The sequence below is a fragment of the Ricinus communis genome, chromosome 2, assembly GCF_019578655.1.
Source record: "Ricinus communis isolate WT05 ecotype wild-type chromosome 2, ASM1957865v1, whole genome shotgun sequence".
Classification (NCBI taxonomy): domain Eukaryota; kingdom Viridiplantae; phylum Streptophyta; class Magnoliopsida; order Malpighiales; family Euphorbiaceae; genus Ricinus; species Ricinus communis.
The window spans coordinates 34,066,056-34,138,144 of NC_063257.1; the positions used below are offsets into that span (position 1 = coordinate 34,066,056).

The window sequence follows — 72,089 nt, forward strand, 5'->3', positions numbered from 1 at the left end:
ATTCTCATTTTATCTTGACATTATTTCGTTTTTCTATGTTTCAATTTGACAAAGATGGTCTTCTGCCAGATAACCTGTCGATATTTATATGACTTGAAAAATTTTAATGTCACTTGCAATTAGGGTTAACATATTCATTTGATCAATTTTGATTGATTTCTCCCCAACAGAAATGACGTGCAAAGAGGGACCATTCCGGTGGATGCAAGTATTTGGTTAAAAGAAACCTGGACACGCGGAGAGGTGATGATTTCTTGCATGCACTTGTTTTAACAGAACTTGCAACTTGATTATTCTGTCTTCAGTTTCAACAGTTTATGCAATCTGAAATTCATTATCGTCAGAAGCCCATAAAATTTGACAAACAGAAGTTTGCAAGCCATGCAATAGCAAGTGCATATGGAGAAATCTTTTCCTTGATATTCTTTTCCTTATTTTTTAGCCTTTCAAACTATGATGTCTGGACGTTGGCTAGTAATAGTATGATAACTCCAGTTTCTTGTGCATACCAGATTCCAGAAGAGGCACCTCCAGATGAATATATTTGACTTGTGGAATTCCTTTTCCCTGACATGTAAATCACCAGGGTGGTTAAAGATTTGAGAAGCTGTTTAAGCTCCCATTCTATTTCTTGTGAGAAGGGAGCCATTGTTGTGAGATGAGAGATTCAGTCGGTTGTAATCTTCCTGCATGTTTAGGATGGGATAGTCAACATATGGAGAACTTTTTGCATACGTCAGTATAAAGAAGAAGCAATTTCCTAATATGGAAGTTATGGTTTATGGTGTACTGGAAATGTGAAGGGTAATGTAAGTGACTTCGACCAGATCCCTTGCCAGTAGAGTTGTTCTTCTATTGCACTTTAAAAAGGAATTATGTTGGTTCAAATTTTCCATTAATGAAAATCAATCATTTTATCTGTTAATCTTTCTCTTATGGTTTAAGGGGATGTATTCAATTAGGATTTTCTTAAATACTTAGATTTTAGGTATTCAATCCTAACTTTTAAAGACTATATTCAATTAAGACTTTTAAATAGTTAATAAAAGTAAACTCATATTTAAAAAGTCATGAAGTTTTAAAGAGAATAGAATTTGGTGTATATTGAATGACTTTTTGTAGGTTAGTATAAATAGAAATCGTTGGTTGCTCTTAAGAAAGAAAAGAATCATATATATATATATATATATATATATATATATATATATATATATATATATATATATATATATATATATATATATGTTTATTGATTTTCCTCAACAATTATAAAATTATTATATGGCTTTTAATTATTTTTTGTGTGTATATTCATTTATATATATTGGTTAAATTATTATATGTATTATGCATCCACTGATATAGGGAAAAGCAAAATTCATCACTGTAATAGTGCTGCGGAACAAAGAATTTTCGTGTCATAACTTCATGTTGAACAGGCAATCAAAAGAAAAGGTTTGCTTGTTTTAGAAAATACTAAAAATAAAGAAGGTAAAATATTCGGAGAAGAAAAACAAAAGAGAACTCGCATGGAATTTTTTTGATCAAAGCACCAAAAAACTCTGTACTGCAACAAAGATTCTTAAGCAAGTCCTTCAAAAATAGATTCATTTGTCACGTGTTTTGTTCGCAAACTTAGTCCACGTGTGGCCTAGTTCACTTAATTCACTTGATATCAAGATTGCTAACAAACCAAGGAAAGATCTCAACTCGGTAACTTTGGTTGGTGGCTCCCAATCTTGGATGGCCTTCACCTTTGAACCATCCATCCTTAGCTTTCCATTGCCAACAATATGCCAAGAAATGCCACCTCTCGTTGGGCAAAGGAGCATTTCTCCTTTTTAACATAGAGCTCGTTGTCACGCAAGACTTTGAACACTAGCCTTAGATGCTCTATGTGCTCCTCCAAGATGTTGCTATACACAACAATATCATTGAGATAAATAACGACGAAACGATCAAGGTAAGGAGCAAGTACCTTGTTCATAAGAGTACATAATATGATCGGTGCATTTATGAGGCCAAAGGGCATGACAAGGAACTCGTAGGATCCATATCCCGTCACGCAATGCCATTTTTGGCTCATTGTCCCTCGGAGATGCGCACCTGATAGTACCCGGACTGTAAATCCAACTTGGTAAACCACTTAGCACCACTACATTGATTGAAGATGTCGGCAATATGAGGAATGGGGTACTTATTCTTGACAGTGATCTTATTTAGCGCACGATAGTCAATGCACAATCGAAGAGAACCATCATGCTTCTTTTGAAACAAGACTGACGCACCATATGGAGCTTTAGATGGCCTAATATAGCCTGCATCAAGTAGCTCTTTAAGTTGCCTCCTTAGTTCTTCTAGTTCTGAAGACGCCATACGATAGGGTGCAAAGGCGGGTGGCTCAGCTCCTGGTTCTAACTCAATTTCGTGGTCCACCTCTCGTCGTGGAGGGAGCTTCTTTGGCAACTCAAGCGACATCACATCTTTGAACTCGTCGAGCATGCCTTGGATAGGGCTTGGAATCTTGGCACCATCATCGTTGGGACCTTGTTCCACCTTAAGGGTTGCTAGAAAGTTCGGTTCCATCATGTCTTGGCTTAGCTCCTTCTTTATCGGCACCACACAAGGTTGGTCATTCTCCATTATGCACATGGTGTTGGTGTAGGGAACTAAGAATGTCTTCACCATGTCCAGGAAGTTCATGCTAGGATAGAAACGTTGGTCATCAATAGGAGCAATGGTGATATCGACCTTACCTTGCCATTGGCCTATGCGAATGTTGGTCCCTCTCGCTATGCCAATGATGGGTAGCCTCCTAGCATTTACTCCCTTGATATATGGCAGCCCCACAGAGTCGGCCACCTCCTTCGCCATGTATACCGTGTCGACGCCGATGTCCATCATGGCTTAGATGCTTTTGCCAACGATGTTAGTCTCCACATACATTCGACCATGAGGCTTTTGCTCCACTTTAGCTTGGATAGCATTAAGGAGTCGAAGGGAAGCAATTCTTCGTTCTTCTTCTTACTTCTCTTTTTTATGATTACTAAGGCTCCAAGCTTCCCACGCTTTGGACACTCGTAAGCACGATGAGGTCCATCGCAAATGAAGCAAGCAAGCTTTTTCGGAGAAGAATTACCCTTTTCTTCCTTCTTCCACTTGCCTTTGTCTTTGTATGAAGCCTTGCCATCCTTGGTAGAAGATCTTCTTCTATCTCCTCCACCTTTGTCACATCCTTCTTACTTCTTTACTTTGAGCTTAAACGAGTCCTTCTTCTTCAATTCTATTAAGGACTCGACAATCGCCATCGTGGTGGCAAGGTCTTGCACACCTCGCCTCTCTAGCTCTAATTGCGCCCACCGAGACAGACCATCGATAAAGGCATGAAGTTCTTCTTTCTCTCCCAAGTAGGGAATCTCCAACATCAATTCGGAGAATTCTTTCACATATTCTCGAATGTAGCCATCTCTATGTTGGAGTCGTCGAAGCTTTGACCTTGCCTCCTTCTAGGAATTATCGGGATAGAATTGCTTCTTAAGCTCCCGTACAAAATTGTCCCATGTATTAATGGTGCAAAGCCCTTTTTCACATCCTCGCACCTACGTCTCCATCATATGGTAGCAATATCACTTAAGTAGAGAGATACGGACTTTACCGTAGTAGCGTCGTCCACTATGCCCACTGCATCGAAGTATCTCTCTAAGTTCCATAAGAAGTTGTCAATCTCCCTCGCATTCCTAGCCCCACCGTAGGCCTTTGGTTTAGGAGCATCGACCTTGTACACTGTTGTTACTTGCACTCCCCCACTATTCGCCAACACGGCCTTGCACAAGTTAAGCTCCACCTCAAGCTTATCGACCTTCTCCATGCATTAGGCAAGCAACTTCTTAAGAGCCTCATTGTCCCTCACTAAATTGTCAGTGAGAACATTTAAAGCACCTTGCATCTCCCCACGAAGCTCCCCGTCATCCTCCTTAGACTCTAGCTTCTCGATGCGAAGATCCATATCTTTGATTTTATCACCCCAATCGGACATGGTGGTCTCCACTTTAACTAGCCTTTCTTCCATCACGCCAATCACGTCGTAGGACTTATCTCTACGGCCCTTTCCGTTATCCTTTCCTCCTTCCCTCGGAGTAGGAGGAGCGGTAGAAATGGATGGCTCACCAACTTTGGCCATTATCTCGTACAAGATTTCCCAAAGAACTCAACTGCGCTCTGATACCAACTTGGCTCTAATACAAACTGTCACGTGAGTTTTGTTTTGTCCGTAAACTTAGCCTACGTGCGGCCTAGTTCACTTGATTCACCTGGTATCAAGATTTCTAGTAAGCCTTCCTACGAATGCCAAACTCGGCAAAATGGCAGCAATTATGCCAATACAAGTATGCCTAAGAAAATGGCACAAAGAGAGCATAAGAGTTTGGAAATGTAAGCTTGTATTGCTTAGTTCTCCACCTTATCTCCTTATGTTACAAATGAGGAATGAAAAGAGAGGGGGGGGGGGTATTTATAGGTATGGATAGCCACCATTTTCACCTCCTTAAAAGAATGTTCTAGAGTGCTACTTATGTCTATACATGTCTAGAATATTCTAGAGTAGTCTACATATATCTAGAATATTCTAGAGTAATATAGTATATACAAGTAGTATTCACGCCCTTCTAGAATATTCTAGAAGTGTGTAGACCATTCTAGATTGTTCTAGAGAAATCTAGAGTATTCTAGAGAATTCTACACTATTCAAGAGTGTTTTGAAGAATTTTGCACTACTCTAGTAATCTCGGCAAAAAATTTTGGATTTGAGCTCCACAGTATGATACATTATTATAGCTTTCACTTGTCAACCCAAACTTCACGATCAAGAACTCATAATCCAACACTCCATGCAACGATTTGAGTCCAAGTCAACCAGCTCAAACTGTTCTAGCAACAAACACCTGAAATACCAAAACAAAAACAAGGAAAAAAGCAACACACTTTGCAAAAAACCAATTTCAACTTAGGAGTGTTTTGCAAGAAAATATATAAAAGGAAACAAACAAAAAATGGTCGACGAGAGTTAGAGAGAGAAAGAGAAAGTAAAGATTGTAAGAGCTACTTTAAGTGAGAGATTAAAGATGGGGTTATATATAAATAAATAAATAAATAAATAAAAGCAAAGTGAGAAGGCCAAAGCAAGATTTTTTTTATATAAAAAATAGGGTTATATATATATATATATATATATATATATATATATATATATATATATATATATATATATATCTTTAAATTTTTATTGTTGTTATAATATACTGTCTATCAAATACCTTTAAAGCATTTAAATGTACTTTTTTTAATACCATCTGAACTTTTGTTTATTAGTTTATATACTCAATCGTGTTTTTTTATGTATTTATATTTATTTATTATATATTGCATGTATAATAAAGTAATATTATAATGGGAGACACAAATCAAGAAAATGACAAAATTAAAGGAAGAGTTGGTGGGAAATATAAAAGTTGGACAGCTGAGGAAACTAATAAGTTACTGAAACTCATGGTTGATGCTGCGAATCGGGATTGGCACAAGAAAATGACAAAATTAAAGGAAGAGTTGGTGGGAAATATAAAAGTTGGACAGCTGAGGAAACTAATAAGTTACTGAAACTCATGGTTGATGCTGCGAATCGGGATTGGCACAATAGTAATGACTTGATAGGTAAAGGAACTGTTCAGAAAAGGATATTTCTTGCTTTGAATGAAAAACTTGGATGTCATAAGAATTATTCTCAATATTTAAGCCGTTTGAAATAGTTTAAACAAAGACACAGTAATTATTGCAATCTTTTACGTTATAGCTCTAGATTTGGATGGGACCTTGTAACCAAAAAATTTACTGCTCCGAATGAAGTATGGGAGGACTACTTTAAGGTAATTCTTTTATTCAAAAATATTTACATCATTCCTTTTTATTTACTTGGTTGATGTTTACGTTTTTATTTAATTTGGAGGAATCTATGTCCTCTTTTTTGTTTTGCCTATTATTTTAATATCTATAAACTCATATACTAATTTTTTTTTAATCTTGATCAAACTCATCATACCCATAGAATTTATCGCACAGACACTTTTGCACACTATGAAGATTTGAGAATTGCAATTGGAAATAGAACTGCAATTGGAAAAAATGCAACTGGATTAGAAGAAGATACTGATGCAAGAACACTTGAGGAAGAAGAAAATAGAGGTTTTGCTTTAGATGAGTTGATTTATGATACTAATATTGAAATATTCATACAAAATAATATGCAAGATTCCTTGTATTAGTCTCCACCTTATGGATACTCTACTTCATCACTACCCTCTAATACCATTAACCTAGACGTCCCTCTAGGACGTAAAGATGTAATAGAAGTGAGTTTGAAAAAAAAACTACATCTTCTAAGTCTAATAATAATTAAGCAGATCTTTTAAACAAACTTACTCATTCTGTTAACAAGTTGGCTGAAGCTATTAAGTCATATGATAGCAGTGAACATGGTTGTTGGAATCTTATCAAAGAAACACCAAACTTGGATAAACGTGCACGTCTCAAGGCATTTAAGTTGCTCAATACTAGAATAAAAAAGATTGAGTTTTTGAAAATGACTCCTGAAGAGCGCTATGAATGGATAACTTATAAGTTGGAGTAGTGAAAGTTGAAATTATTTAATTATGGATTTTATTATTATTATTATTATTTTAGTTTTAATTAGTAATGCATTTTGCTACTTTGTGCTATTTCTTAGAAAAGAATTTATATAAATAATAAATTATTTTATTTTGGGATGTCTATTTATTGTATTTATTTTTATATTAATTTTATGGATAAATAATGAATTTGCTTTAGAACTAATGTCTTATAACTTTCTAATAATAAATATATTTACACATAAATTTATTATTTTCCTAGTTCTATTTATACATTTTAAACATGAATGAAGATGATGAAGTAGAAAATAAAAGAACAGAAGAAGAATGGTATGAAACTTTTAAGTATTTGTTAGTGATACTTCAAGCAATTGTATGTGTCTCGAATGAGCTTATAACTAGTATGTTATAAATCATGTCCAATATCATTTATCTAGGCGGTCGAAAACTTCAAATGGATACGATTACATATATAAAATTTTAAATGAAGATCCATCAGAATTTCGACAAGTATATAGAATGTATCCTAGCGTGTTTCTCAAATTATGCAATATTATTAGAGAAAAAACATCTTTACAAAATATGAGGTATATTTGCACCGAAGAAATGCTTGCAGCCTTTCTACTCACTATTGGTCAAAACTCTAGATATTGCTTAGTTCGCAAAATATCTGGCCGTTCGCATTTTATTGCTAGCTAAAATTTCAATAAAATTTTAAGAGCATTAAACAAAATTGCAATAGATATGATAGCTAAACCAAGTTTCTTAGTTCTATAAAAAATTAGAGAAAGTACAAGATTCTATCATTACTTTAAAGTAAGTATGTTATCAATTTTTAATAGTACTTTATTATTTTTGCCACTTTTACTACTTTTTATAGTAAGCATGTATTACTTTTTATTAATATTATTGTTATTCTAATTAATTTTTTTTTATTAATTCAAGATCACGTTGGAGCTATTGATGGTACCTATATTCTTGCAATAGTTACTGGATGTGACATTAGTAACTATCACAACTGTTATGGAATAATTTCACAAAATGTTTTAGCAGCTTGTGACTTTGATTCGAAATTCATATATGTGCTTAGTGGGTGGGAAGGATGCACATGATTCAAAAGTGTTAATGATGCTCTATCAAGGCTTAATGGACTTAAAGTATCACAAGGTACTTTTAATCTACTTATTGCAATTTTAATTTATTTTCACTTTTTATATTTATTTTTATTTTTTATCATGCTTTTATTATACATATGCTAGGCAAATATTTTTTAGTGGATTGTGGATTCCCAAATCGACTTTAGTTTTTAGCTTCTTTTCGAGGTGTTCGCTATCATCTTCAAGATTTTTTATGGTCAAGGTCGTCATCCTAAAAATGCAAATGAGTTCAATCTTCGTCATGCTTTTTTGAGAAATACAGTTAAGAGATTATTTGGTATCTTTAAATCTCGGCTTATAATTTTTAAAATGGCTGCTCTATTTCCATATAGCACACAAGCAGAGTTAATGTTGGCATGTGCAGGATTGCACAACTTTTTTCAAAAAGAGTGTCCATCGGATGAATTTCCGGTTGAACTAGATAATGAGATTTTATCATCTCCAACTATATCAATTAATCAAGAAGAGAAATTTGAACTATATGTTGAGACACAATAGCAATAAAGAAATATTGCCAATGAATGGAGGATTACTATAGCCACTAATATATGGAATGATGTTGAGCATGTAGATAATAATGAACATTAATTTTTTTATTTTAAATTTATTTTAAATTTTGTTACATAAAGGTAGTTAGATTTTTTTAATTAAAGACATCTACTTTTATTGATTATTTTAAAATTTTTATTTTATCATATAATAAAAATAAATTTATTACATCAAAGTATGTACATTGAAATCAATAAAAGAGCTTCAATGTCTATAAAAGTCCTAAATGTATGTAAAAGTTTATTAACAATTCATAAACTTTATAAAAGTCTTTTCAAAATAAAATTTATAAAAATCATTAATAAATTTATAAACTCTATAAAAGTCATTAAAAGTCTATAAACTCTGCAAAAGTCATTTACTTAAAAAAAAGTCTATAAATATTTTTAAAAATCTTAATTGAACACACCCTTTATTGTATGGATTTTAACTTGATTATGGGCAAATATGTAATTTTTTTATTTGGAACTTTCTTACTTATGTTGCTTCTAATTTAGTATTTATTTATTTATTTAGTTTTTCATGTTTAAAAACTAGTCAAAGTAATTTCCTCTTAAATGATTTTGAGCAAGTATGCAATTTCTACCAAGTTCTCTTCTTCATATTCTAATTACCATAAATTTCAATTCCTTGATCTTCTTAAGTCTCAACCCCTCAATCTGAAGGGTTCAAATAATCAATTTATTATTACACTCTTAATTCTTACAAAAGCATGAATTGTTCTTTAGTCAAAAGAATCAATTTATACGTCATGAAAAGTGGCATCTTGATTCTACAAAAGGATGAGTTATCTTTTTGTCCTTTTATTAAACTTTTCATTAACTACCATCACTTAAATTAACTGTCCAACTCACCGTTTTATCTTCTTTTTTTTTTTTACAGAATTTCCGATAAAAAGAAATCACTAATTTATAGATAAAAAAAAATTGATAAAAGAAAAATTTATAAGGCATCTTAGATGTAACATGTTCATGACATTGTTGTGATTTTATAAATTTTAATATATATTATTAAAGGCTCTTTTCACTACAACGGGTCAAAAAAGATAAATTTTAGAGTAAAAGAGTTAGATAATATAGAGAGAATTAATAATTAAGAAAGATTTATTTTTTATTTTCCATTCCTATTGTAATAATAAAAAATAATAAAACAAATGAAACAAAATCATTATAAACACAAAACAAGATAAATTTAAACATCGAGATATAATTTTTTAATCAAAATAAACTAATTTTTATTATTTTAAATTTTTTTTAATAGATAAATAACAGTTTAAGAAAAGAAATCAAAGGCAATTTTTCATATATTTGAAAATTAACCATACATATCTTAAATCAATCAAACATTAACCAAATATCAACAAAATCATTCAATTACTAAAAAAAAAAAAACTAAAACAATCAATTACTAAAAAAAAAAAAACTAAAACAAACAACATAAATTGACATACAATTTGACAACAATTCTTTATGTATCTAAAAATCAACCAAACCTTTAACTAAACATCAACTATATACATCTTAAAATCAACCAAATATTAACAAAGTTATTCAATTATAAATTACAGAATTACAAATTTTATCGCTTTTGCTGTGATCTAATAGTATTATAATTTAAGCAAAATCTCAAAAGAAATTTTTATTTTTCATAAACTAATTTTAGCAAAGCTTCTGTTAAAAATAACATCAACTTACGTTTTTCTTTTTCTAAAAATAGTTTCTAAAACTAAAAAGGGAAAATAAAAAATTATTATACAATACTTTTGCTTAATGCAATTTAAGAAAATTTAGTTTGGTGTAAATTTGAGATATAGTCTATAGATGAATTACCGCCAAAAAAAAAAAGAGACCTGTCTCCAATAACATAACATGGGGATAGAAATATGAATTTAATTTAAGCAATAAAATTTTTAACTTCTAATATATAAGTTAATGAAAAAGAAAAGGATAAGACATGCATGCACTATAACATAATGATAATAGTTTCATTTTGGCCTATTTTGATAGTGTGACTTCTTCCATTTCTATCAACTCTAGAGAACTTACAGGATGGTTGTGTTTGAATCTCCTCCACCTCCATGACACGTTCGTTCCTAAGTTAGGTGACTATAGTCCAAGAGGAGGGTGAGTTGAACCTCTGAAAAAAGATTCATAAACTTTTCGCAAAATCATCAGTGCTCCTCTGTTGAATAAAATATGTATATTAAAAAATATTCTTAAAAGAGTAGGTACACAATGTTTTAAAATACAGTAACATTGCAGTCAGCTAAGTACGGGATAAAAAGTTAGAGGACTATTTTATAATGCTGGAAGAGATGAAGCTTATTCACAGAAACTAAATATAATAGAGATCTAATTATATAAGTTCAGAAAGAGCCTTTAAACTAATTGACACTTATTTATAATCTATTCCTTTACTTCTTTTTTAAGTCTTCACATAGAGTTAAACACTTTAAAACACAAGCTTTATAAATGGAAGATAAAAGTTTATTCGGGTGCTATGTGAACCCTATAACAAAAGAGTGAAATTAAAGAATTTTGAGGTCAGAGATTTAGTTTGGAAAGTGAGGGAATAAGGACAGGAAATACGGGAAATGGTCTCCTAACTAGGAGAGACCTTTTAAAGCACATCAAGTTATAGATGGAAATTCTTACTGGTTGTCCAGCCTTCAAGGTAAACTTCACAAAAGGTTTATTAATGGTAAATATTTAAAGAAGTATTTTCCTACTATGTGAGAAATATTTGAATGAAGGCATGATATGATGTAGGCTATATTGTGTTTTTATATTTTATAATATATTAGCTTTGTGTTTAAGTGGTTAGGTTTGTTCTAGCATAGGGTTTATGGTTTTTTCTGTTTTTTATTGTTATTTTTATGTTCCTATAACATTTGTAAATTCAGTTTGTTTCTGTTTGAATGAAGGTAGGCCAGGTCGCCACTTCCCAATTCTTATATCATTACTACTACATTTTACCAAGAACTACATGTATGATGCTAATGAAAATACAACAAAATATATGACTGCATGATGCAAGTATAACTGGGTACCTAATATGGATGCGTGAATGCAATACAGTATAATGTATGGCTGCATGAGTCAAGGTAATTATAACATGATTGTTGTGCACTGGTGTGATGTTATAAAGTTACATGACTGCATGTAGACTTTATAGCCTCAGGTAATCAAATCAATAGAGCCAGTATCTTCCAACAGACATTTTAAAACAAAACATGGTCATAATCATAAAAGGAGAATGAATGGCCGAAGTACCAACATACTAAGTTACATCATAAATGTCAAAATAGTTTGAATTAAATAAAGGCATAATAGAATCTAAGACATCATTCAAAAACATAAGTATGACCAAGGTCTAGAGGTCTAAATGTTTATATAGGGTGGTGCCAATCTCCTTCCATTTGAGGCGATGTTATTCCCTCAAATAATGTGCTCCCTCCAATTTTTTTTGCATTCATGGATTAAAGGATAATTAGCTCGTAACATACTACCCTTGTCTTGGACTGCTTTAGTAGTTTCTTCACAGGATGATTTTAGCTTCTCACTTTCTTGAAACATGTGTCACGACCCGACCTGTGGGCCCTTAACCGGCACTAGGGAATGGGTAGGTGTAAAGCCATCAAATCCCGTAGTAAGCCTGACCATTCACTAACTCAAACAAATTGAAATTCAGATTCAGTCCAAAACACTGATTCACAATTAATCTTAACCATCAAATTCTACATATTTAATTCGGTCTGCTAGCATAATTAGGCAAGACCTGAATTTACATACAATTACAAAATTATAAATCTGAAATTTCTACAACGAAGATTCTAGAATTTTTAAAAGATCATACATAATCGATTACTTTAAACCCGAAGATGAAGGAATCAGGCTGCTAGAGAAAAGAACTGCAGAAAAGCTAGCAACACCTGAAAAAAATAGTGAAATTGAGACTGTCAGTCTCGAGAGTGAGTTAAAATCATATATTCCAAAACAAAATATAAAACTTCAATAAAACATTTGTTTAATTAAAATAAAATATGCATGTCATGCTATGCTTCTGCAAAATAAAATAAAATAAATTTTTATTTCATACCACGGGACAAAGTACTTCAGCGGAACCCTAAACCCAAAACTAACATCTCGACTCTCTCATTCTAATAGAACTGGCGCCTAGAGAGCAAAGCTCGACCAGGGTCCTTAACTCCAGTCCGGGCACTTAATTATCACTATCAGTCTTAGCCTTTAGGCTCTCTTACTCCAATAAGATTGGGGCCTAGAGAGTGAAGCTCGACCAGGATCCTTAACTCCAGTCCGGTCATTTAGGTTTCCAAATAAGCCGGCACCCATAGAGCAATGCTCAACCAGGGACCTTTACTCCGGCAAACTCACTCTAATCAGCCTAGAGAGTAATGCTCGACCAGGGCAAGTCCAAATTTTACCTTTTAAAATTTTACCTTTTTATTATCTGTTGCTGATTCCTACGAGTACAACTCATCAAATAACATGTTCTATAGCCGTCTCATCCCGAGTCAACACGACAGAAATAATTCAACCACCAGACCTTGACCATCGATAAAACTCAAGAGCAAAGCTGGGTAACCTGAAAATCCACGATCCTGGCTATCTGCTCCTCGAAAGTCAAATCTTCACTTACTTCCACACACCGAGGTTGCAACACAAGCGAAATATTCGAAAATACACTTCCTCGACACAGACCTACGAATTACTGGATTGACCTGCTAGAAAAATATTCGGCGGCAAGTCCAACTAGCATGCCACCTCACCGATCCTGCCAATAATTCTAAGGGTCCCACGCAATAAGGCCTAACTTGCCTTCCTTACCAAACCACATCACTTTTTGCACATGAGACGCCTTAGGATTACATACTCTCTAATACAAATCTCCACGTGCTCCTACTTCGGGTTCGCACAACTCCTCTGCTTCCTGAAAGCTGTCTTCAACTGCTCGCGGGCAAAAAGGAATCTTCTCTGAAATGATCAAGACCAACTCTGGTTCTGCTAAGAATCCAGTTAGCCAAATTCTTTCCTAATAACGTGTCCCTTGCATGTATAGAATATTCTTAATATCCATATCACATCATCCACGTCATATCATCCATCTGGTTGCGATAACCGAAATAAAACCATGCCATCCTGACACAAAATTCCTCTTCGACTGAAATCCAAAAGTCTCCTCTATAATCCAACATAGGGCCTACTGCGCCACATATTCATTCTCACAGCAACTCAGCTTGTCATCCAAAGAATCCCAAGCTAACACAATTTACTTTGAAAGATTTACTTATTTATTTGCTTTATAACCATCATTGATAAAAATTTATTATATTCTAAAAAAATACTTTTATAAAATCATAAAATCTCTAGTGATTTTCTTTATATAAAATGCTACAATATCGCGCACCAGGGTGATGATGCCCCCTATCACCAAGAGTTGCAATGTACGATGTATAATGCACGCCCTAAAAATGAGTATGGAATTGCGCATGCCTAATAATGAAATGCCAATAATGAATTCTTTTGGGACTGGTCGCAATATTGTATTTTAAAACACTTTGTTCTACATAGAAAAATAAATAGTGTTTGCTTAAGCTTCTCTAGATTTTGAGCGTCCGAAAATACTCCTACCACTATTCTTAAACTTCTTACAACCACAAAACTCAACCATATATGCTCTGATTTCTGCTCGACATTCCACGCATTAACTTTGGTGCTATTCATTAAGGTGATGCCTGATGCGATGATGAGGCAGTTCATGACATGACTGCAACTACACTATGCATTAATTCTAACTGTGGTGCCCGCTATTGAAACAACAATTGAAGCATCCTAGGTCCGGCCTGCACCAATTACTTGAAGAAACACCACGAGTCTACCGCGCTTCAGATCTTCCTATCGCTACTATGCTCTTTCTCAACACAGTATCAAAGACAAGCTCAAGAGAAAAGAATGATAGACTCTCTAACAGTGAAAGCTGAGACACTAGAGTCAATGAAAATAAATAAGACAGACTTGATCCTAGCTCCATAGTACTAAGAATCTTAACCTAGGTCGAAGGAAAACTAAACCTAAGCTCTGATACAAACTTGCCACGACCCGACCTGTGGGCCCGAGACCGGCACTAGGGAATAGGTAGGCGTAAGGCCACCGAATCCCGTAGTAAGCCTGACCATTCACTAACTCAAACAAATTGAAATTCGGACTCAGTCCAAAGCACTGATTCACAATTAATCTTAACCATCAAATTCTACATATTTAATTCAGTCTGCCAGCATAATTAGGCAAGAACCGAATTTACATAAAATTACAAAATTATAAATCTGGGATTTCTACTACGAAGATTCTAGAAATTTTTAAAAGATCAAATATACCAATAAAATCGATTACTTTAAACCCGAAGATGAAGGAATCAGGCTGCTAGAGAAAAGAACTGCAGAAAAGCTAGCAACACCTAAAAAATAGTGAAATTGAGACTATCAGTCTCGAGAGTGAGTTAAAACCATATATCCCAAAATAAAATATAAAACTTCAATAAAATATTTGTTTAATTAAAATAAAATATAACATCTCGACTCTCTCATTCTAACAGAACTGGCGCCTCGAGAGCGAAGCTCGACCATGGTCCTTAACTCCAGTCCGGTCACTTAATTATCACTATCAGTCTTAGCCTTTCGGCTCTCTTACTCCAATAAAACTGGCGCCCAGAGAGTGAAGCTCGACCAGGGTCCTTAACTCCAGTCCGGTCACTTAGGTTTCCAAATAAGCCTATGACTCAGAGAGCAATGCCGACCAGACTGACCGCAAGAACTCACTCTACTCAGCCTAGAGAGCAATGCTCGACCAGGGCAAGTCCACATTTTACCTTTTAAAATTTATCCTTTTTACTATCTGTTTTAAATTCCTACTAGTGCAACTCATCAAATAGCTTGTTCTATAACCGTCTCATCCCGAGTCAACACGAAATCAATAAAATCATAATATGGAAAATGAAACATATATAAATAGTAAATAATTAAATATTTAAAATATTAATCATTTAATCAGAGATATCACGTAAAAATCTTAGCATGACACACGTAACCAGATATATGACTTTAACTCACAGATTTGACGACCTCCTAGCTTTGCTCCGATGCCACTGCTGGAGCGAGCCAAACTGACGGATTATCTAATCACGAAAAAAAATTTAATCAATAACATTGAAACATTTGACAATTAACCCTAGGTCTAGACTCCTAGGACTGACTGTCTAAAAATACGTCTCGGGTAAATTCTACCAAAAATTCGGCAGAACCTCCCCTAAATACGGACGTTTACCCCCCCGTAAAACAGGTCCAGGACCTGCCAGAAAACACTTCAAATATTTCAACAATTTATTTTAATGGGAGTCGAGTCCCCAAGACTTCACTATTTTTTCCGACTCCGCCACACATCACAAATCACGACTAATGATAGACAGTCCGAAAAACTATTTATTTTAATTAAAAAAATTCACATAATTTTTCTAATAATCAACACCACAAATAAACACATAAATTTTGCCAATAAATTCTAAAATCAACAGGCCAGGGAATTACCGAGATGCTTGATCGCTCGGTCGACTCGCCTCCAGCCATCGGAGTCCGATCGACGATCCGAACGCACCAACGGACTCAAAACGACGCGCTGATGACGATCCCAACTTTCAATCTTCCTTTCCAACCCCCTATAATCCGGAGAGATTTACAGACAATCTCAGCCGTCGATTTTCAAAAGGAGTCCGATCGTCACGAAACCGGTGCCATTGGAAAGCTTGAGCTGAGGAGAGTCCGGATACGCCCTCCGATCATCCATCACTCGCTGGAGCTTGCCGGAAAAGCTCGAAATTCCGGCTACCCCTACTTTTTTCATCTTGTCGGATCTTCTATTTCCGGCCACCAATTGCGTCGCCACTACTCCCAAAAGGAAGCCCACTCTTCTAGTAAGCCGATCACACCTCGTGCCACGGACACACCATGAACCCACGGCCTCTTCTTTTCCCATTTTTTTGCCACCGAGCTCGCCGCCTCCAGGCTTTCTGGTCGGCCATGGCGGTACCAAGCCACTCTCCTTCCTCCTCTCTCTCTCTTCCTCGGCGACCCCGACGCCCTCTTCTTCCTTTCTTTCTTTTCTTTTCCTACCTATCGGCATTTGGTCCCTGAACTTTTATTCTTTATCATTTAGTCCCTCAACTTTTTTAATTACTAACAATTCATCCTGCAAAATTTTCGATTAACCCTTAAACTTTTCTTTAGCTTTTCAATTAAGCCCCTAATTATTTAATTTGGGCCAAATTAGAATTATTGAAAATATATAATTACTTATTTAAAACCTTGCTTTTAATGTAAAATTATCAAAAAGCCCTTGCTGACATATTAAATTACAAAAATGCCAAACATACAAATTTTCATTAAAACCCCATATTAATAAAAATTATATTTTTAATCCTTATTCCAAAATAAATTTCCAATTTAATCCTAACACAATTTATTTAATTAATCAATTTGCTAAATATTTTTCAATTAAAATTTAATACCATTAGCTAACTAAAATGCCATTTTTCCCAATAATTCTTTTATAAAATATCCTTTACTAATTATTTCATAACTTTCAATATAGAAATTAATTTATATATTTATATTGGAGAAAAATTGAATGACCGAAAATATAATCCACTTTCCAAAGAATTTACTTAATTAATTTCTTAAAAATCAAACTAATTGGATATAGAAAATAACTCCCTTATTTGTCTACCATTAAAATTATATTTAAATCATTCCAATTAAACCAAATAAAAATAAAGTAAATTTTATTTAAATAAAAACTCATTTATTAGTTATTATTAATATTATCATTATTAAAAAAAAATTTCGGGTAATAAAATATGTCTTTGAGTTGTTGTTTTGATTTTTAACTTCTTCCTTTAGTTTTTGCAAATATTCAAATTTTTCTCTATAAGCCTGGGATATACTTTGATATTCTTGTTGCAACTAAGAGGCCTTATTAGTAAGACCATCATATTCTTGCTTACTAGAACTGAAAGCAGAGATCTTGCTAGACATATCATTAATAACTTGCCTTTTTTCTTTGATGTCACAAAAAATACAAGACACCTCATGCATAAGTTCAACAATCTTAGTAGCTTCAAAAGGAGAAGCAATAGCAACATGTAACGTATGAAGAGAAGAAACAACCAGTTATTGCTCATCTTTGTTAAGAGTCAGCAATTCCAAGAGAGTTAATTGATGAAGAGTTTGCTTGGCAAACTTGACTGTTGCTTCAGTAGGAGACGCCAATGAAGTACTCAATAAAGAGGAGGTAGCAGCTAAAAAAAAGAAATTAAGACCAGAAAGAGGATCCGCAAACTCTGGAACTGAAGATATGTCCTACAATAAAAGTGAATAAAATAACTTCAAGTTTTCAAAAATATGCATATCAAATCTAAACATTTGTAAAGGAAATATGGAAGAAATGTACCTGAGCCATACAAAGAGAAGCTGGAGGCTTATGTAGAATAACAACTAGAGATTTGGTCATGTGAAGCTCTATATCATCATACTTTATAGGAGGAGAAAGAGATAAGTGGCGAGGGAGGAGGTAATCTATTGAATAGTCTATATCAATGGGATCTTCATCCATTTCGGTCTCAACATCCTTGCCATCCACAAGATCATCATCAGAGTCGCTAGGATCATGACTTTTGTTATTTTCATAATCTTTCGTATCTTCATCTTCTAAAACTTCAAGTGGATCCTCTTCAGAGTTAATAAAGGTACTTTTGAGAATATTTCTTTGGGACCTTCGAGTAGGAGCCGGAGGAACATAGGCTTTAGCTTTAGCATATTTGCCGGCAACATTAGAATAGGTTAGGATGGTATGGAGAGTGGCCTCATTTGTTTTCTTCTTTTATTTCCCTTTTGATGATTTTCCTTGAGGTTGAAATGAAATCAAGGGCAAACTTGAATAATAGACAAGAAAAAGTTAGAGAATAAAATTGGTCTAAAAATCATTTTGTTTTATGACCAAGTTATGAGTGAGAAAACATATCTTGAGCTATATCACCTATAATAATTGGAACAAGTTGTGCAAATCTTTAAGGCCACCAGGTGTCAAAAGCAATTCTAGCATCATCATCAATCTCATAAATGGAGCATGACAATCTTTGGTGTTTTTTAAGGAAAGCATTTATGCGCTGCATAGTAACATCATTTGGGAAAATAAGAGCTTCACTAGAGAAATCCAAGGTAGGTATGATTTAGTGGAGATCAAATTGCCTATACCAAAGGGAAGGTAAGTATCTCACAAAAATGGAGGCTGAGCTGAAGGGATACTAGTGGTAAAACTTAAAGAACCACCAAGCATAAAAAGCCTATTTGTGGTAAAGACATAAAAAATAACATGTTCTTGAATACCATGAGATCAAAGATATCCAAAATCCTTTCCTTGATCCACCAAGATATTTCTCTGCCAGAAGACCAAATATCAAGCTCTGATACACCCTAAGTACCAGTAGATAGGAAGCATTTCATTATACCAACCAGATTACATTTCACTCTGCAGGTCATAAGAAATTTGCCTAAAGATAAGTGAGGGTCTAACATTTGCTTGTTCCTTAAAAATGAAAAATAGGCTAAGAGTCACAATTGAACAATCCACATATGGTTCCCAATCTTATATAATGGATGCTCTGTAACCACCCTGTCCAAAGACTTATATGTGGAGGCAAGAAGCATGATGCCTAAAGCATAACAAGTTTTACTTGACACTATATCCTTGGCTAAAGAAAGGAACTCCAAGCTGGGTGTGCCAGAGGTTAGGCAGAAAATGAATTAACAAATAAAGACCCACATAAACTCAATATGCTCAATATCTGAAGGGGATATGCTCGCTTGTCTCCATTTCTGCACAAAGTGATGATAAGAAGAAAACTCCATAGAATGGGAATCATAAGAAGGGTAAGGATCTGTTGCTTTATCAATTACAATCAGAGTTTCGCATTCCAAGATAGGTAAACCAGTGAGGAGCAAAATGTCTTCTAGAGTGACAGATGCTAGTCCAAAAGGGAAAACCAGAACTTGAGTGCGGCACACAATAAGTCTTGCTCCATAGTTGGGTCTTCCAAGCTGAGACTAATCAGATCATATACACTAACTTGCTTTTAAAGTGGAGAGAAGACTGGTCTGAGTCTATCTACCTAAGCTAGCCAATCCTTTCTGCATTTTGGCCAAGATTTAATCTTTCATAGAGTAACTGGTTTATAAAGAGTCTTGCCCAATAATAGTGCTCCTTCCTTCTTATGTCTTGGTTTCTTTTTTCTTTGATTTTTAAAGGGAAAAAGATATGAGAGTTCAAAATAAAATTAGGTGAAAGTGATGCGTTCACTTAAAAGTGTGAGAAAGTCAGGAACTCTTGAAAGAGTGTAGGTGAATTTAGTTGGTTTAGGTGGTGCATGCAAAAGGGAAGAATTAAGAGTATTTTGGAAGAAGTGAAATAGATAAAGACATTGTATAACAAATGGTGTACCTCATGAATACCAATAGTTTAAGGATCTATGGGATGAGGCAAAGGTATAGCAACCTATGGAGTAGTAGTGCTTAATGAGAGTAACTCCTATGAGACAATGATCATAAATCATAAGATATATTAGATATTATCTTTTCTCTTTTCCAAGAATTAATTTGGAGGTTAAAAAAGAAGTTTAACTGAGCAGCGACTGCATCTGTAGTAGTGGGTTCACTTGGAAGAGAAGAGCTTGAAGCACCTCCTAAATTCATGAGAACACCTACACAAAGAAAAGTATACATTGGAATGTGCATATTCTTATCCTTTATCTTTTATACATTTATGACCGGTGAATAGTTTGATGGAGTATATTAGTAGTTAATAAAATAAGATAGAATTATGCATTGAAGTATTACACAAAATTGGTATAGTCACGAACATATGTGAAGTACAAAAATTAGATACATAACATTTAGTGGCTCACATATGTTTCAAGATAAAAGATAAGTAAACTAAGGCCATATGTCATTTTAACTATTCTTTAGTTAAAAGACAGTGAGTATAATATGAGGAATTTCTTAGAGCTGGTAAAAATTGTATTTGCTTGTGTTGATGAATTGACAGGAGTAGCATTTTAAAACTTACATACGACTACTCTTGATTATAAAATTAAAATTATAAAAAGGTGAATAAATTGAAGCAAAGAGATTCCTAAAATTTTGCTAAGATTGAATAAATTTTTGGGGTTCCGAAGAGCCTCAAATTCATTTTTAAATTTTGAGGCTTCAAAGATTCTCGAATTCATTAGTAATTTTGAGGCTCCAAAGGGCCTCAAATTCATTTTAAATTTTGAAGCTCTAGAGCGCCTCAAATCCATTTTCAATTTTGAGGCTCCATATAGCCTTGGATTCATTTTTTATTAAGAGAGCATTAAAATTCAAATTGCTAAAAATCAAGGCTTTCATTTCTCACACATATATATTTATATGGAGGCTTATTTCACATTTTAAAGGACATGCATATAATCTTCCAAAATTTATAACCTAAACTTCAAGGATGATGCCGAAAATTTGATTTGCTAAACAAGGACATAAATTTTTAATTCTTTTTTACAATATCGCCAAAACACACAATTCACCAAACTCATCAACGAATATTTTTTTATAAATTTACTTTCTAATATGCCATAAAGAAAAAAAGAAATTTTTTAGAATTAAAGTACCTTTTTTCCTTCTTCTTCGTTGATATATCAAAAGAGTCTTTGTTTGGCTAGCTAAAAGAGGAAAATATAGGAAAGACTTCCCAAAAATATTTTTTACATTTTTGATAAAGTGAGTCTTTTGCTAAAGAATGAGGAATTTTGTGTCTTTGTATGTGGGTATTAGATATGTAAGAGGAAAAACTTTTTGGTGTGTGGATTTGGTTAGAAAATGGATTTTTGAAGATAGTATATGAAGAGGAAAGGAGGAATGTTGCTGTTGTGCCTGCTGTAGTCGACATAGAAGTTGATGTTGTTGTTGACGTTGCGGTGTAAGGTGACGAGGCTGCTGCGATGCAAGATAACAATGCTGCTGCTATTGGAGCTGTCGAGGATAACAAGATTGCTGTGGTGTGAGGAGAGATTGGCGATGCTGCAAATGAATTGTTGAGTTGTTACTCAACAATGGAAAGGAGGCAGGTGGATGCCAACGCAGGTAGTGGAAGAATGAAGGTTGTTGATTGTTGGTTGCTGGTTGCTGTGATATTTGTGAGAAAGGATGATTTTGTTGATGAGATGAAAATATAGGATGAGTAGGAAAGGAAAAGAAATTTGAGGCTTTTAGTTTTTGGGTATTTAAGAAGTTGAAATTTTGGAATTTGGAATTTTGGAAGAAGAAAATTTGAATAAAATGAGGTGATGCTTGGTTAAATGAGGTGATACTTGGTTTAGTAGAATTAATACTAAGGGTTTTAAATAAATTTGAGAAAGATAAAAAGTCTGAGAAATCAAGTAATGAGAATTTAAGGTTAATTGATGAAAAGGAAGATGGAGACTTTTGAAGGTATAGAAGAGAGATTCAAATTTTGATTTTGTTGAGGAGCTTTTTCTTGGGTGTAGAAATGAATTTTTTTCTATGGAAATTCTATTCTTCATCAAATGGGTAAAAGAGAACTTTGGGTCTAAAATTTCTATACTTGATTCTAATTTAATTTTCATCCATGGCAAGAGAGAGGAAAAAAATTATTTTGGAGCTTAAGAATTATTGTATGTATATAAACCTATGGCTTTTAGCTAGGTTATACACACATTTATTTATGCCATATTTTGTAGCCCATAAATAATTAATAGACCTAGTCCAATAATTGGCATACTCATTCTATGGCGGTTTTGAAATTTAGCCTTATGATACATGTGTTAAATACAAGTTACAATTCTTGATGGGAGTTACGAAAATACATATAATAAAAGAAAAAGTGGAAAATACAAGGAAAACAACCAACATCATAAACAATTCAGACAATTTAAGTAGACAAATTTTGTCTGTACTTTTCTTTATGTAATCAAGCTTTGTTTTGCACTCTGAAACTTTTAAACAATATTATTCCAGCACTTTTATTATTTAAGTTTACAGTTATTTATAGCCATTTAGTAGAGCATTTAAATAAATTATGGCTGAAAGTATTTAAAAATTCACAAACGTTTGATTACAAGTCAGAAGCACAAAATCCAAACACGGTTCGTATATCACATACACGTGGCACGTCCTCAAATCCAAATCGGAGCCAACACTATCTAAAAGTGTTGGTGATTTTCTTGTGGAGAAATAGAAAAGCGAGAAAGAATTGATGGAGTAAGATTATAATAAAAAAAAAGTTAAAAAGAAAAAACAAAAGAGAATATAATTTTCTTATATATAATCTCATAAAAAAAGGTTTACATTATTTTTAAAAATATGAATTGTGTATATTTAAAAAGAAAAGAATTTCACTCTATAAATGATATTATTCAAAAAAATCAGTATTTTATGTAATTTCTTAAAAAATCTATGTAATAATGTTAAAAGAAACAAAATCAAATTTACCTTCTTAATTATAAATTCTGGTTTCGCCGGCTTGGGCTTGGGCTTGACGTTTGACCTGTTATGAAGAATAATATGATAAAGGCCTTCTCAGTGGCTCGAGAAAAAAAAACAAAAAATTCTTGCAAGCTCTGAGTACTTGAGGGTTTAAAGAAGCAGTTGCCCGGGTGTGTTAGGGTTTTGAATTTTAGCGATGGCTTTCTGGGGAACCGAAGTGAAACCTGGAAAGCCCTTCACACACAATCCTGATAGTGCAAGAGAAAGGCTCCATATTTCACAGGCAACATTGGGGAATTATGGCAATGCCTCCGCAAAGAAGAAGAGTGTGGTACAGTGTAATATAGGGAACAAGAGTCCTGTTTTTCTATGTTCTTTGTTTCCTGAACAATCGGAGTCCTGCCAATTGAATTTAGAGTTCGACGAGTCTGTTGATGTCGTTTTCTCTGTTATTGGTCCCCGGAGCGTTCACCTCACCGGTTACTATCTACGCTCCTCTGCCCATTGCAGCCACCATGATGATGATCACTCGTATCCTTTTTCTTCTCTGTTCTTTTTTCTCTTAATTTATTGATTGCTATGTGGGTATTCTTCTTTGTTTACCGTTTACTCTAATTTGTAGAGAATCGTATGGAGAAGATATTGCAGACACAGAAACGGAAAGATCAGCTGGTGATGAAGATGAAGATGAAGACGAGTATGAGGATAGTTTTATTGATGATGATGATCCACTACTCGTTACACCTTCTCCTGTTTCCAGTGATGGAGGTTTAATTTAAAACTTAAATATCATATTCATATAGAATGTTCTATCTAATCCTTATTATTAAGTTTTTAATTTTAACATTATAGATTTTCTACTGAGAATACAAGTATGATTCTTTTACTCCATAAAACCTACTCTGGTTGTCTGATAGTCTTTGTGCTGGTAAATTTATGTTGCCAAGTTCAATGGCGGTTGCTAATTTCTTTTTCATGCATCTGGAGATTTTTATATATCCTTATATAACTAAGTCTGATAGCATGGTCAAATAAAATTGTAGCACAAATGAAACTGAGCTAGATCAGTGTAACCTTTTTCTTTTTCTGCTTATATGACTAAATCAAGCCAGCTGAATTATGTTCCCTTGCCAAATTGCATTTGTAGCTCCTCAATCTCAATAGTAAATTAAAAGGAAAAAAGTAAATCCTTTGCGCAACTCATGTTGCTAGGGCCTCATGATCTTGATTATTGCTCATTAGCACTTGCTGCATAGTAGGAATGTTATAAACTCATTTTCCTAAAAGATCGTTAATTGTTCATTTATGCATAGATTCAGCAATTTTATATTGTAATTTTTTTTGCTTCAATTTTTTGCCATTGTTAACATTAGAGGCTGCAGAAGCGTTGCGCAAAAATAAACCTAAGAATAAGAAGGCCAGCTATAGAAGACTTAGGAAGAAATACCAAATTCAATCTGATGAAGAAAACACTTCTCAACAGCATGATTTTGCTAATGGTGGCACTTCTGTAGAAGTATTGGACAGTGAAAGTGAAGACAAGCTTACTATTTCATCCCTATGTAAATCTGCTGCAAGGAATGCAAAACCAAAAGCAGAAGAAAATGCTAAAAATGAAACTAGTCAGATAGTGAACAAGGAGGCGGAAAATGGTGGCAATGGATCCATAAATGCAGAAGAAAATGCGGATACTATTGTAGGTAGTCAGGTGATGAGGTGAGATCCACTAGTGCTCTGTTTCATCTGCTATATGTATCTCGCTTTTATCAGTTTTTATTTTATTTGGTTGATATACTTGTGCAGGCAGCCTGATCAGCATGACTCTATTCAGCATTCTGCTGAAGTGGACTTTGACAATGGCTCAAAGCCAAACAAGAAAAAGAAAAAGCAGTCCGAAAAGGAGAAAGTGCTTGAAGTTGGATTAGAAGATGGCGCAGTCCTTAAATGGGCTAAGCCCAAGCAAAATGAGAGAAAAGTTGATCAATCAAGTCAAGCTATTGATGTAAAAAATGAAGAAGACCCAAGGAATGGAACTTACATGTGAGTTTAACTCTTGGCTCATATTATGTTTCTCGTTGCTATACTCTTACGCCATTTTGACATTGCAATGGGGCACTTTGCATTTGAAAATTTAATTTCATAATTTTCTTCTTTTTTTTTTTTTTGATTTTTAGAGAAAGCATGGTTTACTCTGCTTCTCTATAAAGTCAGATTCCAAAAAGCAAATACAGAAAAGAAAGATAGAAAATAAGAAAGAAAATGAAAACTAAGAAATAAAAGCAAAAGTAGGTGGAAAAAATCTAAACGAGACAACAAATTACTGTACTTTTCATTTGCGTGGTAGCTGACATTGATGTCTTCTCTTTGTGCTTTGACTTGGTTGATGTACATGTGCAGACAACCTGATCAGCCTGAGTCTCTCCTGGCTTCTACTGAAGTGGGCTTCGAGAGAAATGCAAAGTCTAGAAAGAAAAAGAAAACACACTCCAAAGAGGAGAAAGAGCTTAAAACTGAAATAGAAGACGATTCGGTCATTAAATTGGATGAGGTCAAGCAAAGTGAGACAGAAGTCAATCAATGGAGTCAAGATATTTATGCGAAAAATGAAGAAGACCAGAGGACTGCACATTATAAGTGAGTTTAACTCTTGGCTCATATTGCGAATTTTCATTGTTATGCTCTTAATTAAACAGTCTTTTCCATGTTAACTGGCATTCATGTCTTGCTTTTACACTGTATGCGCTTTGACTTAGTTAATGTAATTGAGCAAGGAGCCTATAGGAAAAAGATTAGAAGGTTAGAAAGAAATGCCAAGTCAAATTGTCTTTTGCATGTTAGCTGAGATTCATGTCTAGCTTTTTCTATCTGTGTTGCTTTAACTTGGATAATGTACTTGTGCAGACAGCCTAATCAGCCTGATTATCTCCTGCGCTCTACTGAAGTGGGCTTGGAGAGTAGTGGAAAGCCTAAAAAGAAAAAGAAAATGCAACCCAAAGAGGAGAAAGAGCTTAAAGCTGGAATAGGAGATGCTTCAGTCCTTAAACAGGATCAGGCTAAGCAAAGTGAGACAAAACACGATCAATCAAGTCAAGACCTTTATGCAAAAATTGAAGGAGACCAGAGGAATGCAAATTATAAGTGAGTTCAATTCTTGGCTCATATTATGATATCATTGCTATGCTCTTAATAACTTTTGTTCTTTTGCATGTTAGCTGGCATTCATGTAATGCTTTTATCTTTATGTCGGCTTTGACTTGGTTAATGTAATTGTGCAGGCAGCCTGATCAGCATGAGTCTCCCCTGAATTCTAGTGAAGTGGGCTTAGATAGTAGTGCAAAGCCTAAGAAGAAGAAAAAGCAGTCCAAAGAGGAGAAAGAGGCTAAAGCTGGAATAGGAGATAATTCAGTCCTTGAACTCGAGTCAAAAGCTGATCAGTCAAGTCAAGATATCCCTGTGAAAAATGAAGAGGAGCAGAAGACTGGAAATGACAAGTGAGTTTGCCTCAAGTCTTACAATCACTTAAGGTCAACTAGTTTTTTAGTCACCTCGTTTATAATTAAAGATGAAATAGTTACTAAATTTAAAATAATAAATACTATTAATGTGAAAATTGCATAATTCTTAAATTATAATTGGTTCATATAAATTTTATTTTTAAAAACTAATTAATCCATTTATATCCATAATGCATTAGTTGAGTTAATTTTAACTTCTTAAATAATTGAACTCAATGTTCTCATAATTCAAGTTAAATTTATAATAACATTAATAATCTATCATTAATAAGTTGATACATTATTAACCAAAATGGAAATTTTATTTCTCCAAGCATTTCATTGTATGTTTGTTTGGTAAATATGACCCATTCAATTTAAATATCCATGGTCTCCTAGATTAATATTCATCTCACAGACATGTTGTATATATTTTATTTATCTATATTACATGCGATGATATGTACTACAGAGTAATCCTATCATATCTTCTTGCAATGTGTAAATAGAAATAGTTCATATGGTACTATTTCATAATTAAAAGAATACACATAAATCTAGACAAAACGAATATAAAATTTTTATGTAATTTTATAAGATAGAATTGAAATCCAACTTGATGATGAATTGAACATGTTTAATATCTATTATACTATAAACCTTAAATAATTTATAATTTAATGCTTGTAAATTTTTGTTTTCCTTTTAAGAACAAAAATCTAAGATTTTTTCTTCTATAAGATTTTGAAATCAAATTACTTTTGTATTAGTTAATGCATGCCATATTACTTTTGTTTTTCTTCATTTCTTTCCCTCGTATACATATATAGATACGCGTTTGCTTTTTACATTTAATTAAAATTGGTATTCCATATATTAAGTTTGGTATTTAATTTTTTTCCTTTTTTTTTTTCTTTTTTTTTTTTTAAAAATAGAATCTATTTGTTTTTTTTTTCTTGTTTATAATCTTACAGTGTCCTATCTCTATATAAAGTTTATCCTTATTGGTATTCAATATATTAAGTTTGGTATTTGATATTTTTTCATTATATATTCTTTTTTTTAAATAGAATTCTATTTGTTTTTTTCATTTATAATCTTATAATGTCCTATCTCTATATAAAGTTTATCCTTATATACTATTATCTATTATCTATTATCTTTTCTATTAAATTATATTAGATTAATAAAAGACGATTAGTCAATCTTAACACAACACTAATTATAAGGTCTTTTCAGTAAATTGATCTGTTCTCCCTCTTCGCACTTTTATATATGTTATGATAGATTGGAGAAATGAACATATAATTTTCAGACCTTGGTTTCTTTATCTTGTCTTGTCGTTATCAGGAATATCGTCTTGTCAATGCCATTGGATTCACAGATGCTTTCGACTCAGTTGGGCCTTGAAAATTATTCAAAGCTAAAGAGGAAAAGAAAAAGATCTGCTGAAGATAAAACTATTGAAGCTGACGGTGGCATCAATGCAAATGACATAAAAAAGGATAAGGTCAATCAAGATGAGTTTAAGTCCGATGGCCTTGAAGGTGATGGCACTTTGCAAGATGAGCAAAATCGCAGGCAAGCCAGCCTTGTTTGAGAATTCTTGTCTTTTGAAATTTTTCTCGTGGTTTTTTTATGGATTTTCTTATATGTTGTTATCTGATTTCAATGTTGTTTGCTTATTATATAGACTAGAAGTCCTATCTTAGGTCCCTTTAGTTATTTACAAGGGAAAATAAGATAATAAAAGATTATGGGAATTATGAGCTTGATCAGTTGGATTTTAAAATAAAAAAAGTAGTTTGTTTTTAGCTCTTGAGTTTTGACTTTATTTCATGGTTGAATGAAATAGGATATTAAAGCAATGTAGCATGTTCCGTAGTAGAACCTCTCTATAAGCATATTCTACATAGGAATAATTTCTATGTAGCCATAAAAAGTTTTGGTCTCAACTTCGGTTTGTATAAATAAGAATAAACTCCATAGTAATAAGTTAAAAGTTCTTTTAGGTTCCATCTTAAGAAAATTTTGCCTCCATATAGTAGTAGTAATATGTAAATTTCAAAAAAGTACAACATGCTACAAAAGCTTAAGATAAAATAAATTATTTATGTAAAGTGATTTGGTATAGTAATTTATCTTTTTAGAGTTGTTACTACCCCTTTAAACATGCATACATGTAATAACTTGCTAATACTTAAACATGCATACATGTAATAACTTGCTAATACTTAAACATGCTTATTGAAGCTAAGATATTTTTATAATTATGTTCTATGTTGCACGAAAATGGAAAATGTGACACGACATGGTATGACATAGAGATACAAGATTTTCTAAAAGTAATACTCTAAAAATGTGTGTATAAATACATTAAAATGTTAATATTAGTAATTCAATATCAAAACTTTATTAAAATAATAATAAATCAAACAAGTCAGGCCAATTTTTTTAAGTAAATTTAAATAAGAACTAATTATTTATGAAAAATTATAATATAAAAACAATAAATGACTATTTTAGATTTTCTACTACATCGTCATCTTTGTCATCCTGAATATCGTTAATAAAAATTAGATATAAACCAATTCACATATATTAATTATTGAATGAAGTACAAATTAGATAATTAATATAATTGGTCATTTTGGCATATAATAAATATTAATTATAAAAAGTAAGCCATACCTTGTTTGCGTAATTTCTCCATTAAAATGTAGTTGATTTTTGTTAGATTTTAAAAATAGCTATTTACTATAGACCAAGAGAAGAACAATGTATGAAAAAAAAATTTAAAATATATATATATATATATATATAGACTTTTGGATATAAAACAATTAAGAATTATGATTATTAATATAACAAAGAAATTAAGTAATAGGAAAAAGTTGAGAATCATCTATAAATAGGTACCCAAACAAATAGGAAACAAATTAAAAAAAAAACTTCTCAAAGTAAGAAATCTAATTAAATAAGTTTTCATTTCTAAATAGGAAGATAAATAAATAAGAAAAATAATTGAATATCCTATTAAATAGAAAAAGTTCTTCAAAGTTTCCAAAAATAAATAAAAAGTATAAAAGTAGTAGGAAATGTTATTTGAAGCTTTCGAGACGTGTCCGAAGGTTTTTGAAGAGTTTCAATGTCCGAACGTAAACGTAGCCCTTTATGTTTACCTTTTTTCTCAATGTTTATGTATACTTGATTTTGGACATGCTCAATTAATTAATTATATTAAAATCATGCATATTTTGCCTCTATACCACTTCAGTAATGAGAATAATTAAGTCAAAATAAAAATTGTTATGACTATGCATCTAGTAAGTTATAACCTTCTCATAATAATGAAATTTGTTTGGTCTTAAGAGTGTGACTATAGAGAGGTTTTTACTTTATTTGGAATAAGAAAAAGCGCTGTATCTTTTAAAACTTGTGAATAATTGAAGGGACAGTTTGGTACCTTTATATGTGTTTTTCCTCTATGCATGTATTACGCGCATGAGAATTCTTTGAATTTGTATTTGTAATCCTCAATGAAAGATTTGTTGTTTTGATATGTACAGCAATCTTGAACAGTCTGTTAATGATAATCACTCTCGGAAGAGAAAGAAGAAGAAGAAGAAAATTAGTCAGACTCAGGAGAATGGGGAGGCTTTAGATATGGAAGAATCAAAGGACAAATCTCATATTGGCATCGAGGACAACAACACTCAAACGGAAAAGCCCTTTACTTAAAGGTACTTGTTTTTACTTATCCCTTTTACTTAAGCATACAGCATTCAAAAGTGGATTAAGGTCTCAATATATATTACAAAAGAAAAGTGTGATAATGAATTGTTTTAATTAATTATGAAGTACAAAGCCATATTATATCCTTTGCCTACGAAATTACTACTGTGGTAATTTTGTTAAAAGATATGGGAATTTGTTTTTTTTCCTCCAATTTTTGAGCTGAGGCAGTTTAAAATATTGAAATCAGTTGGGCAATGCCTTGTCTTTGATGTGTAAGATTTTGGTTTGTAGTTGGTTTAAAGTTAGAGATGAGATGTAACAGCAGATAGTTTGAATGACAGAAACATAATTAGCTTGAAAATTATTATTATTAATTTTTTTCAATGACAGATTAGATTTCAATCTAAGATTATAATTATGGGCCAATGTGCTTTGTTGCCTTTTGGGAGGCTTCACTTTTCATTTTTGAAATCTTTAATTAATTTTTGGCTGATTTTAGTAAGAATCTAATGATAAGTCTTAATTTTTCAATTTCCTTAATATTGAGTGACTTATCAGTTTATTTTGATCTATATTTTTATTTCAGAATTCTTTCATCTTGATGTGATGTCTAAATATGATAAATCGTGCTTAAAGTATTGCTTTGTCATCTTATTAATTCTTCTAATAAGATGAATTGAGGAAAAGTTTTGTATATATATATATGGAAAAACATGTGTAAAACCTTTTTGTTTTACACGATTTTTCATCCATTGATTTCCAACACATCTTAAGGATTAATCTCATATAGTTTTCTAATCTTATATCCTCTCTCTTATTCATTAAATAATTACATTTATTACTTAACTTTCATCTATGACAAGAATCTCCTTCCCTTTATTTACTTTTTTTCTTTAATAATAAAAAGGAACCCCCAACGAAAAGCCCAAAACACAAAAAAAAAAAAAAAATAAATAAATAAAAAAAAAAAATGAAAGGGAAAACATGACTAAATAAGGAAAAAAAAAAGAAGAAACCATAAGATTGCCTTGTTTTGTCACTTTCCGAGGCCTGTACATTTTGGTAAGCAAAGAACATGGGATTTTTATTTTTATCATGGAGATAAGTTTGTGAATGTATATGTAAAAATGTGCAATCCATGTTTATAAGAAACTAACAATTTGATGTCTTCCACTAATAATTAATTATCTGTACTAGTAATAATTTTTTATTTTGAACTGAAGATGAAACTCCATTAAGAAGTGATAGCTAGCTCAGTTATGATGGCTCATGTAAAATCAAAGTTTCGAATAATAATATCAAAGACATTAGGCATTTTAGACGAAAGAGTGGTACATATGTAATTAGAGAACATGAGTAAATTGAATGGAAAAAATAAATAAATGCAAATAAAAGAAAGGGCTATATTCATTCCAAAAAATATTATTCTCTTCAAGCTGTTTATTGATTATTTGAGCTCTCTTCGAATAAAAGAATATTATTACAATAAAAATAATATACCATATTTAGTAAAGGATGTAGATTTTTGTTATAGTTGGAAAGTACATAATTTTGAGTCGTTATACATAGTGAAAATAAATGGTTAAAATGTGCAAAATAAAGTCTTACACAACTCGTTTCCTCGTTATTGCATCATTCTTTTCCTAGGATTTTTATTTGAAGTGAACTTGTGGCTTTTCCCTCTCTTAGTTGTCTTTACTGTGAAGACAATGTGTAAGTGGATCCCCTCCCCTATATATACATGTATGTGTGTGTGTGTGTATAGTTTCCCATGAGGGAGTATCTTGCTGGTTAAAAACTAAGATATGCCTATTAAAAATTTGAGGTTTAAATACTACTATCTGTGGTTGCTAATCGTGGAATAAGAAATATCTTGCTGGTTAAAACTAAGATATGCCTATTAATAATTTGAGGTTTTTTGTTTTATTTACTCATACATGCAATACGTTATTTCACTCACTAATCAATGTGCTAATACAGTGAAATTAGTGGGTATAGTGGAATAAAAGAAAAAGATTGATTCAGGTTAATTTTGTAAATGTTAATAGTTCTCTTTTTAATTATTAATGATACTTGTATAATAATACATGGGCCTTAATGTTTGTGTTTTGCATATATCATTTTTGATATTATGTCTACAATTATTGTCTTATCAAATAGTCCATTTTATCCTTTGCACATTCACTGAATAAACCACTTCATTTGACAATCTAGAAACAACAAAACAACAGAATCGCTTTAGTGACATGTACTAATAATTCAATCATAAATCATTGGGTATAAAATTAATTGCACTGTACTTTACTCGTTTCTTTTTCTTTTCTTTATATACAGTAGTTCATGTATTTCAAAAATTTAAATCCATCAAGTTTTAGCATAATGTAGTGATATGTGCTTTTTATTTGGATTAAATCAATCATTAATAAACATTTATTTGGTCAATATAATGCAACTGATAGATCACGATTATCTCAAGCAATCTATAATTTGTTACTTGATCTTCTCTTCTTTCCCTCTTTATGTACAACTTTCTAGAATTTGATTATTGTGTTGTGCATTTTACTTTTCCTATTGTATCATGTTTGCCTTATTGAACTTCTGAGACAGATAAGATTACTGCCATTGCAGGGAGATATTACCCATCTGTGTTTCTTACCATTGTTATACATTTATGTGATCCAACAGAGAAATACTTACATGTCCTGTATTTGTTCTGGTTGTTGAATACATTTGAAGGTGGATTATGATATTTGTTGGAAAAGGAAAAGCTAATTGTTTGTCTATTTAGATCAAGAACAATTTAAAGTTCAATCAAGTTCTTTTATTACATAGGATTATCTCAGTGCCATTAAAGAAGAATCTGAGGGTATTGAAGTAGACTTCAATTACATAAGGTTTATTGGACAAGAAGAAATTTATGATAGTAGGCAACTCCAATTCATTGTTATTTCATTGTACTAGTTTATTAGGTCAAAATCCAGAGGGTAAATAGTAGTTCCCCTTATTTTTAATTATGCAAACTTATATACGTAACTTCTTGGATTTTGTGCCAATTATAGCTTAATTTAGATGGTCATATTCCTGCAGAGTCCCCTTACTGTATTATTTTTTTTCTTGATTTTTGTATAATTGTCTTTAACACCCAAAATTGGAGAACCTCATCATGTGAAAAATATGAGCTCGTAGTTTTCTGATTGCAAATTTTATACTCTATAATTGTCTGTTTCTTTTAGGTGGGAGAAAGCTTTTGAGCGGCCTGGAATGCTGGCCTTGATGGTATCATCTGAAACAGTTTTCTTTTTTACCCTTTTTGCTTTCATTAGCTAACTGAATATCCCCATTGTGCTTCTGCTGCTATTTCGGGAGTGTTTTGAAATGATAATTTTACATATGTTGATTCTCGTAAAGAAGACTAGTTCCGCTGCCATGGGCTTTACGAAAGAATCTCTGTAAGTAAACCACTCGAAACACACACACACAGACTGTCACTAGTATTTCTCTCTTTAAGCTCCTTATCTCACTGTGTATGCTTCAATTACTTCCATATAATGTCTGTAGCAGCAGGATTGATGAGATGCTACAGAATGCCACCAGAACCTTCGCTTGTATGTGACATCAGGTTGCTCGATTTCATCAACAATTTGCATGCGGAATGAGGTAAAATGCTCTTTTGTTTCCGCCCCATCCGTCGGATGCAGCTCGAGTATTTTGTATTTTTTGCCCCCTAAAAAATTTGGGAGTAAGCAGGCAAGAGGTGATGGCTTTTTTTTTTTTTTTTTGGCCAAAGGGTTATTTTTTGTATTCTATTTTCTTGTGTAGCTATGAACTTGAAAGATAATAGAGTACCAATTTTTGGATATTGGGGTAGTGATTATAGGAAAATTCTATTTTTAAAGTAATCGTACCAACATTATAACTAATTGGGGTAATTACTTCAGCCATCTTGGGGGTTAGTTTACAGAAATAAATAATTTTTGTGTTAATAGCACGAACACAGTTTTATAATTTGTATGAAGTGTGATAACTCATTTATACACACTTTCGAATATGGAATCTCAGAGAACCAGCCCAGCCCACTCTTCGGTTCCTGAAAATAGGAGACACCACGCTTCAAACGCTCACACACCTCTGGTGGTGAAATCTCTCTCTCTCTATATATATATATTTATATATATATATAAAGAGCCATCGAACCGGCCCAACCAGCAACTAAAGCTGTATGCATTATATGGACAGACAGCAAACGACCGGGATCGTTTAATACAACGGTATGAACACTTCTTCCAAGTGCAGGATAACCCCAAGGGGTTGTGGGTTTTTTTTCTACCAATTAGGGCCTTCCCTTCACCACCCCCATGGGGGTGGTCTACAGGGTTCATAACTACTCCTACAGTCAAGAATTGGGGCTTTACAATTACTAGCCAATATGCTTTTCTCTCATGTCTTTCTTCGTTCATGGTTCAATATTCTGGTGTCCTAAGTGTAGAGGAACAACACAAATCCATTCCGAACTTGGTGGTTAAACTCTACTGCGGTGAAGATATTGTAGGGGAAAGAATTCAAATTAATCCCATATTTTATTGTATGAATATTTTTTTATTTTCAATTCTAATTTAGAATAAGATAAAGAAATAAGTTCTTTTTGAATCTTCAAGTGACTCCATAGGATATTTTTGAACCACGAAACGTTCGGTTTCCATTTTGGTTGTAGGTGTAACCAACCTGCTAGTAAGGCTAGGGCAGAAAGAAGTAGGATTCGAACCTACGACCAGTCAGTTAACAGCCGACCGCTCTACCACTGAGTTACTGAGGAACAACGGGAGATTAGATCTCATAGAGTTCAATTCCCGTTCTCAACCCATGACCAATATGAGCTCGAAGTTTCTTTCGTATGAATCTGAGGTTTCAATCGATTTGTAGGATCTTAACAAGAAAATTCCTATCAATAATAACGAAAACAATAGTAAGGCTGCATTACATATAAAAAAAATACAAAAAAAATGGGTAAATAGAAGATTCAAGAGGCCTGTATAGTCGGACAATTAAAGAATAGAGTTTCATTTTGCAAAGCAATGAAAAAAGCTATTGAATTAACTGAACAGGCGGATACAAAAGGAATTCCAATACAAATTGCGGGGCGTCTTGAGGCAAATCGTATAAGTATAAGCGCCTTCTAAGAGCTTTGCATTCCCTCTAAATAAAAAAAAAAGTTGTAACAAAAAGACGCGGTATTGGGGCATTTGCTCTATATGTGCAAATAAAAATCGGGCAAATCTTTACTCGGAGTAGAGCACAAACCTAAAAGAATTGAAGAAACCCATTCAGGATCTCAGTACATATGGTGCAAGACGATTCCACATATCGAGGTCGGAATGGGATCGGGTATTTTCACGTCTTACCGTAGTGCCCGGTTTGTCTTGATTCCCGATTGATGAACAAGAAGGAAAATGGAATTATTGGATTTTTGTGACTCACCCCCGGCTACGTGTCCTTTGGACCCTTCGCCCGCCCGCCGCCAGTGGAAGCGCCCCCTATGTTGGTTGCCCCTTTCCCCTTCATTTCCATGTAAAGATCATTTCCTTCACGAGTACGTTCGCCTACTCCGCCAATAACGGATACGCCCCCATGAGCTTTCGCAATGTTGTTGATTAATTCCATAATAAGTACTGTTTTACCTACTCCAGCTCCCCCAAATAGTTCGATATATATATATATATATATATATATATATATATATATATATATATATATTTGAGAGCATGTTTTTAATTTGCCTTTCTCTTCTCAATTTTTCTATAATTTTTAATATATTTTAATATATTAATTTATTACGAAAAATATCTAAATAAAAAATTACATAATTCTCTATTAATTATTATTTAATAAATTATTATTTTAATGATTTATTTTAATTTGTTTTATTATTAAATATTTTAATATAATAAAAAAATATTTATATTGTTTATTTTTCATTTGAAATATTTTTTTTTAAAAAGATGAATAACTTTTTTATATATGTTCATTAATATTTATGAAAGTCTCTTTTTTTCTTATTATGTTTTTAATTTAATTTTTCTATGACTCTTTAATATTTTGATGAATTTAATTTATTACTATAAATATTTAAATAAATAAATAATTTTTTTATTAATTATCAATTAATAACTATTATTTTCTAGTCTATTTAAATTTATTTTATCACTAAATCCCTCAATAATAATAATAAAATAGTTACATTATTAACTATATTCTATATATATATATATTTAGGTATTTTAATGTTTTAATTATATATTTTATATACATAATATGTAGAAATATATACTTATATGAAACATATAATCAAAACATTAAAATATCTAAATATTAGCAAAAAAGAAAAATATGAGTTAAATATTATTAAATGGATTAAAAACGAGTTGCTGCCATGATCCAAAATTAAAGATGCGTTGAGGCCTAGGCGAATTATGAAGGCCTAAGGAGGAATTAATAAGTCTTTTATATAATTATGGACCATTATTTGTTGTTTGTTTTATTTAGAATAATTTAGAGTTATAGAAGATAACTCTTAAACGTTTTGTATCCGGTGGACTCTATAAGAGGAATCTCTATAAGTAGTGAAAATTAGTTACACATCAGATATACATTCAATCTGCATCTTTTCATTATTCATCTTTCAGCAATTTTTAATATTTCATCTTCTAAAAACGCTTTAGCTTAATTATTTATTGTTCTTTTAAAATTTAAAAAGTTTTTCAAAAAGTGGAGTAATGATCCTTCGTCTTCTTACTTAAAAGATTTTGGATTTCAATGGAGATTTTACTTTTTGTCTTGTTTTTATGTCTTTCTATTTAATTACAATGACTCTTAGATTAAATATGTTAAGTTAGTTCTATAAGTGTTTAGTTTAATCTTTTTATTTATATAAAAATATTATTATTTATTTATTTAATAAGTAAATTCTTTACTTACATATTTTTATTAGTTGCAATTATTATTGTTAGTTGATCGTCATGTTAATTTAATAATAATATTTGTTATGAAAATATTTAGGTCGAATATATTAGAAGACATCTTTACTTCAATCTATGTTGATATAAGAAATTTTAGTTGCATCATTAATTTGAGTGGGTAAAAGGAAAAGACACAACATTATCTCATTCATTAGATCTAGACTTAAAGTAAAACAAAGAGATTACTAAGTAAATAGCTAAGCTAAATACTATTTTTATCATTTAGTTTTTATATCATAATCCTTGCATATTTATTTTATAGTTGATTATATTTGTTTTATGAATATATTACTTCAAAATATTGATTTATAGTGTTTAGATTTTTTTTTCAGTATTTTTGTGTGATAATTACTTTATAATAACACTTTGCAATTCCTTGTGAAATTGACCTTATGGTGAACTTACCCTTACTATAGGAATAGTTCATATACTTGCGAGTACATATTGATAGACATCAAGTTTTTGACTCTGTTGCCAAGAAACTTTGTCCAATATTATATTGATTAATTATCATTTTTTTTATGTTGTTTTTAAAATTTTAAATCTTAATTTCTTTTGATTTGTATGCCTAGCAGGAAAATTAAATCATGTGATTTATCAACTCAAAATCTCTTTAACTTGAAAGTAGTTATTAAAAAGGCAGAAGAGGATTAAGAAATAGAGAATGGCTTTGTACCTCCAAAGTTAGAAGAAAAGGAAGAAGAAAAAAATTTGAAAAAAAGCTAGAAGAAGAATCTGAAGAAAAAATGGAAATAATGGCTAATGATCAAAGACAAGTAGCAGCTGGAAGGCAAATGGCTAAAAAGAATTATGCTCGACTTATAATTGGTAACACTACTTCATGCATAATTCTAGGTGATGCATCTAGGAATTATGAACTTAAAAATATTCATTTTATAGTATGCCTAGTGAAGATGCATTAACATTTATCAGAGAGTTCTATGCTATAGTTTATACATTCCCTTTATCTAGATTGAATGAGGACTAGTTAAGGATGAGATGTTTTTCTTACTCATTAAAGGAAAAAAAGTAAAGGCTTGGTTAATGACCTTGCGTCCTAATTTTTTGAGAACTTGGGGTGAAGTTTACCAAAAACTTATGACTAAATTTTACTCACATCAAAAGACCAAAGAATTAAAGACTGAGATTTCTAACTGTTATCAAAAGAATTTTGAGTCATTTAATAAAGCATGGGATAACTTCAAATCAATTTTATTACAATGTCCACACCATAGATACCCACTTCTTGTAACTAACCAATCATTTTATGATGGGTTAACACACTAATATCAATGTATGGTTGATAATGCACCTGGGGTATTATGTTAGAAACAAATTGCTGATGAGGTTTATGATATCTTTGAGATGTTAGGAGCCAATTCACAATAAAAGAGTGTGAGAACAAAAAAGAGTATGAGTGAATGAAGTTGGGTCTAATAATGAGATGATTATGCAAATAGTTGAATTAACTAAACAAGTTAAAATACTTGTTTTGACTAAGAATGTACCAAGCAATGAGATTTGCTATATGTGGTGTTTATGGTCATAGTGCTAATGTTTGCTAATCTTATAAAACTTATGCATGAAATGATTATGAACATGTTAATTTGATCGAATCTTGTCAGTCTAGGCAACCTAGGAATAACTCATATTCTAACACCTACAATCCAAATTGGAGAAACCATCCAGATTTTTCCTAGAGAACTAATGATTAAAACCCACCACAATTATTGAAGATCAAAATCAGTCCCAACATCAAAATCAAGAGCCTCAATATCTAAAACATCAAAATCTTCCATTCCAAAATCAAGAACAAGCCCCTAAAAAAGATTCAAGCTTGGAAGAAGGACACCAATTTTTTATGATAGCTAACCATGATAGGATGGACACAAATAAAAAGAAAACGGATTCCATTAAAGCTTCAATGAAGCGATTCGTAACTCAAATTGGGCAAATTGCTGATGCTGTATAAGAAAATAAGAAAGAAAAATTGTCAAGTCAACCTGAGCAAGCAAAAACCATCACTATTCTAAAAGATAGTGAGTTATTTGATAATATTGTTGAAACTTTAATTGAGAAAGATTCTTCTTATGGAGGTATACCAAAAGAAGATAGATTAGTTGATGTAGAAATAACTGATGGAGGTGTACAAAAAGAAAGAAAGAGTAAAGCCCAATCTTGGGCAAAAGAAGAAAGAGAATGAGACATTTTCAGGACCTGAATTCCATAAGGCAGCTGACCTTACAAGCCTCCTATTTCATTCCCTAATAGATTAAAAGAAAGCAAACATAATAAGTAATTTTCTAAACTTTTGATATGCTTTTTAAAGTTAACATTAATATACTTTTGTTGATGTTATTAAAAGTATGCCAGCTTATGTTAAGTTCTTCAAAGGAACTTAATTCTAAAAAAAGAAGATGTGTGAATAATGAAAAAGTTATGGTTTCTAAAACAAGTAATGTTCTTTAATAATAACTATCCCCTAAGATGAAAGATCATGTGAGCTTTATCGTTGATATTACAATAGAGAATAAAAATGTTGCAAAAGCCATGCTAGATTTGGAAGCAAGCATCAACTTGATGCCTTACTCAATTTATATAGAACTTGGCTTGGAAGAATTGAAACCAATCACAATGTCTTTACAACTTGCTGACAAATCACTAAAGTATCCAAGAGGTATAGTGGAGGATTTGCTGATTCAGATAGGTGAACTGATAATCCCTGCTGATTTTATGGTTCTTGACATGAAAAATACACCAGTAATGGATAATGAACAAACTATACTCCTTGGTAGATCTCTCATGGCAACTACCAAAACAGTGTTTGATGTGCATAATGAGAAGCTGACTATGATAATCCTGGGAGAGACTATAGAATTTAAAATGTTTGATTCTCTAACTCTATCTCCTAATACTTCAATCGGTGAATGTTCATATGTTGATTGCTTGGATTATTTTGTGTATGAAATATACTTATAGGATAGAGATGATAAGTTAGAGGTTGCTTTAATATTGGAAAAAGTAGAGGAGAACCTAGATGAGAAAGTTCTAGATTTTCATGATAAATTAGATGAAGTTATTCCAATGTCACTAGATGAGATCATAAATGAAACTTTAGATTTTTCTATTGAAAATAAAATAGAAATTATTAAGGAACCACCTAAACTTGAACTTAAATAATTGCATACAACACTTAAGCATGTCATTTCTAGGAGAATGAGATACATATCTAGTAATTATAGCATCTGATATTTCTCCTTCTGAAAAAGAGGCAACCATTAAAGAGTTAAGGAGATTTAAGAAAGTCATTGAGTGGAAATTTTTTGATATTAAGGGTATTAGTCCAACTATGTGTATGCACATACACATAAATTATCTTAGAGGACAATGCCAAAGCTATTAGAAATACCTAAAGAAGATCCTAATATGAAAGAGGTGGTGAAAAATGAAGTTCAGAAATTATTGGATGGAGGAATAATATATCCAATAGCTGGTAGTAATTGGGTAAGCCATGTACATGCAATGCCTAAAAAATCAGGTATTATAGTTGTCAAGAATAAAAAAAGAGAGCTAGTTTCCACTAGAATAGCTACAGAGTAGCGAATGTGTATTAATTATAGAAAGCTAAATGCTGCAGCAAAGAAGGATCATTTTTCTATTCTTTTTATCGATCAAATTTTAGAGCATTTAGTAAAACATGGATTAGACTATTTTCTTAATGGATTTTCAGGTTATTATCACCTATTGCACCTGAAGATCAAGAAAAGACAATCTTTACATGTCCTTTTGGAACATTTGCATTTAGAAGAATGCCATTTGGGCTTTGTAATGCATCTACAACATTTTAGAGATGTATGTGTGGGTTGTCTTTTACTAAGCTGAAAGATCCTATCAAATATATCATCTGATACAGCTGATGGCTTTATAATCTTACTAATTAAATTCAACTATTTGTGTCTGTTCCTTAAGAAAAGGAAAAAAAGAAAGGTGTAAAGCCATCTCGGAAGGAAATAATAAACATTTTGGGGGGCTTTTATTCGAAAACATCAAAGCAATCTGCATAGCCTACTAAATAATAGCACAATTATGCATATAATTTTAAAAGTCAAAATACACATAAATAAAAGAGAATTTACATTTTCAGTTTATTGTCTTGATCGCTGATATAAACTATGACAATAAAATAGTGACTAAATTGCTATTTTTACTAGTAAAATGTGGGAAGATCTAAACTTTTAGAGTATTTTTGCCACCATTTTTAACATTAGTAGAATTTATGTTTTTAGTGCTATCATAAATAATAAACTATTCATTAGTTCGATGATTAAACTAAAAATGCATGCTTATACATCATTGCTCGCTAATTGCAATTCAGCTTTAATCTTGCATGAAAAAATTAAAACAAAAACTCTAAGGACATGCTTTTAGTAAAGATATGGAAAAATTGAGTTGAAAGTTAATAATATGCAAAATAAAAAAAAATGAAAATGAAACCACCCTGCACCTAATCCCTAAATGCATATGATATGTAATATGCAAAATATATTATCCTTTCCCCACACTACCCTAGGCATTGTTCTCAGTGACTAAATTAAAAGAAAAGATAAAAAGAAAGAAAACATGAATCATAAATAATAAAAATAAAAATAAAAATAAAGAGAAAAGGTGAATGGAAGTACTGTCTTGATTTTGCAAAATTAGATCAAAAGTGTCTTTAGTGACTGAAGCACTGTAAGGCTTTTCAACCTAATCAGGAACATGCTAACTAGTCACTGAGACGAGCGCGGAGATCAGGCAATTAACCGGTACACTTTTACTAATGAGTGGCGTTTCTCAGATTCTATAAAGAAGCTTACACCACAAATCTAGAGATGGATCCGAAAGCCAACTTCCTTATTTGTGTATCATAGTCTTTAATTTTATTATTTAATAAAATATTCCCTATAAATATAGCAATTTATATACAAGCATACCAAATAATACATATAGTCCATTTAGGTCTATCCTATTTTTATTAAGCCCAACCCACATTAAAGTTATTAATCTAGCTTAGTTCCCTTTCTTTTTCATTCTAGTTATCAACGCGTGCATGCGGAGGGTGAAGAAGATTAGAGATATAATTAAATAATTTATTATGTACAAGTCCTTCTTAGTCTAGCCCAATCACAAGTTATTTTACTAAGCCTTTAATCCTAGATGGACTATTTATTATGATAAGGCCCATTTGTGTGAACCTAATGCTAATATGGCCTAATCCTAGCTAAAATATCGTGAAGCCCGCTAAGACTACTTTGATTTTAAAACTTAAGCCCGATTAATATTAATTAGCCTAATGGACTACAATTTTTATTTTGGGTCCTATTTTAACCTAAAGCCTATGTTCCATTTTTAATTAAGCAGTCAAGTTACAGTTATTTAACGTACATTAAACTAAGAAATAAATAAAAATAAAGTGCAGAAAGATAAATCTAGATATTACAACCTAATCTACAACTAAAATTGTAAAGAAAAAGCCCTAAAACTAAGTTTCAGTACACAACATTGCCAAAAATATATAAAAAAACTCGTGAAACGCTAAAAATCAAGGGAAAGGGGTACTAAGCCGATCAAATAGACATAGAGTCGAATTGGCTTTGCGTTGAGCCAATCGACTCTAGGGCTTCTCTAGATGGGTTTCTGCAATTTCTTTGTAATCCTTGCGTCCCAAGGCTAATTTTAACATGCATTAAGGTAAAAATGATCAGGATATGAAGAGAATAAAATAAAAAAAATAAAATAAAATAACAAATAAGACCAGTTTGAGCTAGAAACTCTAAGAAGTTATACAAACCCTAAGAATCTAAAAACACAGTGAACAAACATGGTAGATTAATCATATAACCCTAATAAACTAATTTGATTACAAAATCATAAGGAAAATGCAAATCTAATCATATAATACTAATCATGTGATTAATTAGATTCAAAACCCAAAGGCAGGCATATTATCAGATTCAAAAACCCTAACATTCTTATTATCATATTCCAAAACCCAATGAATCAGTAGCATGCTAATTTATAAGAAACCCTAATCTAATCACATTAATCATGGGAAATAAGATAGAAAAGAAACCCTAATCATGTTTCTAAGGAAAAATATAAAGAATAAGAAAACCAGTTTAATGGGAAAGTGATGTTGATGATGACGGATGAATGTTGGGAAACCCTCAAGTGGTCACTGTAGTTGATCGTTCTATGAGTCTCAGAAGATGATAAAGCAGTTCAGTTGAAGATCGGTTGGGAACCCTCTGCTTAATAATGAGTATGAGTTTTTTTTTTAAATCACTTTATATTTATAGAGGTAGGGTTTTTTAGAAAATCCTAGAAGAATAGATAAACTTCATCTTTATTTAAAATTCTTTTAAAAGAATCGATAAATATCCAGTATCAAATGTTTAAAATTTAAATTAAAATCCATCAATTATCGTCAAATACCTTCTAGAATATGTATCTGGACGTAACAGTGTCAAAAGAAACGATGTCGAAACGAGAAAGCCTAAATCGACACTATATAGAGCCGGTCGGCTATACACATAGCCGATTGGCTCTACATATGGAAAGTTTAAAAAGATTTACAATTAAGTCCCCGAACTTGTGGAATCCATCGTTTTGACCCGTCAACTTTATTTTTCTTGATAATTAATTTCAAATTGATTTTAACAAGGTAATTTTAGTTGGATTAACCCTAACCCTAACCTCGGGTTTGCCCGTCCTTTATCTCTTGAGACACGAGAGGCAGGAACTTCTGTTATATGGGGTTTTTCGTAATTCTCTCGATATCTAGATCCGGAAAATGGGTACTGATAGTATGCTTTCTATTTTCTTGGATATATTAGAAGACTGTATTGAGGTATTTATGGATGATTTTTTAGTTTTTGGCTTCTTACTTGATACATGTCTTAGTAATTTAACTTGTGTACTTGAAAGATGCATTGAATGTAATTTAACTTTAAGTTGGGAAAAGAGCCATTTTATGGTTAAACATGCATTGTGTTAAGAGTTGTGGTTTCTAGTAAAGGTATTAAAGTTGAAAATGCAAAATTGATTTAATTGCTAAGTTGCCTCTACCTACTTCGGTGAATGGTATTAGAAGTATTCTTGGTCATGCATGATTTATAGTTGTTTTATAAAAGATTTTTCTAAAATTACCTGTCCTTTAATTGAATTGTTGGCTAAGGATGTGAACTTTATTTTTGATGATGCATGCCTTGCTACTTTTAAAATTTTAAAAGAGAAGTTAACTAGTGCACCTGTTATTGTGGCACCTGATTAGTCTCTTTCCTTTAAAATCATTATGATGCATCTGACTATGCTATAGGAGCAGTTTAAAGACACAGAGTTGATAAGGCTTTACATATTATATATTATACTAGTAAAACTCTTGATGATGCCCAAATGAATTATTCGACCACAGAAAAAGAATTTATGGCTGTTATGTTTTCATTAGATAAATTTAGAACTTGCTTGGTGGGACCTAAAGTTATTGTGCATTCAAATCATGCAGCTTTGAAATATCTTTTGACTAAGACAAATGCTAAACCATGACTTATTAGGTGGGTACTTCTATTACAGGAATTTGATATAGCAATCAAAGATAAAAAATGATAGTGAAAATGTGGTTGTTGACCACCTTTCTAAATTGATTTTTGATTTTGATAATCTTGGATCTAAGAAAGCAATAAATGAAACCTTGATGAATAATTGTTTGCTATAGATCATGAGCAATACCCATAATCTTTTTAAATTTTTTACATCTTAAATTTTAATTTAATTATTTTTCGGGAGCATTTTAGTAAATTAATATTTTCAATGTACATTGAGCTTTGACTAAATATTTTAATAATTTGATAATTTGAGTATCATTTAATTTAATAATATCCAATAATATAATATATTAATTTTGGTGAAATTAAATATATGATATTTTTTTTAGCTTTGGAGATTTACAGAAAGACCCATGTGCTCACCTCTTCCTCCTCCCTTTCCTTCCTCCTCGCTGCACTCCTCTCCCTTCCCGTTTTCCTCCATTTTCATTGCATGCACCTCCATCAAACCACCAAAACTACTTCGTTCCCCCTTCCTTTACCATCGCTGCCCTTATTCCCCCATTCTCACCGAAAAATCAAAAGAAATAGGAGTTGTCGCCTTTGCTTCCACCGCTGGAACAACCTCCTGCCGCCGTTTTCTTGCAAATATGACGCCGAACTTGAGTTCCTCACCCTCCAAAACCTTTGGGCAACCCTTTCTTGTCGTCGATCAGCCGCCATTCAGCTCTTCCAAGCCTCACTGGGGCTCAAATTTTTGGCCTTGATTCGGTGGCTTCTGGTGGGTTTCAGGCGGAGATATTTACATTTTCAAACTCTCGTAGCTCAAGCTTCACGTAGGCGCTTCCAGATTCCAATTTCGATATTGTTGGCTGTATCGGCTTTCGGATCCTGGTGTTTCCGGACGCGCAAAAGTTTTAGATTTTTAGGCTCGGTAAAATTTATTTAGACCTTAAAAGTTATTTAAGAATTTTAGAAATAGTATCCCCATTAATTGTTAAATATAAATAATTTAATTTAATTAATCTAATTAATTGTTAGCTTAATTGTAATATAATGAATTTAGTTGTGCGATTAATTATTATTGGGTTTTGAGATAATCGTGGCTATAAATAATTAATTTAGATGCCAACAAATTAATTGTGAATGGTTGAATAATAAATAATTATGTCGCACTGTAAATTATTAATTGTGATCTATGTTGTGTTGCAGAGTCGGAAATATAATGCAGCTTTGATGGCCCTACTCCTGGTAAATAATTGTTGAATATTAGAAGTGTTTCTGGCAGGTTCTAGACCCTTTTTTACAGGGGCAAACATCCGTATTTTAGGGTTGTCGAAATTGTGGTAGAATTTTCAAGTTAGGATTTTCAGGCTGTCAAAATCTAAGAGTCTAGGCCTAGGATTAATTATACAAAATTTAATTAATTTAATTATTTTCATGAATAGATAATCTGTCGGTTTAGGCAGCTCCACCCGAGGCGTAGGAGCTGCTAACGAAAACTCGGCAGAATTGTGAGTTAACGTCATATAATCTACTGCATTTGTCATATATGGATTTGAAATGTAATTCTTTTTTATAAATAATTACTATGGTTATTATTAGTAGCATAACTGTTATTAGATTTTATTTTCATTACTATCATTATTATTGTTATTACTACTATTATTATTATTATTATTATTTTTGTCATTACATTTATTATTATTATTATTATTATTTTAATTATTATTATTATTATGAATATTGCATTATTAATCTATACCGTTATAACTGATCTGATTTAATTTTAGTATTTTATGTTAATAAAATAAAATTATGATTGTTTGAGTATCATGTTACTTTTAATATTATTGATGCTAAATATGTATTGTGGTTTGGGATGAGACAACAGTAGAACATTGCCATCTGATGGGTTGCATCAAGACCGTGTGCGCACCGGTATAAATTAGAGACAGGTAATAGAGAAAGTCTCGGTGAGGTGCCCTGGTCGAGCACAACTCTCTAGGATTTTAGAGTTTTATTTTGCCGGAGGAAAGGTCCCTAGTCGAGCATTGCTCTCTCGGCGCCGACTGTATTGGTATTTAAGTAATCAAACTGGATTTAAGGATACTGGTTGAGCTTCGCTCTCTAGGTACCAGTCTCATTGGAATAAGAGAACCGAAAGACTGATAGAATTGGAGATTTAGGATTTTGATGAGGTACTTGTCCTATGTATATTAAAAATTGCGTTTTATCTAAATTCTAATATGACAAATATTTATTATTCTGTAATATTTTATACTATTTAAATTATTATTACTATATATATATATATATATATATATATATATATGGTTGCTTTAACTCGGACTATATGACTTTAACTCACTCTCGAGACTGACAGTCTTAATTTAATTATTTTTTAGGTAACAGCTAGGTCTTCCGTAGTTCCTCTCCTTGAGCAGTCCGATTCTTTTCTTCCTCGGGCTTGACGTAATAATTTTTCTTGTATTATTAACTTTTTAAAATTTCTAGATCATTTGCAATATTTACATTTAGATTTAAAATTCTATTCGGCATGAGGAACAATGTGATGATGTATTAATTTTGTTAGTGCTAATGAACCGGTATGAATTTTATTGTATTTTTGGCTGAGTATTAGTAGATATAGTGTTTGGTATATTGAATGGAATCATAATTTAATTTAGTGATCAGTCAGGCTTGCTACGATTTCGGTGTCCTTAAGCCTACCCATTCCCTAGCGCTGGTTACGGGCCTACAGAACGAGTCGTGACACTTCGTATACTAATATTGTTAATTACTTGGCTTGTGGTATTATGAGACTGGACTTAACTAGAACGAAAAGAAATTTTTTTAATCTATTTGTAGGCACTATTATTAGGATGAGCCCTATTTGTTTAAACATTGTTCTAATAAAATGATTAGAAGATTTTTTTTTTTAGAATGAGCAACAAAGTATTCTTGCTTTTTGCCATGAGATGTATTATGGAGGTCATTTTAGCGGTAAAAAGACAGTCTACAAAATGCTTCAATCATGTTCTTTCTTGCTTCGTTATTTAAGGATGCTCATATATTTTGTGTAAAATGGGATAAATGCCAAATAAGTGGAAACATTGCAAAAAGGAATGAAATGCCTCAAACATTTAATCTTATGGTTGAATTGTTTGATGTGTGGGGATTGATTTTATAGGACCTTTTCCACCTTCTCGTGGCTATATATCCTTGTTGTTATGGATTATGTGTCTAAATGGATAGAAGCAATTGCTACCCGAACTAATGATGTTAATATAATATGCAAATTTGTCAAGAACAATATTTTTAGCAGGTTTGGAACAACTAGAGTAATCATTAGTGATGGGGGAATCCATTTTTGCAACAAGGAATTTGGTGCTTTACTTAAGAAATATGGAGTAACTCATAGAGTTGCAACTTTCTATCACCCACAAACATCAGGATAGTAAGCAATAGGCAAATTAAGTTAGTGCTCAAAAAATTAGTTTGCCCATCTAGAAAAGATTGGGCTGTACACTTGAACAATGCTCTTTGGGCATATTGTATGACTTATAAGACGCCAATTAGGATGAGTCATTATAGACTAGTTTATGGCAAATTTTGCTATTTGCAGGTTGAATTAGAGCATCAAGCTTATTAGGCTATTAAAGAGCTTAATATGGACTTAACTAAAGCAGGAGAAAAGCGTCTATTGCACTTGAATGAGCTTGAAAAAATGCACAGTGAGGCATATGAGAATGCTAAACTATACAAAGAAAGAATCAAGAGACAACACGACAAGAATTTGCTTTGTAAGTCTTTTGTTACTGGAATGAAAGTTTTATTATTTAATTCATATTTTAAACTTTTTCTAGAAAAGCTTAAGTCTAGTGGAATGGACCTTTCGAAGTAGTAATGATATTTCCCCATGGTGCAGTGGAATTGTGTAACAATAAGACGCAAGAGCAATTCAAAGTGAATGGCTATCATTTAAAGTTTTATTATGAAGGAATGACCTATGGAAATGAAGTGGAGTACATTGATGCACTATTAACTTGAGTTCAATTTGGCAAATGTCTTGTTATAGACAACAAACCTAGCATTTGTATATTTAAACCTTTAGCATTTTTATTAGGCCTAATCACTAATTAAATCCTAAACTTTACACTTTTTATCAATTTTATCTAGTTCTTTTAAGATTTTAAAATAAATACCTATATTTTTAATTTATTTTCAAAAAAAATTTCGGTAATAATTTTGAAATTTCACAATGAAGAAAATAACATGGCAAGTCAATTTTACTTACTAATATAAAAATTAGTGAGTCAATAAAATATTTATTGCATTTAGATGTAAAATATGTGAAAGAATGCACATATCTTAAGTCTTGAATAAACTATCTTTGTTGACTCATAATTATTATTCTTTTAGTAAGCATAATCATTTTTCCACATTATCTTTTTTACCATAAAACTTCAAAAAAACTCATGAGAAAGTGTTTTTGAGAATAAATTAAAAGAATGAGTATTTATTTTAAAATTTTGAAACAATTAGATAAATTTGTTAAAAAGTATAAAGTTTATTATTTAATTTATAATTAGGTTTTTTATTATTATGTTATGCTTTTATTTTAATTTTTTAATTTTTATTTTTTGGAACTTGCAAGTGATTTAAGCATCCTAGCCTCTAAATGGATCTCCAAGTGCAAAAAGGGTTCTTCATGTGGTAACATTAAATATAATTGCTCAATATTATGCTGAAAATGATAGTTGAAAATTTTGTGTGTTACATGAGTATTTACTTATTTTATTATTTTAATACCTGAAATTTTTATATATTTAATAATGAGTTTCTATTTAAGTTAATTTTACCTTTATTTTTATTTGGTTTAATTTGAAATGATTTAATGGAAATTTTAATATTAGTCAATTAAATGAATTATTTTTCTATACCCAATTAGTTTGAAATTTTAAGAAATTATTCAAGTAAATTATTTGAAAAATGATTATATTTTGGTTATTCAAATTTTCCCCAAATGCATATTTATATAAGTAAAATTATATATTGGAAAATTATGGTAGAAATTGTAAGAGATGTTTTTATAAAAGAATTTTGGGAAAATTGGTATTTTAATTGATTAGTGGTATTAAATTTTAAGTTGGAAATTTATTATTTAAATTAATTCTTGTGTTAGGACTAAATTGGAAATTTATTTTTGGAATAAGGATTGAAAGTATAATTTTATTTTTATGGGGGTTCTAATGGAAATTTGTGAGTTTGGTATTTTTGTAAATAAATATGTCGGTCAGGGGTATTTATGTAATTATATAATTTCAATAATTTGAATTTGGCCCAAATTAATTAGTGAAGGGTTTAATTGAAAGACTAGAGAAAAGTTTAGGGGTTAAATTGAAATTTTTCTGGATGAAATTGTAAGTAATTAAGAAAGTTGAGGGACTAAATTGTAATAAGAAAAAGTTCAGGGGTCAAAAGTCGATATAGAAGAAAGGAAGAGGAGAAAATTGTCGGGGAGAGAGAGTGCGGGAGCCGGGAAGAGAGAGAGAGAGAGTCTTTGTGGTGTCCTTCATGACGACCAGTGGGAAATGGCAGGCGGCAGGCGGCGGAATCGCGCGAAGCGTGGCAGAGGATTCCAAGCGTCATTTCGGCCATTTCCGCCGGCCTTTTCGGCCGATCTCGGTGGCGATCAGCTCCTCTCGAAGAGAGCTTCATTTTGGCGGTGGCGGCGCCGGTTTTGGTGGCCGGAGGAGGGAGTTCCGGCGAAGTGAAGGTAGTCAAATTTTTCGGCTTTTCCGGCGAGCTCCGGCGGAGGATGGACGATCGGAGGATGTATCCCGACTCTCCTCAGCTCAAGCTTCGCAATGGCACCGGTTTCATGGCGATCGGTCTTCGTTTGCGAATCGACGGCCGTGATCGTCCGAAAATCTCTCTGGATGATCGGGTGTCGGATCGAAAAATTGGAAGCGGGGACCGTCATCAGCACGTTGTTGTGAGTCCGATGATGTGTTCAGATAGTCGATCAAGCGTCTCGGTAATTATCTCTGGCCCGTTAATTTTGGAATTTTTTGATTTAATTTGTGTGTCTATTGATTGTGTTGAGTATTTGATGATATTTGTGAGTCAAAAATAATTGTCTGTCAGTTTGCCTGCCTCGTATTTTGTGCTGTGTGGCGGAGTTGGGGAAATAGTGGAGTTTGGGGATCCGACTCCCGTTGTTTGAATTGTTGGATATTTGAAGTGTTTTTCTGGCAGGTCCTGGACCCGTTTTTACGGGGGGTAATGTCCGTGTTGTAAGGGAGATTCTTAGACAGTCAGTCCTAGGAGTCTAGACCTAGGATTAATGATCGATTGTTTCAGCGTTTTGATAAATTGTTTTCCGTGACTAGATTGTCCGTTTGTTCGGCTCGCTCCAACCGAGGCACCGGAGCAGAGCTAGGAGGTCGCCCAATTCAGTGAGTTAAAGTCATTTAATCATTGCACTATTGCTAAGTCTGATTTTAATATGCTATTTTAGAATTTGTGCTTAATATGATTATTAGTATCACAAAATAAATGATTTCACTTGATTATTAATTATTGAAATAATATAAATATTATTATTAGCAACGTTATAATAATACAAACGTTATTATTTTTTCCCTCACGAATAGCACGTTGTTTTATCCTAAATCTTTAATCTTTATTTCGATATGTGTTGGATGATTTTATTAGATATTGATATTTATTATATGTGATGATTTCGATTTGGGGATGTGGCTTTCGTAGAACATGCCGCCTGATGGGTTACATCAGGACCGCGTGCGCACCGGTAATGATCATGGACGGGTAATAAGATTTTTATGGGTTCGCCCTAGTCGAGCATGGCTCTCTGGGCTGATTTGAGTAAATTGCGGTAATAAGATTATTATGAGTTTTACCCTGGTCGAGCATGGCTCTCTGGGCTGATTTGAGTGAGATGCCGGAGTAAAGGACCCTGGTCGAGGTTCGCTCTCTGGGCGCCAGTCCTATTGGAATGAGATGCCGGAGTAAAGGTCCCTGGTCGAGTACTTGCTCTCTGGGCGCCGGCATACTTGGATACTTAAGTGACCAAACTGGAGGTAAGGTCCCTGGTCGAGCATTGCTCTCTGGGCGCCAGTCTTATTGGATTAAGAGAGCCAAAATGGCTACTAGAATTTAGGGTTAGGGTTCTACTGAGCCACTCGTCCCGTAAAAGTAAAAATATATTTTATTTATTTAAGCAATAGGATATGATTATAATATGGATTGTATTTACGTGCATGGTTGATATATTGATTCGAATGATTAATATTTTCTGTGAAGAAAGCAATAGTCTCTAGATTATTTGATTTTAACTCACTCTCGAGACTGACAGTCTCAATTTACTTTTTTTTTTTTTCAGATGCGTGACTGTTAGTCTTCCCGCGACTCTTATTTAGTAACCCGACTCCTTCATCATCGGGTGATGTATTTGATTTGGTATGTAAATTGGTAAATCTTAGATTCTCCGCAGTATATGTATCAGTTGTAAATTTTATGAGTTTCGGGTCTCGCCTAATTTTCCTGGCAGACCGAATTTATTATGTAAAATGTAGCTATTAAGATAATTTGTGGCTTTAATAATATTAATTTGAGATGAGATTTGTTTGAGTTGTGAGTGTCAGGCTTACTACGGGATTCGGTGGCCTTACGCCTACCCATTCCCTAGTGCCGGTCACGGATCCACAGAGTGGGTTGTGACAATTATATGCTTAATAATAATGATTAATTATGTTGCATATGATTGTAGAGATTTATTTAGAATTAGGATTTTAGTTTCCTTGTAGGATTAAGACAAGCAATTAAGAAGAGATTAGGAGTTATAATTAATAAATAATAAGTATAATCATATTATAATCAAATTATAATCATATTATAGGCACCCCCTTATTAAGAGCTATTTCAAAAAAAAAAATAATTTCTTCTCAAAGCAATTAATCACCATGAATTTTAGATAAGAAAGTGTCAAGAAGGAGGTGAGTTCTCCACCATCTTCACCATCACCACATCACCCTACACCAAAATCCAAGCTACTAAGCTCAAGAAAAACATCTAGGACATCTAAAAATATTAGAAGGAGATCATCCACACCATTCCTTTCACCATCAATTCCATCTAGTTAAAAAAGAGCTTCAAGGCATATGGAGAGTGTAACACCCCAACTAAAACTTCCCATTGAATAGCAATATATATATATATATAACTTTATAAACATAATTTACTACTTAGTTACAATATACATTCATACAATTTAAGTGGCATGACATACTTAATATATATATAAGAAATATTTATACAGTAGTTTAATTCACACAAGTTTCCAAAATGCCCCAATGCTTTAGATAACTCCTCTGGCCCACCTGATAATATTGACTGATGCAAAGAGCAATGCAGTAAGGCTATCTACAACCGCACTAATCCGAAAAAAAAATTTGCTAAGGAATGAGCTAGCGACTCAATAAGCATTTAATTTACTAAACTATAGTATATTAGGCTAGAATTATCAAATCTTTATCAATACAGAAAATTATACCAACACTTAACTAACAATCACAAAATCAACCATTTCAGTTATTCTCATAAACATATAATTTCATCTCACGTAATGCAAATAATCTCAAACTCAACCAAGTCAAATAATTCAATTCCACATTATTTCTATCAAATTAGGATCAGATGACTCATCCTTACATTTCCTCACATTTTTAAATTTCAGTAACCACTTGACAAAACTATCCGCCCGGCTCAATCTTGCCATCTCACATACTCAGGTAGCTATCCATACAAAAGTCATCAATCCTTAATCACAATCATTTCACTTCACAACACATCACAATCAATTCACTTCACAACACATCACAATCAATTCACTTTATAACAAGCCAAAAACATAACTAATATCAACTCAGTCAACTAAGAAATTATCAAGTAATCAAACAGCAGTCCCTACTCAATATACACAAAGTTTAGTCTATTAAATACTTACCAAAAGTTATAGGATAACAAAGTAATCATATTCTTTTTCTCTTACCACTTCCTTGCCTTTGGATGAACCTATTCACATATTCAATATAAATACAATTCAATCACAAGGCATAAATATATATATATATATATTTACTATCAATAAAATATCACATTTCAACAAAATAACATATATTCTAGATATTAATATGATGCATGAGATGAATGACAACAAATCAACATATTTGTTGATGAAGGCAGCTTGTAGGTACTGACTTAGAAATTACACCAAAACTTATATACAATTAATAAAAATCTCATATTTTTCAGAATTACACTTCCATTTTTATAGAAATCATAGCAGAAAGAATCACTTCAAAATCATTGGTATAGAAATAGTTATGGCATTTTCTATACAGCTGCTCAAATTTCCATCTAAACAGAACAGCAAAAAGTTTCCTATTAAATGACCAATCAAACGAATGAATTTTCTGATGAAACTCTCCAGATATAAAGTTAACATTCTAAAGTTTCTATAGACACTAATTTTACTCAATTTGGACTTCTCTAGCTCAAGTTTTGAAACACACAATTAGCAACAAATTTCTGAATCCTAAGCCCGATTTCTGCTTAAAATAGTTTCGGGCAGGCCATATTAAGTTCAACATATCTCACGTTATACTCAACCAAAAATTATGAAATTTTGCAGAAATATACTAGATATATAAATGAACAACTTTCATGTTTAACTCTCTGCTTGGTTCAGCCTCTAAATACCTCAAAATGTCAGCACAAAAATTAGGTCACCTGCTGAACCAAAAACAGAGCAGCAGCAAAATCGAACCTCATAAGTTCCTGCTCACTCAACAATCTGCAAAACCATTTTACAGAGATATTCTTGAGATATATACCTACAACTTTCATGTTTGAAAATTTTCGAGATAAAGCCTCTAAGGTCACGAAATCATAAGTGAAATATCTGCCCAGAAATTTCAGCTTCAAGATCACAAGTAAAAGCATGTTTACTCTTGATTAAACAATTCCAAAACACATAATCATCAACAATTTCATATCATTAACCCTAATTTACAGCAAAATCAAGCAATTAAAATTACTCACCTTTATTTTCCTTGATTAAGAAAGCCCAAATCTTTCAAGCTTAAAAGAAGAATTTGATTTTCACTTACTAAAAGTTTTGTAGAGTTTGATTTGGAAAATCAAAGTTGAAGAAGGAAAGGAGAAAAATGAGAGAGACAAAGAAGAAAAGGAAATTGGAAAGCATACGTAGATAAGAACAAATGAAAGAGGTAGTATATTGGTGTAGAAATAGGCAAATTACAATTTAATCCTCTTTTTTTCTAACTTTCCAATTTAGTCCAAAATCATTACTTTTCAATTAAATCAATATGTAACTAAATAATTTATTTATCTACCACATAATATAATAAAATAGATCGTATATAATCATGATGCAAATGACATGTTTAATGACATGCTAATGAATATTAATTATTAATAAAAAAAATAAATAAATTTGGTTGTGAAAGAGAGAATTAGAAGGAACTCACCTACACCATTCCCTCCACCTAGATGTTCCAAAAGTTGGCGTCCAAGGAGAAGGCTTAGGACAGAGTATGATTTTAGGTCCAAATAGCTCACCACTTTTTATACCTATCATAGACCTTACTTAAGACCAATGAAAAGACCATTCACTCTTGAAAAGATTATGGAAATTGAACGTTCCGAGAGAAAACATCAAGAGAAGTATCTTATTGATGAAACCTCTACGGAGGAAGAAGAAAATTCAGAAAAAATAATAAGAGTGAGTATGAAAGTGAATGTGAGATAACTATCTACTCAAAATTAGATCATAGGCGTCCAAGTATGAATACATCATAACCGAACTAGTTGTAATACCCATGAATTTCAAAATTTTAATTTCATTATTTTTAGCAGCATTTTAGTAAATTAAGATCTCGAGGTGAATTGAGTATTATTTCATTAAATATTATTCAATTCTATAGTATATTGAAATTTTGGTGAATTTGAATATTGTTCTATAATATTTAGCCAGCCAAATTTTATTTTATTTTATTTTATTCGGCCTTAATACGAATGTCTATTTTATTTATTTAGTTATTTATTATATTTTTACTTTTTATTATTTTATTTTATTTTAAGTGAACCTAAGCTTTGTTACTAATGGCATCTATGATTTTATTAAGCTTTAAGATTGAATTATTATTATTATTATTATATATATATATATATATATATATGTGTGTTTTTTTATTTTCTTTAGTGGGTGTGCATTTTTCCATCTTTTTACTTTAAAAAAAATTAAAATTACAAAAAAAAACCATCCCCCTTCTCCTTTCTCTCCCTGACGCCACCTCCCTCTCTCCCTGCACCTTCCTTTTTCCGGTCGCTCCCCTTGCCGCCCTTCCATTCCTCGCCTGCCGTGAGCTTCCCTCGACATTGCTAGCCTGTTGCCACCATCCGCACCGCCTCATGCCGAAGAGGAAGAGTTGTTCGCAAGGAGGAAGCTTCCTCCCCTACTGCCGCCGTCGAAATAGCCACCTGCTGCCGTCCTTCGCCAATCTAATGCCGGAATGGAGTCCCTCGCCCTCCAAAAGCTAGAAATAACTCCTCATACCCATTCCTCCTCCGGCAGCCTTGGGAGAGCCTCACCAGACATCTTCCTTCTCACCATGATCTAGCAGTTTCCCACAAAGGCTAGGAGGTGATTTTGGTGTTTTTGGCTTCAGCGCGTCAAACTTCGCACGGGTGCTTCCGGATTTCAATTCTGACACTACTGGTGGTATCAGCTCCCGAACTACGATGTTCTACGGATGTGCAGAATTTCAGATTTTCGTGTCAGTATAATTTTCTTGAACCCGAAATATTATTTAAAATTATTAGAAAATATTTGGTGCATTAGTTGTTATTTATTAATAATTAATTAAATTATTTAATTAATTAGTAGCTTGATCCTAGAAATACTATAGATTAATTACAGTAGAAATTATTATTTTGTTGTGTAAATTGAGATTGTGATTAATTAAACTAAATGCGAGAAAAATATTTGTGTGTTGGATCGTTAAATAATATTATCTTTTTAGAGTGTTAATTATTGTATTGTGATCCGGATTGTGTTGCGGAGTCAGAAAAAATAATATAATTTTGGTGGCCCGACTTCCTATTAAATAATAGTGGAATATTTTAAGTATTTTTAGCAGGTTTTGTACCCGTGATATGAGAGGTGAATGTCCATATTTTATGGGAAATTTTGCCAAATTTTCGATAGAATTTTCGAGTCGGGATCGGCTAGAATTTCTTAGGCAGTCTAATCTAGGATCTAGGCCTAGAAAAAAGTTATGAATATTTTATTATCTAATTATTTTCATGAATAGATAATCCGTCAGTCTAGCCAGCTCCATTCGAGACGTAGGAGCAGACACTTGAACTCCGTAGAATTGTGAGTTAGAATCATATATTCTACCGCCTGTGTCATATCTCCATTTAAATAAATTTTTTAAATGAATAATTATTTTAGTACCATAAGTATTATTAAATTTATCTTTATTTTCATTGCTAGTAATGTTATTAATTATTTATATTATTGTTGTTACTATTATTATTCTTATTACTATTACTATTTGTGCCATTACATTTATTATCATCTAAATTATTATTATTATTATTATTACTGTTGCTGTTGTTTAAATATTATTAATTTTATAAAATTACATTATTTCACTATACTGCTATTACTACCGCGATTGTTGAGTATCATGTTGCATGTAATATTACTGATGACAATGTTATGTGGCTCGGGATGAGGCAACAGTAGAACATGCCACCTGATAGGCTACCTCAGGACTGTATGCGAACCGGTGGAAATCAGAGTTAGGTAATAGAGGAATATTTCGTGATGTGCCCTGATTGAGCACAGCTCTCTAGGCCTATGGAAGTCTAATTTGCCAAAGAAAGGTTTTTGGTCGAGCGTTACTCTCTAAGCGCCGGCTAATATTAGTATTTCAATGACCAGACTAGACTTAAGGATGCTGGTCGAGCTTGGTCTCTAGGCGCCAGTCTTATTAGATTAAGAGAGCCGAAAGTCTACTAGAATTGGAGATTTAAGGTTCTGCTGAAGTACTTATCCCGTGTGTGTTAAAATTGCATGTCCTTTCTAAATTATGATATGACATGCATTTGTTATTATGAGATATTCTATACTATAAAAAAATTATTTTATTTTTAGGGTTGCTTTAATTCAGAGTATATGATTTTAACTCACTCTCGAGACTAGCGGTCTCAATTTAAAATTTTTCAAGTGACAGCTACGTTCTTCGTCGAATTCTTTTAGCAACTCGACTTCCTTTCCCATTTAGGCTTATTATAATTAAATCCTAACTTTTGTATTTCGTGTTATTTGGAATTATAGACTCTCCGCAGTAGTGGACTTAGTACTTTACATTTACTTTAGTCTATTGAAAATTATGGAAATTTTTCTAGTAATCTAATTGAAGGATTAATTTGACTATGTGGTGTTTTGTGAATGAATTGTTGGTTTATTTAAGTAGTATATATTCATGCATGCGATTACCTGGATTATTAGCTAGTTAGGCTTGCTATGGATTTCGCAGACCTTAAGCCTACCCATTCCCTAGCATCGGTCACGGGCCCAAAAATTGGGTCATGATAAAGTTGGTATTAGAGTCTAGGTTTAGATTTCCTTCAACCTAGGTTAGCTTTCTTAGCTACTAGAGTTAGGATCGAGTCTGTCCTTGCATGTTTTATTGATTCTAGTATCTGCGCTACACCTTAGAGAGTTTGTTGTTATTTTAATATCTTGTCATTTATTTTCAATTTTTGCTATGCCGAGGACTCGAGCAGCTGCAGTAGCAGCAAACCAAGAGGCCCAAGATGAGGTTGCTATCCAGTCGGCCCTACCAACACCAGCCCGTGATACCAAGAGGCGAGGTAGGCCATGAGAAGCAGCCAGCCAGATCAGCGCGAGGCTTAGGAGGCACCCGGTGCTGGTGGAGTCCTAATTCAAGGATTCGTAGCCGGCATGACTGTGATGCAGAGAGCTCTAGAGCAGTTCTTAGGTTTTTAGCAAAAGTAGGATGCTTAAGGTCAGGGAGCCTCAATAGTAGGTTCGATATCGGGGATCCGGATGAGGTCCCCATGTCTGAGTATACTAAGCTAAGACCTATGGACTTTGATGGGGTATCAGGGGACCCTTTGGACTTTCTAGATGAAGTTGAGAAGAGGACATCGGATTTGCACTGTTCAAATAAGAGGACCATCAAGATGGCATGCTTTTTTTCTAAAGGGGATAGCATCTCAATGGTTCGAGGATTATATTTGTTCTTTTTTAGATGGTATGACGTAGAGACAGTTCAGGGACAGGTTTGAAGAGTACTTCATTCCCTTGTGAGGCAGGAGTACAGAGAGAGGTTCGAGAGGCTGGTTAAGGGAGATCTGTCAATGGCAGAGTGCACTAGGCAGTTTGTGCAGCTGAGTAGGTATGCACCTTATGCTGTGGAGACCGAGGAGCAGAAGAACAACAAGTACATTTCGGGACTTAATCCAGAGTTTGTCTCATTGGTTCAGTCTAGGAGGAGCAGCTTCCTAGAGGTGACTGATATGGCCAAACAGATGGAGATGACTCTGCATGGGTTTGGCTAAGGGATTGATGAAGGCAAGAAGAATAAGACCAAGACTGAGGGTCAGAGTAGCGCACAACCATCTATGTTGTTTTACGGCAGTGGAGGGTACTACGGGGGTTCTGACCAGCAGGTCGGCAGAGAGGCTACCGTACTCATAAGAAGGATAGACACAACTGGAAGGGTAGCCGAGGATTCAGGTCAGGATAGGGCTTCAGTGGCAGTGGGCAAAACTCTGGCATAACATTTCTAGTTCTGGAGCCAGCACTTGTCAGATGTGTGGTAGGTCATATCAAGGTCCATGCCTAGTTTCTAGTGGAGCCTATTTCAGGTGTAGCGAGATGGGTCATATGGCTCGAGCATGTCCTCACTATTTCAGTCAGCCAGCTATCTCTCAGGGCTCATCCACTAGCATAGCCCGACCAGTTTTTTCTATAACTCTTGGTTATTCTCAGGGTGGATCTCAATTTGTTGGCCAGCGGGGCCGTGGTTGCTCTCAGGAATATGGGAGGCCGATTAGGGGGCAGAGTTTAGAGTCACGCTTTGGGCTCCCAGCAATCAAGCCGTGGGCAGGCAAGAGTGTTTACTCTCAACTATTAAGATGCGCGAGCCTCTAATGCTGTGGTGTCACGTATTATTCCAGTCTGCTATTTTAAGGCTAGAGTTTTGTTAGACCTTGGGGCTACCTATTCCTTTGTATCGCCTAGTTTTGCTTTAAGGTTGGGTGTTTAACTGATTAGGATTCAGGTTCTTATGTCAGTTACTACGCCATTGAGTGACGCCTTAGACTGATGTTGTGTTTTAGTTGTGTCCGGTTTTAGTTGAGGGTTGGGACTTAATTGCCAATTTAATCCTGTTGGACGTAATGGATTTCGATGTAATTCTGGGAATGGATTGGTTAGCTATGCATTATGCCATGTTGGACAGTCGGGAGAAGCATTTGATTTTTTAAATTCTAGGAGACTTAGAGTTTTATTTTAAAGGCGAGCAGATACTTGCCCATCGAATCTCGTGTCAGCTATTACGGCTAGACCGATGCTTTGCTGTAGGTGTCAGGGATATTTGGCATTAGTCAAGGATACCTCGGCAGAAAAGGGCAGAGTTGAGGACGTTCCTGTGGTCTACGACTTTCTTCATATTTTTCCGGAAGAGCTACTAGGATTGTCGCCTGATAGGGAGATAGAGTTTTGCATTAATGTGGTACCCAAATACAACTCCCATTTTTATGCCACCCTACTGAATGACACCGGTAGAGTTAAAGGAGCAGTTGCAGGACCTTCTAGATAAGAGTTTTATCAGACCTAATACGTCTCTGTGGGCCCTCCTGTACTGTTCGTCAAGAAGAAGGATGGTACCTTGCGCCTTTGTATTAACTATCGGCAGCTGAATAAGGCGATGATTCGTAATAAGCATATACTTCCTCGTATCAATGATCTATTCGATCAGCTTCAAGGAGCCGCATTGTTTCCAAGATTGATTTGCGATCAGGGTATCACCAGTAGAAAATTTATGAGGAGGATATTCCGTAGATGGCGTTCAAGACGTATTATGGGCATTATGAGTTCTTGGTAACGTCGTTTGGACTTACTAATGCTCCTACAGTCTTCATGGATCTGATGAATCGGGTGTTCAAGCCGTTCCTAAATCGTTTTATCATCGTATTTATTGACGATATCTTGGTGTACTCCAAAAGTGAAGAGGAGCATGTGTGGCATTTGTGGATGGTACTTCAAATTTTGAGGGAGCATCGGTTGTACGCTAAGTCCTCCAAGTGTGAGCTTTGGTTAGAAAATGTTGTTTTTCTAAGTCACGTGGTGTCTAGAGAGGGTATTCAAGTGGACCCCAAGAAAGTGGAGGCAGTGAATGATTAGCAGAGATCGACCTAAGAGGCCTATCGAATCTCATGTCAGCCATTACGGCTAGAAGGATACTTCATCATGGGTGTCAGGGATATCTGGCATTAGTCAAGGATACCTCGGCAGAAAAGGGTAGAGTTGAGGACGTTCCTGTGATCCGCGAGTTTCTTGATGTTTTTCTGGAAGAGCTACTAGGATTGCCACCTGATAGGGAGATAGAGTTCTGCATCGATGTGGTACACGAATACAGCTCCCATTTCTATGCCACCATACCGAATGGCACCAATAGAATTAAAGGAGCAGTTGCAGGACCTTCTAGATAAGAGTTGTATCAGACCTAATACGTCTCTATGGGCCCTCCTATACTGTTCATCAAGAAGAAGGATGGTACCTTGTGCCTCTGTATTGACTACCGGTAGCTGAATAAGGCGATGATTCATAATAAGCATCTGCTTCCTCATATCAATGATCTATTCGATTAGCTTCAAGGAGCCATATTTTTTCAAAGATTGATTACGATCGGGGTATCACCAATTGAAAATTCGTGAGGAGGATATTCTGAAGACGGTGATTAGGACGTATTATGGGCATTATGAGTTCTTGGTAACGTCATTTGGACTTACTAATGCTCCTGCAGTCTTCATAGATTTGATGAATCGAGTGTTCAAGCCATTCCTGAATCGCTTTATCTTCGTATTTATTGACGATATCTTGGTGTACTCTAAAAGTGAAGAGGAGCATGTGTGACATCTGAGGATGGTACTTCAAATGTTGAGGGAGCATCGATTGTACGCTAAGTTCTCTAAGTGCGAGTTTTGGTTAGAAAGCATTGCTTTTCTAGGTAATATGGTGTCTAGAGAGGGTATTCAAGTGGACCCTACGAAAGTGGAGGTAGTGACTGATCGGCAGAGATTGACCATGGTGACAGAGATTCGTAGTTTTCTGGATTTGGTAGGCTACTACTGCCGATTCGTGTAAGACTTTTCAAGGATAGTAACGCCTTTGACTAGGCCGACTCAGAAGAACGTTAGATTCCAGTAGATTGACGTGTGTCAAAGAAGTTTTCAGAGGCTGAAAGACTATTTGACTTGAGCTCTAATGTTGACCTACCCTTTTGAACTGATGGTTTCATGGTGTATTGTTGACGCTTCTAGAGTGCATTTAGGTTACGCTTTGACGCAACATAGTAAGGTAGTGGCTTATGCATCCAAGCAGTTGAAGAGGCATAAACAGAATTACCCTACTCATGACTTAAAGATGGTAGCAGTGATTTTTTTCCTTAAGATTTGGAAGCACTATCTCTATGGGGAGATGTGAGAGATATATACGGATGATAAGAGCTTGAAGTATATTTTTAAGTAGAAGAAGTTGAATCTGAGGTAGAGGAGATGGTTGGAGCTTTTGAAAGATTATGATTGTACCATTCTCTACCATCTAGGTAAAGCAAATGTCATGGCAGATGCCTTAAGCAGGAAGTCAGCATGTAGTATTGCTCACATCAATGGAGAGAAAAGACCTCTGACCAAAGAGTTAAGCAAATTGTACAACCAAGGGTTGCGGATGGAGGTATTGGAATCAAGAGCATTGTTGGGGCATTTCAAGATTGGGTCTATGCTTTTTGACAGAACCAATTTAGCTCAAAGTCAGGACCCACAATTAAGAAAAGTCTAGAAAGAAGTGCAATAGGGTCGAGCTAATGATTTTGTTATAGATAACGATGGCACTCTCAGGATGGGCACTAGGTTGTGTGTTTCCAATGTGGATAATCTCAGGAAGGAGATTTTAGAAAAGGCTCACTACATAGCTTACAGCGTCTACCCATGTTCTACCAAGATGTATCACGATTTGAAAGGCAATTATTGGTGGAATAGGATAAAAAGGATGTGGCAAAGTTTGTTTCAAGTGTTTGACATGTCAGTAGTTAAGTTGGAGCACCAAAAGCCGCCAGGGTTATTGCAGCCGCTTCCCATAACAAGGTAGAATGGGAAAGGATTACTATAAATTTCATGTCGGGTTTACTTAAGACTTCGACTGGTTACAACTCTATCTGGGTAATTATGGACCGATTGACTAAGTCAGCGCACTTTCTTTCCATGAAGACTACATATTCCGTGGCTAAGTATGCAAGGGTATATCTAGAGAGAATTGTCAGTCTTTACGGCATTCCTATTTCTATGTCTCTGACAGGGGACCGCAATTCACTTCGAGGTTTTTGAGAAAGCTACAAAAGGAGCTTGGTACTAGATTGGACTGTAGCACAGCTTTCCACCCTAGACTGACGGACAATTAAAGAGGATAATTCAGACCTTGCAAGATATGCTTCAGATGTATGTAATAGATTTCGGTGGTCAGTGGGATTGGTACCTGCCACTGATTGAGTTCGCTTATAAATATAGCTATAATGCGAGCATCGAGATGGCTCCTTATGAGACATTATACGGTAGGAAGTGAAGATCTCCTGTGTGTTGGGAAAAAGTTGGTGAACGGAAGTTAGCAAGACCAGAGTTAGTTCAAATTACTTCAAAAAAGATTTCTATTATCCGCGAGTGATTGAAGATAGCTTTTAGTAGGTAGAAGAGTTATGCGGATCCGAAGCAAAAGCACGTGAAGTTTAGTATTGGGGAGTATATGTATTCCTGAAGGTGTCCCCTATGCATAGTGTGATGTAGTTTGGCAAGAAAGGCAAGTTGGCCCCTCATTATGTGAGACCCTTTAAGATTATTGATAGGATTGAAGAGGTAGCATCCAAGTTGGACTTGTCGCTGAATTTCTCGCATGTGCATCCGGTATTTCATATATTCATGTTGAGAAAGTATATTTTGGATCCTTCGCATGTGTTGCAACCTCAATATGTGAAAGTAAGTAAAGACTTGACTTACAAGAATAACGAGTTATGGTTATGAATACTCAAATTCGCCAATTGCGCTTTAAGGTTATACCGATGGTTAAGGTGTTGGGAGACCAAGCAAGAGATGAGAGATTCCTACCCTCATTTGTTTCAATCTTAAGGTAAGCCTCTTTCCACGAATTTTCTTAAGGGGGGAAAATGTAATACCCGTGAATTTCAAAATTTTAATTTCAATAGTTTTTGGGGCATTTTAGTAAATTAAGATCTCGAGGTGAATTGAGTATCGTTTCATTAATATTATTCAATACTACAGTATATTGAAATTTTAGTGAATTTGAATATTGTTTTGTAATATTTAGCAAGCCAAATTTTATTTTATTTTATTCGGCTTTAATACGAATGTTTATATATATATATATATATATATATATATATTATTACTTTTATTATTTTATTTTATTTTAAGATATATATATATATATGTGTGTGAGTGTGTGTGAGTGTATGTGTGTGTTTATTTTCTTTAGTGGGGGTGTTACTGTAACTACTTTAGTAAGGGGGGACTTATGTGCATTTTTTCATCTTTTTACTTTTTAAAAGAATAAAATTACAAAAAAACTCATCCCCCTTCCCCTTTCCTTCTCCTTGATGCCACCTCCCTCTCCCCCTGCACCTTCCTTCTTCCAGTCGCTCCCTCTTGCCACCTTTCCGTTCCTCTCCTGCCGTGATTGCTCCACATCACCAGCCCGTCGCCACCGTCCACGTCGCCTCTTGCCATCGAGGAAGAGCTGTTCACGAGGAGGAAGCTTCCTCTCTTGCTACTGAGCCCAAAAAGCCACATGTCGCCGTCCTTTCGCCAATCTGACGTTGGAATTGAGTCCCTCGCCCTCCAAAAGCTAGGAACAGCTCCTCCCTATCCCCATTCCTCCATCAGCACCCTTGGGAGAGCCTTACCGAAGTAGCAACATTCTCACCGCGATCTAGCGGTTTTCAGTAAAGGCTAGGCTGTGATTTTGTTGTTTTTGGCTTCAACATGTTTCAAGCTTTCGGATTTGAATTCCAAAACCGTTGGCGGTATCGGCTTTCAGACCCTGGTATTTTTCAAACGCGCATAATTTCGGAGTTTCATCTCGGTACATTTTTCTTGGACCCAAATAATTATCTAAAATTATTAGAAAATATTGGTGCATTAGTTGTTAGTTATTAATAATTAATAAAATTATTTAATTAATTAGTAGCTTGATCCTAGAAATACTATAGATTAATTATAGTAGAAATTATTATTCTATTATGTAAATTGGCTGTGATTAATTAAACTAAATATGAGAAAAATATTTATGTGTTGGATCGTAAAATAATATTATTTTGCCGGACTGTTAATTATTGTATTTTGATATGGATTGTGTTGCAGAGTTAGGAGTAATGCAGTTTTGATTGCCCGACTCCCGTTAAATAATTATAGAATATTTGAAGTGTTTTTACTAGGTTCTGGACCCGTTATACGGAAGTAAATGTCCATATCTTAGGGGAGGTTCTGTCAAATTTTCGGTAGAATTTCCAAGTCGGGATTGGTATGAATTTCTTAGGCAATCTAATCTAAGAGTCTAGGCCTAGAAAAAAATTATAAATATTTTCTTAATTCAATTATTATTAATATAGCGGAACTCGACCTGAGGCGTAGGAACAGACAGCGGAACTCGGCAGAATTATGAGTTAGAATCATATATTCTACCGCATGTGTCATTTCTGTATTTAAGTGAAATTCTTAAATAAATAACTATTATGGTTATTTTAGTAGCATAAGTATTATTAAAATTTTCTTTATTTTCATTACTAGTAATATTATTAATTATTGTTATTATTATTATTATTCTTATTACTATTACTATTTGTGTCATTAAATTTATTATCATCTCAATTATTATTATTATTATTATTATTACTATTATCATTACTGTTGCTGTTGTTTAAATATTTTTAATTTTATAAAATTGCATTATTTCACTATACTGCTATTACTACCGCGATTATTGAGTATTATGTTGCATGCTATATTACTGATGATAATGTTATGTGGCTTAGGATGAGGCAACATTACAACATACCACCTGATGGGCTACCTCAGGATTGCGTGCACACCGGTGAAAATCAGCATCAGGTAATAGAGGAATATTCAATGATGTGCCCTAGTCGAGCACAACTCCCTGGGCTTATGGAAGTCTGATTTGCCGGAGAAAGATCTCTGGTCGAGCGTTGCTCTCTAAGCACTGGCTATATTAGTATTAAGTGACCTGACTGAACTTAAGGACCATAGTCGAGCTTTACTCTCTAGGCGCCAGTCTTATTGGATTAATAGAGCCGAAAGGCTGCTAGAATTAGAGATTTAGAGTTCTCTTGAAGTACTCATCCTGTGTATGTTAAAATCACATATCCTTTTTAAATTACAATATGACACGCATTTGTTATTTTGAGATATTATGTACTATTAAATAATTATTTTATTTTTGTGGTTGCTTTAGTTCAAAGTATATAATTTTAATTCACTATCAAGATTGACAATCTTAATTTTAAATTTTTCAAGTGACAGTTAGGTTCTCCGCTGACTTATTTTAGCAACCGACTTCCTTTTCCTTTCGAGTTTATTGTAATTAAATCTTAAATTTTGTATTTCGAGTTATTTAAAATTCTAGACTCTCTGTAGTAGCGGACTTAGTATTTTACATTTTATCTCAGTCTGTTTAAAGTTATGGAAAATTGTCTAGTAATCTAGTTAAAAGATTAATTTGAATGTGTGGTGATTTGTGAACGAATTGTTGGTTTATTTAAGTACTATATATTCATGCATGTAATTACCTGGATTATTGGCTAGTTAGGGTTGCTACGGGTTTCGGAGGCCTTAAGGCCTACCCATTCCCTAGCACCAATCACGAAACTCTCTGAAGCCAAATTATGTCGAAGCACAGGTGCACAGCAAGGAGTGAAAGAGAAGTAAACACCCGGATCAAACCACTACTGGCCATATCAACACTGTTTTGGCCCATAAATCGGGTCATGACACTAGTCATGTCCAAAAGAGGTAGTGGACGCCTAAGAAAGGATAACACACCAACAAAGGCCAAAAGAAGGAGAGGATGCCCAAGAAAATATAAGAACCTAGTAGTTTTTCTTAGTTTGCTTGCCATTAGTTAGAAAATTAACAAATTTTGTTTAGTTATCTTAGTTAAGGTTCAAATTTTTTCGTTTTTGTTAGCTAATTTTTTGTTTTAAGTTATTAATAAAATTCACAAATTTGGTTCAAAATTTGCCAAATTGTTTTTATTTTTAATTATTTAAATATATTTAATATTAAAATATGAATAAACACTTAATTGCATTTTTTAACTAATTAATGACTCCTAAGATATATAAAAATTAATTTTGAAATATTTAAAAATATTTTTAAGAAATTGATTTTTGGACGAGCCATATTGCGGCAGGCAAAATTGCACGGGCATGTAGTTTCGTCACTTCAGCAGTGCACGGGCCCATAAGAGGATCAGCTGCAACGCACACGAGCCCATGTGGAGCACAAGTGCTGGGCAAGAAGGATGAACAACAACATGGAGCTTCAACGTGGGCGCAGACCACTCGACGCGTCGTCACAAGCGTGGGCGCCGAGCAGCCCATGAGCCAACCAGATGCAGGAGGAAGAACAGATGAGGCAGCGATGCAGTCAGTGCCAGCGCGGGAGTCCAGCGGCAGCACAGAAGAGGTTCAGCGTGTGCGCAGAATGGTCAACGACATGGGCAGACACGGACGCAGGCTTAGCGAAGGAGCAGCCTGCAGAGGCGCTGGAGGCTAGCGAAGGCGTTGAACCGCACATTTGTAGAAATTTTTTTAACATTAATTTTATTTTATTTATTTCTTATAAAAAGGTATTCATGGCACATTAAAAGACTTTAAATTATTTAAATTATTTTAACAATAATTAATAGAAATTTGAGTCTTAATTAAATTAAATAACCTTTTTGCAAAACCCTAACCATCTATATATATATATATATATTTCTCTTTTCTCTCCCATCTTGCCTTTCTCCACCATTAACACACACTTGAGCTTTCTCTCTCTTTGTTTTTCTTTCTCTTTCTACAAAAAAACTTACGTTTCCTTCCATATTTCTAGAGCTTTATTTTTCTAGTCTCTTTTTTAAGTATTCTAAAACAAAAACAAATGGCCCCAAGATCAAGAGAAAGGAAAAGATGTTGCTTCAAGCTCTCACAATGAAGAACAAAATAAGTTGGCTATATATGGAGCACCATTCGACATCCAAAGCCACGAAGAATGTAATAGACTTTTTAGCTTAGCTAGTAGGGAATAAATCCCATGTAGGTTTTTGGACGTTCCTTACTTAATGAAATTGGGTATATTTGAAAGAATGATGGATTTGCTAGCTAAACTAGGTTAGACGGATTTTGCATTCAAGGTTCTTCCATCCTATAGTGGATAAAGTTTAGAAATTTTCACTACATTATAATGTAATCCCTCAAATGATAAAAGAAATTAAAGGGAGATTATTTGGGCATGATTATAGCATCACATGTGCAACTTATAGCACAAGCTTTTGGATTAAAGAAAGGAGGGATTTGTGAGCAACACTATAAGTTTGATATAAATAGATTTTGGAAGAAATTAATAGGAGAAGATTTGTATGATATTAATACTATGCCAAATGTTATTTTTATGATCATTGTTACTTGCTAATTTTAAAATTTATGAGTGGTGGAATCTTTGGAAGAAAAGAAACTAGCAAAGTAACAAAATAAGGACATAATTTTCTATGGTGTTTGGACAATAATAAGTCGATTTAATTGGCTTACTTTACCATGCAAAGTTTATTAAAATTCCTTGCTAGACCAAAAAATTATATTGGATTAGGACACATTGCGATGAGTTTAGCTAGCCACTTGTGTGGATTTGATCCAGAGAACTCACCATTTGAGGCAATTCCTTCTTTAGGGAATTTTGATTTATATGCATTGATTAAATCAAATTTGATACATAATTTTAGTGGCCCAATTTGTTTTTTGGATCGCAAAGGGTCGAGTGGAGGAAGTAGTAGTGTAGCAAGAGGGGAGTCAAGTAGGGAAGAATAAGAGGAGGAGGAATCTGATCATGAAGAAAGAAGAGGACAAGAATGGGGTATTCAAGGTTGGCATTAAGTGTTAAACATGAATAGCAACCTTAACCAAAGGCTCGACGCATTCAACACCCACTTGGCTAATGTGGAGAGAAGCCAAGACAGACAAACTTACAAGCTAGATTGCTACTTTGAGTCAGTTGATTTTGATTCTCCATCACCATCACCATCCCCGGCTCATCATTGGTTTTAGATGTTTATGATTAGGATTTTTATCTTTATGTTTTTAGGACTTAGCTACCTAGTTACCTTAAGAATTTTATTTTGCTTTTAGCTACCTTAGGATTTCTATGCTTTCTAGCCATTTAGGTTTATTCTATGCTTTTGTTTTGTAATCATGAGTTATGATTATAATTTAATTTAAAAAATTTAATTTTTGTTCTAGCTAATGTGTTCTTTTTTTTAATCAATGATGGTTCTTTAAGTTTTACTTTAGGTGGCTTTGGGATGGTGATTACTTGAATGATTATGGCAAACAAGTTGCACTCCAAAAGATCAAGGAAGTATACTATCTTTTTTTCCCTTATTTGATTGTTCATATATACCTATGACATTGAGGGCAATGTCAAAAATAAGCGTGTGAGAGGAGAATTAGAATACTTATTTTATTTTTATTTTATTTAATATGCCATAAAGTTAGTAACTTTTGATTAATTTTTGCAAACATTTAAATTTTTCTACTCATTTTTTATTATTATTCTATATAAAAATCAATGAAGGAATGCTATTATACTAATCATTGAGTGCTTGAGTTGTTTTAACATTTTTATATGTAAACTCATGAGTTATTTGCACTTAAAGGATTAAATAGCAGTCTTTGCATATGGACCTGATAAGTAGTTTGACAAGTTTGAGTTGGATAGAAGTACATAATTTAGATTATTATCTCCTTGCAATTAAATTGGCTTATCCAAGTTTGTGAGATATGATATGAGCAAGTATAAGAAGCTCTAAGTAATATATTCTGCTCCACTAATTTTAGTTGCTTAGTAACCGGGGATCTTCATGACCAATGTCGATTTTTACGTAAAGCAGCAATTGAGATTATGATTATGCAAAATATCTTGATGAATGTTTTATTGAGTAACCAAGTGCATTCATTACCCATGTTTTGTAATTGCATAAAAAGACTTGACATCTCAAGAAAGAAAATAATCCCCAAATATCTAGATGAAAATCTAAGGGGCATAAGCAAAAAAGAAAAAGAAAAAGAAGAGCTTGAAAAGCAAGTGAAAGAAAATATATTAATGCCTATTGATCTCTTGTTTATAAATGAAGGTTTTGTCTTTTGAATAAAGTTGTGATAATTTGGATTATGCATATAATAGTTATATCCTTTGATAATGAATTAGGCTATTTGTTGTGAAACAGGTTTGAAGGATTGAATGCTTGAATCTTTTAACTAACAATAGCTGAGTTTACATTTTTAAAGAATTTTTTTACGATTCGAGGGTATTTGTATTAGGGAGATTCTTTTGAGTAATATCTTTAAGCTGAGTATGAATGTCCTTCATTGTTTATACAAAGGTTAATTCTTAAGTTGTTATTTACTTGAGGACAAGTAAATGTTTAAATGTGGGGTATTTGATAAGTTCATATTATATATATATTTAGAGTATTTTAGTGCTTTAATTATATGTTTTATATACATAATATACAGAAATATGTGTTTATTACCTCACTTTAGCTTTATTATTCAATTTCAGGTATTATTAGCCAAAAAGAGAAAATATGAGCTAAATACTACCAAATGGGCTTAAATAAAGCTGCCAAGACCCAGAATTAAAGACGTGTGGACTACTAATTTCATAGGTCTAGCCGAATTATGCAAAGCCCAAGGGAGAATTAATTAAATCTTTTATGTAATTATGGACCATTATTAGTTGTTTGTTATATTTAGGATAGTTAAGAGTTGTCGGAGATAACTCTTAGAAATTTTGTACTTGGAAAAAGACTCTTTAAGAAAAATCTCTACAAGTACTGGAGATCAGTTATACACCAGATATACATTCAATATGCATCTATTTATTATTCCTCTCTCTGCAATTCTCTACAGTTCATCTTTCAAAAATATTTTATTTTAATTATTCATCTAAGGAGGTTTTCAAGAAGTGAAGAGTGAGGACCAATCATCTTTCTATTTAAAGGATTTTGGATTTCAAGGGAGCTTTTAATTTTTATCTTATTTTTACTTCTTTCTATTTAATTACAATGATCCTTTGATTAAGTATGTCAGGCCAGTTTCATAAGTGTTTAGTTTAGTCTTTTTTATTTATGTATGAGCCTTGTTATTTATTTATTTAATGAGTAATTTCTTTACCTTTATATTTTTATTAGTTGCAATTATTATTATTAGTTGACCCTCATATTTTGATAATAATATTTGTTATAAAAATATTGAGGTTGAATGTATTATAAGACACCATAATTACTTTAATATATATTGGTATAAGAAACTTTAGTTGCATCATTAGTTTGAGTGGTTACTAAGTAAATAGCTAGCCTAAATACGAGTTTTATCATATAGTTTTTATATATCATAATCATTTCATATTTATTTTATAGTTTATTGTATTTGTTTTATGGATATATTACTTTCCTAAAATATTGATTTAAATTGTTTAGATTTATTTTCAGTATTTTTGTATGATAGTTGGTCTTTATAATAATGTTATGCAGTTCCTTATAAGATTGACCTCGTAGTAAACTTA

General features: G+C 33.1%; 2 protein-coding genes, 1 long non-coding RNA gene, 1 other non-coding gene and 1 pseudogene across 7 annotated transcripts in view; 4 read left to right on the forward strand and 1 right to left on the reverse strand.

The window, feature by feature from the left end:
- Positions 1-925, forward strand: part of LOC8264470 (zinc finger CCCH domain-containing protein 16) — a 6,205-nt gene extending 5,280 nt beyond the window's left edge. For both annotated transcript variants that reach the window (XM_015716417.3, XM_015716418.2), the window contains exons 10-11: positions 171-243; positions 513-925. In XM_015716417.3, coding sequence (XP_015571903.1) covers positions 171-243; positions 513-548 — 109 coding nt within the window. In that variant the 3' untranslated portion in view covers positions 549-925. The remainder of the gene's footprint in view (positions 1-170; positions 244-512) is intronic.
- A 4,732-nt stretch (positions 926-5,657) lies between these two features.
- On the forward strand, positions 5,658-8,472 carry LOC112534022 (annotated as a pseudogene).
- A 14,616-nt stretch (positions 8,473-23,088) lies between these two features.
- Positions 23,089-34,073, forward strand: LOC8264474 (peptidyl-prolyl cis-trans isomerase FKBP43). Of its 3 annotated transcripts, none has more exons than XR_001534916.3 (11): positions 23,089-23,513; positions 23,605-23,750; positions 24,356-24,698; positions 24,786-25,022; positions 25,380-25,616; positions 25,884-26,120; positions 26,258-26,473; positions 27,827-28,057; positions 30,046-30,219; positions 33,448-33,663; positions 33,773-34,073. XR_001534916.3 is itself a non-coding variant. In XM_002514437.4 (10 exons), the coding sequence occupies exons 1-9, from the start codon at positions 23,179-23,181 to the stop codon at positions 30,215-30,217; spliced, it is 2,154 nt and encodes a 717-aa protein (XP_002514483.3). In that variant the 5' UTR covers positions 23,089-23,178; the 3' UTR covers positions 30,218-30,219; positions 33,448-34,073. The 3 variants fall into 3 exon arrangements, 1 of the variants encoding a protein (XP_002514483.3); XR_001534917.3 differs by having other exon boundaries at positions 33,776-34,073; XM_002514437.4 differs by having other exon boundaries at positions 33,448-34,073.
- Positions 34,074-38,358: 4,285 nt separating this feature from the next.
- Positions 38,359-38,466, reverse strand: LOC112534034. Its single transcript, XR_003078360.1, has one exon. It is a non-coding gene; the product is annotated as a small nucleolar RNA R71 (small nucleolar RNA).
- Positions 38,467-64,810: 26,344 nt separating this feature from the next.
- Positions 64,811-66,702, forward strand: LOC125369347. The gene is made up of 2 exons (XR_007214889.1): positions 64,811-65,334; positions 66,284-66,702. It is a non-coding gene; the product is annotated as an uncharacterized LOC125369347 (long non-coding RNA).
- Positions 66,703-72,089: the final 5,387 nt, after the last annotated feature.

Bases quoted from the DNA above. Each gene is read 5' to 3' on its own strand.
- LOC8264474 (XM_002514437.4), top strand. From the start codon at position 23,179: ATGGCTTTCTGGGGAACCGAAGTGAAACCTGGAAAGCCCTTCACACAC. The intron at 25,023-25,379 runs GTGAGTTTAACT...GTACATGTGCAG, and splicing joins CCAAGGAATGGAACTTACAT to ACAACCTGATCAGCCTGAGT. The intron at 26,474-27,826 runs GTGAGTTTGCCT...TGTCGTTATCAG, and splicing joins CAGAAGACTGGAAATGACAA to GAATATCGTCTTGTCAATGC.